The sequence below is a fragment of the Miscanthus floridulus genome, chromosome 11 (genome assembly GCF_019320115.1).
Source record: "Miscanthus floridulus cultivar M001 chromosome 11, ASM1932011v1, whole genome shotgun sequence".
Classification (NCBI taxonomy): domain Eukaryota; kingdom Viridiplantae; phylum Streptophyta; class Magnoliopsida; order Poales; family Poaceae; genus Miscanthus; species Miscanthus floridulus.
The window spans coordinates 52,545,857-52,607,595 of NC_089590.1; the positions used below are offsets into that span (position 1 = coordinate 52,545,857).

The window sequence follows — 61,739 nt, forward strand, 5'->3', positions numbered from 1 at the left end:
CCGCCAGATAGGGAGATTGAGTTTGGAATTGAGTTAGTCCCCAGAACAGCTCCGATTTCAAGGAGACCATATCGGATGCCTCCAGATGAGTTAGCTGAGCTGAAGAAGCAATTAGAAGATTTATCAAAAAAGGGGTTTATTCGGCCAAGCAAGTCTGAATGGGGATGTCCCGCTTTGTTTGTGAAGAAAAAGAAAGAGGGCACGTTGAGAATATGCGTAGATTATAGGCCACTCAATGCTGTGACCGTCAAGAATAAATATCCCTTGCCACACATTGATGTTCTGTTTGACCAGTTATCCAAGGCCAAGGTATTCTCAAAAATAGATTTGAGATCCAGTTATCATCAGATTAAGATTAGGCCACAGGATATACCGAAAACTGCATTTTCCACCAGATATGGGTTGTATGAGTATCTTGTCATGTCTTTTGGCTTGACGAATGCTCCCGCATACTTTATGTTCTTGATGAATATAGTTTTCATGCCAGAATTGGATAAGTTTGTGGTAGTATTCATCGATGACATTCTGGTGTACTCCGAGAACGAAAAAGATCATGAAGAGCATCTGAGAACTGTCTTGACCAGACTTAGAGATCATCAATTGTATGCTAAGTTTAGCAAATGCGAATTCTGGTTGAAGGAAGTTCCTTTCCTTGGTCACATTTTGTCAGAGAATGGAGTTTCAGTCGATCCAAGTAAGGTGCAAGAAGTTATGAATTGGAAAGCACCGACCACAGTTCCTGAGGTTAGAAGTTTCTTAGGACTAGCAGGTTATTACCATCGCTTTATACCAGATTTCTCGAAGATCGCCAAACCAATGACAAGCCTCCTTCAGAAGGATCATAAATTTGTGTGGACAGAAGAGTGTGAAGCAGCTTTCCACACTTTGCGGAAACTGTTGACCACTACTCCGGTTCTAGCACAACCAGATATCGAGAAACCATTTGATGTGTTTTGCGACGCATCAAAAACTGGATTGGGTTGTGTTCTTATGCAAGAAAGAAGAGTCATAGCTTATGCATCACGTCAATTGAGAAAGCACGAGGTCAACTATCCAACACATGATCTTGAACTTGCTGCAGTTGTGCACGCCCTAAAAATTTGGAGACATTATCTACTTGGTAATGTGTGCAATATTTTCACGGATCACAAGAGTCTTAAGTATATCTTTCCCAACCAGAGCTAAACATGAGACAACGTAGATGGTTGGAATTGATCAAGGATTACAACTTGAATGTGCAATATCATCCTGGTAAAGCCAATGTAGTGGCAGATGCTTTGAGCAGAAAGTCACATTACTTGAATGTGCAGCCATTACTTGAAGATGGATTCAATCTAATGCATCCTGCTGTGTTACATAGTATTCAGATTAGTTGCTCGTTGGAGAGTAAGATAATAGAAGGCCAGAAAACTGACAAGGGGATATTCCACATTAAAGAGAAAATAAAAGAAAAGCCGTCTCAACACTTTAAAGTGGATGAACAGGGCGTGTTGTGGTTTGACAACCGTCTTGTGGTTCCCAAGGATCGAGAGCTTAGGAATAAACTCATGGATGAAGCTCACCTTTCTAAGCTATCTATCCATCCCGGAAGTAGTAAGATGTATCAAGAACTAAGATCTCGTTATTGGTGGACCAAAATGAAGAAAGAAATTACAGCATATGTCGTCAGATGTGACATATGTTGTCGAGTGAAAGCCATTCACATGAAACCTGCCGGTATGTTGCAACCCTTATCAGTCCCTAGTTGGAAGTGGGACGACATCAGCATGGATTTTATCACGGGTTTGCCCACTACTCAAAAAGGACATGATTCGATATGGGTAATTGTGGATCGTCTTACCAAGACCGCTCATTTCTTGCCGGTCAAAACAGATTATCGACCACCTCAATATGCCGAGAAGTATATCGCAGAAATTGTGAGGTTGCATGGTATACCAATGACCATAGTATCTGATAGAGGCTCACAGTTCACGGCTCATTTTTGGGAACATTTACACAAAGGCTTAGGAACTAGTTTGATTCGCAGTACCGCTTATCATCCTCAGACAGATGGTCAGACTGAACGAGTAAATGCTGTTTTGGAGGATATGTTGAGAGCCTGTGTATTGTCTTCTAAGGGATCATGGGAGTCATGGTTACCGTTAGCTGAGTTTTCTTATAATAATAGCTATCAAGAAAGCATCAAGATGGCCCCATTCGAAGCTTTATATGGCAGAAAATGTAGAACACCATTGAATTGGATCAAGCCTGGTGATAGAAGGTATTATGGCATTGACTTTGTAGAAGAAGCCGAGAAGAAAGTTCATATTATTCAGCAGAATATGAAAGCTGCCCAATCACGTCAGAAAAGCTATGCAGACAAAAGAAGGAGACCCCTTGTGTTTGAAGTTGGTGACTATGTTTATCTGAAAGTCACGCCAATGAAGAAGAAAAGGTTTGGAATTCGAAGAAAGCTTGCCGCGAGATTCGTAGGACCATACAAGATCTTGGAATGAAGAGGTCCGGTAGCCTACAAGTTAGAGTTACCTGAGACAATGAGTACCGTTTTCCCAGTTTTCCATGTATCACATCTCAAGAAATGCTTGCGTGTTCCGGAGGAAAGAATAGAACCTCGAGGTATTCAACTCAAATCAGATTTGGTGTATCACGAGCAACCAGTCCGAGTGTTAGACACTAAGGAACGTGCTACTCGGAATAGTGTGGTGAAAACATACAAGATACAGTGGGATCATCATGATGGGGGAGATGCAACTTGGGAAACAGGAGAGTATCTACAAAAAGCTTATGAAGATTTTTATAACAAATGGTTCGTAACCCAAATCTCGGGACGAGATTTTTATAAGGGGGGAGGGCTGTAACACCCCTGGTGTTAGTCTTGCATAATTGCACTTGCATTTCAGGAACATGGGCATCATTCATCCATTCATGAGCTTATAACACACGAAACATGTAATCGAAACATTGCAACATACTCTATATTTCATGAAGTGTTGTTTTAGGAAATGAATAGTGTGCAACACCCAAGTGCAACATGTGCAACTCATTGTAGTGGAACCTAGATAGTTAGAACTATGCAACAAGATCATGAAACATGTGAAACATGGCCTTGAAACAAATATAACATTTGTATTGTTTTTCATCGTTTTAGTGCATTCTGTGCTTGATTCTTGCGTGACCAATGTGTGGTATGGCTAAATATATTTTTAAACACCTTAGCTATGCTTAGAAAGTCATTAGGAACAATGTTCATGTTGACCATTTTGACTAATTAAGTTTTCAAATAGTGGTTGACTTGTTTTGACTCCTGGACTCTTTAGTTTGACTGTTTAAAAAGTATAACTTAGAGTCTATGCATGTCTGAGCAACCTAAAACAAAGTTGTAGCAAACTTTATAAGGAACAAACTTTGTTTAGAAACCAAGTTATGAAAATGTGCACAACATGATCAAAAAGGGCCCACAAGCCAGAATTTGGGTTGGGTTCAACACTTAGAAATTTTCTAAGTACAAAACTCCATTTTTCAGTTTCATGAACACGACTTTGGCATGAATTTACTCTCTGTCCTTTGCGAATTAGCTTAAGATTTCTATAGAACAATTGTAGCCCTAACATAGCTTTGCAACTTTCATGTATACGATTTGCACTGATTCACCACGATTTGGGAGATCTAGCGCTATCAAGTAACGCTGTCAGTCAACTCGTTGTTTCAACTGATTGCTGAAATTTTGAACTCGGCACAGTGCCGACCGGTGACAGCTCCTGTCCGCCGTGTGGCTGCCACGCGCCATGGCCGGCCTGACGCCGTTGCTCGCTGGCGAACGCTTGAAGGCCGCGCCCGCCTGCCAACGCACTCGCACTCGCCCTCTATTTCTTTCTCTCGCGCGCGCTGGAGCCACCGAGAAAAGCCACCGCCGTGACATTGCTCCGCCGAGCCCAGGAACCCTCGCCATTGCCTCGCTTCTCACTCCGGCTAGCCCGCGACTCCATCATCATCATCTGGAGCTCGTCCATCTCGCCACTGAGCAGGAGAGTCAAGGTAGGCGCTACTTTTCTTCTTCCCCGCAGCGGAGCACCATTTCCGCCGGCGTCGGAGTTGTGCTCGCCGTGGACAACCACCACCGGAGCCCTCTCCCTCCTTCCTCTCCCTTCCCTCGGTTTCCCTGAGTAACCTTGATGCTCACGCCAAGCTCTGATCGGACCGCCATGGCCGGAGTTGGCCGGCGCACCTCGCGCAGCGCCGCCGTGATCGCCATTGTCGCCGGCGACCTCCTCCGCTGTAGCTAGGGGGTCCATTTTCTACTTCCATCGGTGCGGGACAACCTGCTGTGCACGCTGGTGCCACCCCCTTCGCCGGACTCCTCGCCGTCGTCGAGCGGTGGCCGGTCAACCGACCTCCCCTGTCTCCGGTCGGCTGACCAGTGGGGCCGGTTGACCCGCTGGGACCCGCTTGTCTGTCTCCCAGTAGCAGTCTTGGGTGCAGATCTGGGTGCGCATAGCAGTTTAGGATCCAACTGATTTTTGTTTTTTAAAAAAAAGATTTTTTTCAGATTTTTGTTAAAGACTTTGGAAAATGTTTGAGTACTCAAATTTGCTCCAAATTTGTTGAAACAAATTTTGCTAGGTTCCTTATCACCAGATTTACTTGGGAAAATTATTGCATGTCATTTTTGGGATATTTTTCTGTAGAACTTTATTTAATCATGAATATTGCTGATAACTTGAAAAATATGTAGAAAAATCTATAGGCTTCAGAACAATATGATTCCAAGTTTGTTAATCTTCTTGTGTCATGTACTTCTTAGGAAAAATATGTTTCATACATGTGCTGTGGGAAAATTTAGAGGTGTAGTTCAAGTCCCTTTTATTGCTGAATTCTGTTATTTTTGTTAGAGAGCAAACTTTGTATAAAACATGCATGTGATAATTTTTGTACAGTCATTATATGCTATTAAGAACCTAGGAAAAAGACTAATTCTGTTGTTTGACACTTTTCATAGTACAAAGTAATTTCATGCTCATTTTTATGCTATAGCTTGTCATTTTTGTGTAGGATAGTTTACTTATCCAAATGCCATGAAATTTTTATGGTAGTCTATTTAGGGTAGTAGTATGCTACTGTAATTTTCTTAGATTTTTAGGAACATCAGAAATATATGTTGCTATTCAAACCTATTATTAATTAGAGTTGAAGCAAGTGTTGCTTTAAGTGTGATTAGGAAATTAGTAAAGCTTTGGTGTATCTTTGAAGCATTTCATAAGGTATGTTAACTTAACATATTAGTAGTAGAAGAGAATGCAGTAGATGACATGTGCTTGTAGTATAGTTCTTGGATGATGTTGACTACCTTGCATTTCAACATATCCATTACATTCATCTCCTTCGATGCACCGTTTGCATAATCACTTACGCGCATTGCATCATACAGGATCGCAAACCAAGAACCCAGTCATCATACCCGAGGAGCCCGAGGAGCAGCTCGAGGTGCAGCAGCAGGAAGTGCCAGAAGTCGACGAGGAGGACGTTGAGGAACTTCCGGAGTGCCCCGATCACCGTCCGAGCTCCTTCGAGAGAGGCAAGCCCCGGAGCATTTTCTCCCGATTTGCAATTATTTAATTAAATACTTTACTTTAAATTGATGCATTACGTTCAGGAGTTGTTTGCAACCGTTGCTGCATTATACCTTGCTTACCTTTGTTATACTATATCCTTGTTACCCTGGTATCCGCAGTCGAGTCAATGCTTAGCTGGCTTAGACCGGTAGAAGTCAGGTGATTTCCTGTCACCTGCGAGCTATAGGTGGTTACCTGGATCTGCTTGGATGACTATGAAGTCATGGTATAACTAAGTGTTAAATGAAGTTGAGACCGGACAGAGACTTGCAGAGTTTTGGACTGTAGTGTTTCCGTCTGTGTCGATTAAGGACCGACCGTTGTTGGGCCTCGAGTCATGTTGAACGCATGCCTTACATTTAGCTGGCCGGATAAAGTACCTTCCGACCGCGAAGCTGGGAGATTTTTCGGGCCGAGTAGATTGCCCGCAACGCACTGTACCGGAGCAGGTGTGGTAGGACACGGGGGCGGGATGATAAGACCAAAGTGCAGTCGGTCGGCCCCCGGGTACATGTGGTTCCTGGCAAACTCGAGATTCCTGGAAAGTTGACTCGGTGATCAATATCTCACTTTAGCGGGTGAGTGAGGTTTGTGTAAGGAATAAATCACCAGCTGGTTAGGAATCGATTCGAATCGCCATCGCTCCTGGATAGTGAGCACTTGACTTGAGTTACTTCATCGTAGTAAATGTTATGGAACACTTGGACAGTTATAGTGAATATGACAGTATGGAAGTTGCTTAATGATCATTGGTTATCATTATCTGCTTAATCACATGTTTACTCTAGTATAGGTGCAAATCTAGTTGACAGGTTAATAATAATTAACTTGGCAATAATGCTTTTAGAAAGGTTCTTGAAATGCTAAAAATGCTTCTTTCTGCAAATGAGTCAGCTACCCTACTATAAAGCCCTTCATAATCCTTGGTGTCAATTATTTTCGGTTATGTCGGGTAAGTCTGGCTGAGTACCTTCTCGTACTCAGGGTTTTATTCCCACTTGTTGCAGATGGGCAGATGTATTATGGCTACTGTATCAACTGCCTTTATCCTGCGATGGGTGATGCTTAGGACCATGGGCATGGTCATTCCTTACGTCTCATCTAATGCTTTTGTTGGAGATGATCATCCGCTGGCACTGTATTTAAACTCCGCGTGAGTGTGTGTGTGGTTCGAACAAATGACTTCCGCTACTTTTATTCAAACTGGTTTGTAATAACTATGTTTAAACTCTGATGTATCTGAGACCGTGAACTTTTATGTAATATGTGACGGTGACCGCTAAACTTACTACGATCATGGCTGGGACACGAGTTGGTTTGAAATCCTTCATGATTTCACGGACTATCGGGTTATACGAGCTTAAGTTGGATAAATCGTCTGCTCTAGTGGATGATTTTCTTACTTAATTTCGTATAATTGGTCGGTTCTATCACAGACCGTATTGTCCGCACCACAAACACCGTACGATCGGTTCCCCTACTTCCTCGCGTCTCCCATGGACGCGTGTGCTCAAGGGCTCCAAAGGACACTGGCACCACCCCCTCTCACATCCGAATTCGTGGGAATGGCGAGCTATGCTCCCACCACTCTCCATGAACTCCTGGATGATGCGGTTGAGAGTGATGGCTCTAGCATCGGTGACATGGTGCCTAGCCACCATCTATCTTGGGAGTGCGCTATGGCGGACGCCTCGAGGCAGCCGTCAGTGGTTGCAGAGTCTATGTAGACTCACACCCCTCTGGACCTACATGCGGGGGCCCTAACACTTGTGTAAGAGCATGCTGAGGAACTACAACGACGATGGCAGAACCAGCCACTGCCTGCGTCGGCTCGCTTGGTGCATCACGTTGCGCCCCATACGCATGACCCAGCGGGTGGCGCCCGAGGTCACGCCCGCCAGGTCCAACACGACATCATGAATGAGGGGAACAACCCCCCATAGTTTACTTGGGCTAGCTAGAACATCACCGCTGTGGCAATGCTTCTACGCGGCATTCCCGAGCCCATCGACCCCTAGGAGCGGGCGGTCTACCGAAACCTCCGGGAGCTGGTAGAAGCCGCCGCCATTCAACAGGTGGAAAGCTCTACATCGCAACTCCAACATGCGCCCTCTCTCCCCACTAGGGGTGTGGGGACACACTAGATAGATCGCTCCATCCACTCACCGCTATAGTCGCCAAGCGTGGCTTGGGAGGCAGCGGCTGCGCCGTGGTCTGACCTGGCGCTTGCTTCACACCAACTGTCAGTATGTGAATGGCCCAGTTTGCACCAAGATGCTCATAGCGTCATCAGCAACCGGCATCAGGCTCAGCATGATGATGACAACCACCGATGGCGATGAGGGCAGGCGACATGGGTCCCAGCTGAACCACCGAGGGGAGTGATGAAACATGGCCTAGGCATGGTTGCTAGCTAGACGACCAGAGTCCTAGCCCTGAGGGCCCGAGACCATGGGCCTTTGGCCGTCATGTCCGGAGAGCACCGTTCCCACAGCGTTTTCGACCGCCCACCAACATCGCCAAGTACACCGAGGTGACAAACCCTGGTATTTGGCTCAAAGATTTTTGGCTCGCCTACCGAGCCGGAGGGGTGGATGATGACCTTTTCATCATTCAATATCTCCCCATCAGCATGGGGGAACATATTCAGGCATGGCTTGAATTCCTCCCGCATGACAATATCCGTGACTAGGCGAACCTCAAGAGGGTATTCATTGGAAATTTCCAGAGGATGTATGTCCGCCCTAGTAACTCCTGGGACCTCGAGAGTTGCCAGCAGAAGCCTAGTGAGTCCCTGTGGGATTACATCCATAGGTTCTCCCAATAATGCAACTCTCTCCCTGATGTCGTCGATGTGAACGTCATCATCGCGTTCCTCTCTAGGATGACCTACGAGTCCCTAATCCACAAGCTTGGCTGTCTGAAGCCCCATACCACCGGCGACCTGCTCGACATCGCCACTAACCACGCCTTCGGTGAGGAGGCGATCGGAGCGGTCTTCAATGGAGGCCGAGACAAAGGCAAGGCCAAGCACCTGGACCAAGATGTGGGCCCTTCCACATAGAGGGGCAAGAAGAACAAAAAGGATCGGCGCCGACCGGACAACACCGCGTTGGTCGCCGCAGCTGATCGCATGGGTAAGCAGCCCTAACAGGGCCTGCCTAACCATTTCAACAAGCTCATGGATAGCCCATGCACCAACCACATCTACCCCGTCAAACACCTCTACAAGGACTATGAGTTCCTCAAACATTTCCTCTGATAGGCCGGTGGGCTGAAAGAAGAAGACAGCAAAGAGGCGGTAGCCAAGAAAGGAGGTACGACGGACAAGGATGGAGATGGCTTCCCCAACCCTAAGGAATGCATCATGATCTTCGTCGGATCCAACGCCATCTAGTCTAAATGCCAGCACAAGGTGTGCTATAGGGAGGCATGCGCTGCCGAGACGGCCGTCTCCTCCTTCCTTAGCTAGTCGAAATCTTTGATCACCTTCGATAAGAGGGACCATCCCCCCCATGTCATGAGACCAAGACGCTACTCGCTTATCGTTGACCCCATCATCCGTAAAAAGCGCCTCACTAAGGTGCTGATGGACAGAGGCAGTGGCCTCAACATCCTCTACATCGACACCCTCGACGCCGTGCGCATCCCTGGTTAGAACTCCACCTAGCGGGCTCTCCCTTCCATGGGGTGATCCTAGGAGCATAGGCATACCCACTCAGGCAGATCAACCTACCCATCACATTTGGTAACTGAGCCAACTTCCGCTCAGAGGTCCTCACCTTCAAAGTGGTGGACTTCCCAGGGTCCTACCACACCATCTTGGGGCGGCCATGCTACGCCAAATTCATGGCAATCCCCAACTACACCTACCTCAAGCTGAAGATGCTGGGACCGAATGATGTCATCATCGTGAGCAGCGCCTTCTCACACGCCTTCATGTGTGACCCTGAGCATTTCGAGCTCACCACCGTGGACATCAACTCATCCAAGCTCCCACGGCTTAGGGAGTCATCGACCCTAGCAGTCCCAGACTGCAACAAACCAACCTCCTCGATGGCCTTCCGCCCGCTCGAGGAAACCAAGGCAATGAAAATCGACCCCACCGACCCAACCAAGACGGTGTGGATCGGGACCTAGCTCCTAGCCAAATAGGAATGTGAGCTCGTTGACTTCCTGCATGCCAATCGCAATGTCTTCATATGGAAGCCATCTGACATGCTGGGCATACCATGAGATGTCGCCGAGCACACACTACGCCTCATTCTGGGCTCAAAGCCCGCTAAGCAACGCCTGCACCGCTTCAACGATGAGAGGTGCAGGGCCATAGGCGAAGAGATCACCAAACTCCTAGCAGCTGGATTCATCAGAGAGGTATTCCACTCTGACTAGCTTGACAATCCTATTCTTGTTAAAAAGAAAATTGGGAAATGGAGAATGTGCATTGATTATACTGGCCTCAACAAAGCGTGTCCAAAGGATCACTTCCCTTTACCGCGCATAGACCAGATAGTCGACTCCACCTCAGGTGGCAAGATCCTCTCCTTTTTGGATGCCTAGTCAGGCTATCACCAGATCACGATGAAAGAGTTCGATCAGCTCACAACCTCATTCATCACCTCGTATGGTATGTACTGCTACATAACCATGCCTTTTGGCTTGAAGAACATTGGCGCCACCTACCAAAGGTGCATGCAGCAATGCTTCGCTAACTAAATTGACCCACTCGATTAGCCTGATCAAGCCGAGCGGCCAAAACCAACAATCGCCGTCTATGTTGATGACATAGTGGTCAAAACGGCTCAAGTATGTGACCTGATCGCAAACTTAGCCGCAATGTTCGCGAACCTCCGAAGGTTCAACATCAGATTGAATCCCAAGAAATGTGTTTTTGGGGTTTCAAAGGAGAAGCTGCTAGGATACATTATGTCTGAGCGTGGCATCGAGGCCAACCCCGAAAAGTTCACGGCCATTTCCAACATGGGCCCCATACGCAACATCAAGGGCGTGCAAAGGCTCACCGGTTGTCTGGCCGCTCTGAGCTGGTTCATCTCTCGGCTCGGCAAATGGGGGATACCACTCTATAAGCTCCTCAAAAAGACGGATGCCTTCGTTTGGACTGAGGAAGATCAGTAGGCTCTAGAGAGCCTCAAAGCATCCCTGATGTCGGCCCTAATCCTTGTCGCTCCTGAATGGGGAGAACCCCTCCTCCTCTACATCACGACCAGCAACCATGTGGTAAGCGCCACCCTAGTCATCGAAAGGGAGGAGTTAGGACACCACCTTAAGGTCCAGCGGCCCATATACTGCATCGGAGAGGTACTCACTGACCCTAAGGTCTGGTACCCCTAGGTGTAGAAACTCCTATACGCTATGTTGATGGCGACCCAAAAGCTTCTGCACTACTTCACCGACTACGAAGTTGCGATCGTCACTTCATACTAGCTCGGGGACATCATCCGCAATGCCGTGGGACAGATCTCCAAGTGGGCACTTGAACTCATGGCCATGACATCAGGTATATCCCTCATACCGCCATTAAGTCTCAAGCTCTCATGGATTTCATTGTCGAATGGATAGAGGTCCAGCTACCGACCCTAGACGTCACTCACGAGTACTGGACAATGTACTTCGATGGGTCTATCATGGTGCCTGGCTTAGGGGCTAGAGTGGCTCTGATCTCCCTAGACAGGAGTAGGCTCCGCTACGCCATCCGCCTCCTCTTTTCAGCATCAAACAATGCCATGAAGTACGAGGCCTTAATCAATGGACTCTGCATCGCCATCAAGCTCGGAGCAACGTGACTCTATGTCCATGGCAACTCAGAGTTGGTCGTTGACCAGGTCATGAAGGAGTCCTCCTGCAAAAGCCCCCTCATGGTAGCATACTGCCAAAAGGTGCGCAAGCTCGAGGACAAATTCTAGGGAATCGAGCTGCATCATGTCCCTTGAAAGGACAACGATGCTGTCGATTTCCTCACAATATTGGCCGCGCAGGCGAGATCTGTTTCTGAGCGGGGTCTTCATCGACAATCTCCATGAGCCATCTGCCCGCGTCCTGGAAGGTCTGATCCAGACACACCCCGATGCCAAGCTAGCGTCCAGGGGCTCCGACCCTAACACCAAGCTGACGCTCGGGGGCTCTGACCCTAGTGCTTCTATGATGATGTCACCCACTGATGTCGCCGTATTGGCACTCGATCAAACCGACTGACGAGCGTCGCTACTCGCCTACCTCCTCGAGGAGGTTCTCCCGCCTAAAAGGATTAAAGCCTGATGGATCGCTCGACTCGCTAAGACCTTCATCGCGCTCGGTGACGAACTCTACAAATGGAGTCCATCGGGGGTGTTCATGAAGTGCATCCCCACCAACCAGGGGAAGCAGGTCCTCCTTGAGGTCCATGTCGAGATCTGTGGATATCACGTGGCCCCGAGGTCGTTGGTCAGAAAAGCCTTTCGCCAAGGTTTTTACTGGCCCACCGCACTACGAGATACAGAGGAGGTCGTCCGTAGGTGTGAGGGATGCCAATTCTATGCTCGACAAACTTATTTGCTAGCACAGGAGCTTCAAACCATCCCTATCACCTGGCCATTCATGGTCTAGGGCCTCAACATGGTAGGACCCCTCAAAAAGGGCTCAGGCGGCTTCACTGACCTACTCGTAGAAGTCGACAAGTTCACCAAGCGGATAGAGGCCAAGCCCATCACCAACATCCGCTTGGAAGAGGCGGTCAAATTCTTCCTCGACATTATCTACCAGTTCGGTGTTCCTAACTGCATCATCGCTGACCACGGGACTAACTTCACCGAGAAGAAGTTTCTAGGCTTTAGTGATGGATATGGCATTAGAATTGACTGGGCCTTGGTTGGACACCCATGTACTAATGGTCAGGTCGAGCGTGCCAATGGCATAATCCTCCAAGGACTTAAGACACGCATCTTCAACTGACTCAACAAGTATGTCGAGCAATGGGTTGTAGAGGTCCCAGCAATCCTCTAGAGCCTGAGAATGACCCTGAACCGATCCATAGGGTTCACACCCTTCTTCCTAGCCTATAGAGCTAAAGTAGTGCTGCCCTCCGACCTTGACCACAACGCCCCAAGAGTGAAGGCTTTCGACCGTGACCTAGCCACGGAGGCTCAGCAAGACACAGTCGACCTACTCGAGGAGGCCCACGAGACAACCATCATCCGCTCTGCTTGTTACCAACAAACTCTCCACAGGTACCACGAAAGGAAGATTAGGGGGAGGATTCTCAAAGTCGGTGATCTCGTGCTTCGAAGGACCCAATAAACGATGGAAAAACACAAACTCTCTCCGCCATAGGAAGGACCCTATATGGTAACCAAAGTGATCTGATCAGGCACCTACTGATAGGAGGACGACAATAGCAACGTTCTCATCAACACTTAGAACATTGATCAGCTATGTCGTTTTTTCCCCTAAATTCGGCCTTACCGCTTTTATTGAATACTTACTCCTATAAAGCACCCTAGCCCGAACACTTTCATCCCGGGTCGCTCGGGGACTCCATGAGGGTACAATACTAAATACTACCTCTCTTTTTTACTATCACATGGTAAAAACTTTGTCCCCTATTCCATTCCTTTGATTACCCTACGTGACTTTGTTCTTACTCCCAACTGAACGCACCCCGCCATGACCTACGGTTACGAGCAGTCGAGCCCCGCGGGCCATGCCCAGGTTCTTAAAAGCTGCAGCCCATGGAACGAATGGGTAGGTGCGAAAAAGAAAGTATAAAAATGAAGCTATGCTAGGATAAAAAACAAGGAACGGATAGTGATTCTATCACAAAAATAGAACTGATACATTCATTGATACAAAAACTATTCACATGGGGACTCCTCCGCAAACTTAAACGATTACATTTGCTAACTACTTTTACTCCAAATACTACTATGGCCGCTCGGCGGCATCAGCTGATGCCAAAGGAGAAGCCACGGGCCCTACCCAGTTCCGCTCCCTTGACTTCAGCAAATGTAATGGATACCTCAAGGACCCCTCCCGGTTCCGCTCCCTCGACTTTGGCAAGTGCAACGAGTACCTCAAGGACATCGATCCCATAGATGCTCTACAGAAGATCATGGAGCCCCTGACCTTCTCATGCAGTTGAGGCAGCTCCTAGGCAGGGACGCTGCCCGTCGAGGTATCATGACCGTGGCTAGAAGATATCTTATCAAACTTTATGAACTGGCCAACCTGAGCAACTATAGGCATGAAACCCTCCACCAGCATAATCCTGGGCAACTTCCCCTCTGACAAGGCTTGCTCGGTGAAGATCCATTAGAAAGAGTCCATGCACGGCTCCATCCCAAAAAAGGCCTCGTAGATGAATCCAGCGCGCCACCTCCTTCGATAGAAGCCGCCCCTTCTCAGGCAAAGATGACCAACACCGCCTCGGGCAGCCTCTAGCTCAAAATTGCGCTCTAGATTCACAAAGGGATCTATGAGTTCTCCCCCTCGCTTACCCTCTCTCTCACTTAGTAACCGCCACGGCATACAAACACTCTTGGTGAGAAGGAAGAAGGAGCAGAGGCAATAGTTGGATAATAGGCAAAGGACTGCGATGAGAAACCCTCTCCCTTCCCCTATTTAAGGAGGAAATGCAGCAGCTGAAGAAGGGCAAAGGATCAGGGTGATAAACTCTCTCCCTTCCCCCATTCAATGCGGATGAGAAATGATGGGACGCACCCTGATCGATGGGACGCGCACTGACCGACGGAACAGTGCCCGGTCAGACGAGATGTGGCCTGGGTATGGCCCACCTCTACTGCATGTTGGGCGCAAGAACTAAAGCGCCACCATGCGCAGGCGGCCCTCCACCTTCCCAGGCAGGACTTGGAAAAGCCCAACTATGGGATCTCCACCCAAGAGAGACCATTGGGCTTCCTAAGTCAATCGAACGGCTCAGGAAAACGCCAAGAGACAGGTAAGGAGCAAAGGGACGCCCCATGTGGGCCATGCTGACTCCATCATGAACGACGAGCATGGGTCCTGGTCAAACATTTCTGATTGAAGATCTTCAAACCTTGTCGCTCGAGTCATCAAGGTAACGTTATTGACCCCCGCTCTTTCTTTATAATCATTTATACATTCATACACGCATTCATTCCATACGCCCGCGCCCCCCGAACGATTCTACCCGAATCGCTCAGGGGCTCGAGAACTAAGGCATCACACATGTGGCTAAATGCATCACAACGCTCTGTGTTGTGTCACGAAGCGGCAGTTGTCTCATTCAACATGAGCAACGACCGACCGGGGTACTAAGGCTGGCCCACGAAGGGCTCAAGGCCGCCTCACGTCAAACAGAGCCTGGAGAGAAAAACACAGATAAGCCACGTGCGGCCCTTGCCCAGTCTACCCCAAAACAGATAGGGTCATCTCAACATTCTCGTTCGATCCTAAACCTCTGCCAAACCCACAAAATCTCCATCGAGAGGAGGCCAGCGGGCCACCCGGGTCGGTCTCCGGAATGACCCAGACATCTACAGGGTTGTAGGTAAAGGAGCAGTAGAATGTCACAAGAGGGCTATGTCAACCCTATCACGAACAACAGACCCAGATTCCACTCGGTCATACCCGTTAGCGAGCTCACCGAGCGCATCACTCGAGCCCAAGCGATCAAGGCAATCGACAAAGCTTAGCCCCTCTAGTTGTGAGAAACCAAGGACGGGGTAACACACAAAACACAAAACCGACCCCTACCATGATCAACGGGGCACAAGGGCTCAAGACACCCAAAACTAACTGCCTCGACTGCACGAGCTGCACCGACGCCAGGATTCGTGAGCTCCGTCTTGTCTGATCCCAAAACTAAATGCCTCGACTACGCGGGCTGCACTAACGCTGGGATCCACGAGATCTGTCTCACTTGATCTCTAAAACTAACTGCCTCGGCTGCATAGACTGCACCGATGCCAGGATCCACAAGCTCTGTCTTGCCTAATCCCTAAAACTAACTGCCTTGGCTATGTGGGCTGCACCGACGTCAGGATCCACGAGCTTTGGCTTGCCCGATCCCTAAACTAACTGTCTTGACTAAAATGCACGCACACACGCCCGCTGATAAAAACCCCTAGGCGATCCTGCCCGAATCGCCTGGGGGCTTAGGGCTATACCCGTGGGTGCGCTCGCGCGCTCCCGCTGACGAAACGAAAACTCCCCCCACTGGCAAACACAAAAAAACCTAGACAATTCTGCCCGAATCGCCCGGGGGCTCGGGGCGCTCGCCCGCACCCGCCGCCGAGACAAAAATCCCCCAAACAATTCTACCCGAATCGTCCAGGGGCTCAAGGGCTCCTGTCGAGTTTATAAACCTGGGGTCCCTCATGGACCAGCTTCCCAACAAAGGCTCAGCCCAACAGACAATATTGCAAGCAACGCGCAACTCATGGGCCGACCTAAATACCTAGACGACAGGCCAAAAGGACGATCCAATCTCCGACCGGAAGGCCTGGCCGAGAAGGAACGACATCGCTTCCGACTCCGGCCCACCTCTCTGACCGGAGCGCTCGCTTCGGTCTCCAGCCCGCCTTCGGATGGCCTCTCCGACCGGAAGGCCTGGCCAAAACACCACTTTCGACTCTGACCCGCTTCTCCGACTGAAAATGCATCGAATCTCTGCTTACAGCTCCTCTCCAACTAGCGCTATCAGAGCCGACTGGGACCAACCGACCGAGGACGCCCGCTCGGTAAGGACCAGGAAACAGACAGAAAAAGTAAGGCAACGCACTCAAGTCAACCGCAATACCGAGGACCGTACCCTGTACACCTGCAGCTAAGTACCCTGCGACCTCCCTAACATGACAGAACCCAAGCAGTATTATAGGCGCTGATATTTTTCCCTATAGTGTTGTGGGCGCCATCAACTCCCATACCAGACAAATACGATAAGACTCCCCCACGTGCCTCTGAGGCGTCGACAGTGTTGTGGGCACCGGTATTTACTGTACCAGGCGAATATGGTAAACCCCCTTACATGCCTCTGTGTATCAACAGTGTGACAGGCACCGACATCTGCCATACCTAAAGAAGACGATGCAACCTCCCACGTGTATCTGACATTAAACAGTATTATGGCCGCCTACCATCATCTCGTACGCGTCGGCGTGGGTAGTAAGACTTAGCAGCATACATACTCTCTCCCTCTCACTTGTAAGGCCATCCCCTTTATCTATAAAAGGGGATACGCTCTCTCCCAAAAGACAGTTCATTCAAATCGATCAAGTTCACTAGTACACAACAACAGAACCATCAGGTTCAAACCTCGAGCACACGCTCGAACACACAACACATAGCGGAGCTCCCGTCACTCTCGGCCTCTCTGACCAGAGTCCGATCGGACCTCTTGTACCTCTATCTTTCTCATTCTCGTTTGTAACCCCACTGCAAACTTCGAGCACCTGAGCTCAGGAATAAAGTTACCGACCGACTCAAACTAAACATAGGGCACGTTGCCTAAACCAGTATAAATCCTATATTATTGAGTGCTAGGGCACCTCCGATCATAACATACGGCAAAACTACAAATATTTACATGTTGGTCATTTTCTGTAGCGACAAGGATCTTCTAAAAGATGTGATCAAAGGGATCAAATAATTCTTCTCTTCCACTCATATATATGAAGGTGTAAACGACACAGTTATTGTGCTAATTCCAAAAAAACAAAGATTACAGACCAATATGAGCATGAGACGTGAGTTTAATTCAAAGACAATGAACCAATTAAGACTCTTATCTCTAATTTATTATGTACGGCTATTTTATTATTGTAAAACCGGCTTGAACTCTTGTACTTCCAAGAATAGCGTAACACTTTGGAAGAGATTGCAATGGATGAAAATTTGAAGGAAAAAAATCACTTTTTAATATTGGATATAGATAATGCATAGATGATGTTAACTAGTCTATCATTTAGGGCAGTCCCAATAAAAAAAACTAGTAGTTTCTATAACATATGATACCGCATCAAAAAAAGTACTGCTTTCCAACTCATGGTTTTTATGAGTAATAACTATTTTTTCTTTCTCTCTCCTAACTCTATCTTTTCCTCCAATGGGAGTGCGACACGAGCTCCCTAGAAACTGGTGGTTTCTCCCCAATAGCGATTTCATGGTTTCTTGATGCATTGGGTCAAGAGTAGAAATGGTTTCTTCATGAAGAAACCATTTCTATGATTTTTGCTCTCTTTCTTCATTAATTACGTTGCCATGTCAGCATTTTACCTACGTAGCAAGTCATTTAATAAGGATAGAAACCATCGTTGGGACTGCCCTTAGCGCTAATGTTTTCTTTTACCGCTGCGTTCTTTCTCAGTAGCGTCGTACGAATTTATGCATTCGCCACTCCCAACATCTTGCAATCTGACCTTATCTCGTTCCTGGTCCTTTTTTTTTCGTGGCTTCAATTTGGATTTCTCCGTTCCAAACAGAAACAGCCAATTCCAATTTCCAAACAGGCACCCTCGTGTCTAGTCGAATCGTGATTAGCAAAACCGCCCGTTTGGCTGGGGACAGATTACGGGTACCGAACAGCCGGGTTCCACCACCAACCCAACCGCGGGGGAAAGGGGGAAACCCTAGGGCCCGGAGCAGCGCTTGGGAACCGCGGCACGCGCGGCGTCGACGCCGTTGAGCTCGAGGCGACCGGCGGCTCGCGGCCCCGCCGCTGTGGCTTCTTCTGGTTCCTGCGGGCTCAGCGCGGAGGTAACTACAACTTGCTCCCACCTTTGCCTTGTCCCTGCTCTTGCGGCCCCCGCCGTTTAGGTCGCCTTCCGGTCGGGTTTGAATCCGCTGGGACTACATTCAGGTGGGTTAGTGCGACTCGATCCGGTGAGTCTCCGGATTCGACGCGGTGATGCTGATAAGCGTTTGCTGTCGAGGCGGCCGCTAGCTCTGTGCTCGTTGGTGATGTCGAATCTGTGGTTGCTGGATGTGGTTTTGTTCGCGCGGCATATACAACTTGTTCGATTAGCTTCGTCTCGGGCTTATGAATTGGACGCGTCTGTTCATGTGGATCTCTCTCTGTTGCTGATCAGTAGCAGGTGGAGTAAGATTTGTGCTTGGACGCTTCCAACGCATTGGTTGCCTATGCTGCTCGACTCTATTCGTTCCTGTGATCTGAATTTCTGTCTTACTGAAACTTAATCTTCTTAAGAAAGCAGCAATACTTGCTTATATCTCTCTTTTGGTTGGGGTCTTGAGTGTTTTGGTGAGTATATCAGCTCGTACGCACTCACGAATGAAATGGAAGCGAGTATCAATGTGCTTATGTGTTCATCAATCATCAGAAAGCGAGTATCAATGTGCTTATGTGTTCATCAATCATCAGAACACTAGAATTTTCATCTATTCTATGGTCGATTTGTTGGCAGCATAGTACAGAGCAACTTGCTCAAGCTTCCCTCCTATCAACATACTAGCTAGTCCTTGCAGCCACATGGCTTGTCGTGCTGCTGCCGTAGCTTCCATAAACCCAGCATCGCATGATGGAAGTGCGTCCTTTTAGGTTTAACTTTCCATAGCATCATGCAGGCAATGCTAAATGTATGGTCTATAGAATGTTAGTAGGTTCTGGATGAGACATCAGTTGAAGATAACCTTTTCTTTTGTACATTTTTGTTCACCGTATGTAAATGTATGGCATGGGAAAAGATATGCTAACATCACACTCTGTCATGCACTCATGCTTCCTTCGCTTTTAGCATGAATGAATAGTTATATTTGTATGTTTCTTTCTCTGCTAGAGAATACTGTTAGGTTCTGGTTTATATGTTAGCTGTCTTGGTACCAATAGAACTGACTTATTCCAACAAGAATGCCATGTAACCAGCCATTGACTTGATATAGAAGTGTTACGGTTCAATTGTGCTTGTGTTAGAATTTCAGTACTGAATTGAATGTGGGTCTTTTCTTTGTCTTTAGCATTTTATCCATTTTAGTTTTAGCTCCCTCATGGCCTCGTCAGAGAAATACAATAGATGTTTTCTGACCTATTGCACTTTTCTTTATAGGCCTATTGCAGGGTTAAATGGCAAATAGAGCAAGATGGATGATGAAGTACGAAAAGGGTCTTGTTGATATACTTCATGAGAACAATAATTCACATTATCGTACCCCAAACGGTTGGAGAACAGAGGGGTGGAGGAAAATTGTTAGGGAGTTCACTGTAAGGTACCCTGAAGCAAAGTTTAGTAAATCGCAAATCCAGGAACATGAGACTCAATTGAAGAAAGACTATAAGGTGATAAAATCTGTCCTCCAACGTGATGGTGTCTCATGGGACCAGAGTGCATCCATGGTTAGAACAACAGATGAAATCTGGGATGAGATAATTGAGGTGAGGGCTTAGTTCTTCTACTCTTATCACATATATATGCAACTGAGGTAACTTAAAATTCTTTTAAATTTTGTAGGATATGCCCAAGGCACGGAAGTACCAAAGCAAGAGCTTTCCATTGCTTGACTCACTTGAGCTGTTATTTGATGGTGAACACTTCCATCCACCTCATCGGGCACACATGCATAACCACACTACCTACAGCTGGAAAAGGCTGAGGAGAAGAACTGTGCTATACACTGATACCTTTTGTTTTACTAAAATAAATATGTTACTGTGATAGGTCCTATTCCTGAAGGGGGACAGAAATCGCCTTCCAGCATACCTCAGAATGTTGGTGGAAATGTTGACGATGGAGGCAACAATATCAGCACAGTCCCAGGCTTGTCTGAAAGACCTAGTGGTAACACTAGCGTTAATGAGGCATGGAATAATATCAGCCTACTTCAGCAAACAGCATTAGGACCCCAAGGTATAGACGATCTCGACATGCTGCAAAATCGTGATGAAGAGGTGCTGGAACGACTACAGCATGGTGCGGACCCAAGGCCACAAAGAGCAGATGAACAGGCACAGTCAAGTTCTTGTGTAGAACTGCAGAGAGACAGGCGCAAGAAGCGGAAGGTCCCAGACATCCAGCAGATCATGGAGACCTATTTGAATTTCAGAATGAAGCAAGCTCGCGTCAAAGAACAAAGAGCAAAGGATGCTGATCAGTTCACGATTTCAAGCTGTATCAAGGCTCTGCACACCATGGCCGATGTGTCAGACGAGGTCAAGGTATTAGCCTCTGATGTTTTCAAGGATGCTGAGAACAGGGAGATCTTTCTCTCCTATGAACCCAGGCTGCGCACCTTGTGGCTCAAGAGGGAAGTTGGCAAGCTACTCTCCTGATAGTGGTCTTAGGTTGGTCCGTTGGTGTCGAGAAGTGGCAGCGCTTGCTTGTTCTTGTTTGTTGTGTCAGTCAGAATTCGATTCTGAAGGGAGCCATTGAAGGCATAGGCTTCATTAACAAACTCTATTAGTAACTTTTACTTGTGCCATGTGCAGTACGTCACTATGCTTCCTGAGATGTAGTCATTCAAGACCAATGATGTGCTTGCGCCGTGTAGTGCTTCCAAAACTTTGCATCTGTGCCAATACACTGTTGAAAAATGCGACAGAGTGCTTGTTTCTTGACAGCAGAGATTTGGGATTGCTCTCCCATTTTACTCGAGAAAAGAACCAAGGAATTATGTCCCAGAACGATAACTGAGCGTCACTAGGAGTAGGAGAGGTAAAACCACCATGATACCTGCCAGATAACAATGCAGATTAATGGACTGCAAACCATTCGCCCAAGATTTGCATTTTGAAGCTCATATGAATGAGAACAAGATTGCAAGAACAGGCGGGCGATGGCAATAATATTTTTCCCCACATGCTCTTTAGGCCCCCTTTAGGTCCTGTTTGTATGTAAAATATTTTTATAGTATTGAAGAAATGCTACGATTTTACAAAGCACTTTGGTTTTCAAATGCTACAGGGTGTTTTAGATATAACAAATCTTGTTAGTCTCTAAACCCATAGTTTTGTCAAAACTAGTCTTTTAAAAGTTGTAAAAACTCCACCCGTGACCTTTTTTTAAAAAAAAAAAAAATCATAGCTTTGTATCTCTTTGGCTTATAAAACCATAGTTCTGTGATACCACAATCTGTAGAGCCACTCACTACAATATCTTTCTCAAGCACAAAGATGATTAGCCAATTTAATCGGATCTGCTGAGACGAGAGCCATTCCATCATTCTAACAAATTGCTGCAAGGTCTGTCCGATCTACCTTGAGAAACGCAGGTGCCCACTCAGTTCATACCCGCATCAAGGAAAACACACCTGATAAAAATGGTTCAAGATTTGCAATGAATGAAAGAACCAATAGGTTACTCTCTCCATCCCAAATTATAAGTAATTCCAACTTTTTTGAAGAATCGAAGTATCTCAAGTTTGACCAAAATTACATCAAATAGTGTCGGAATGACTTATAATTTGGGACGAAGGAAGTACTTCACTGTTGGCAGCAACCAGGATTCCAGGACAAGCAGACACAAACATTCACAAACGAGACACAGCCCAGGGTGATGATACTTGAAAGAAACAGAGCCAACACATGTGTTCATAAAATTTTTAAGACACTTTTCACTCAATACAAACATAGTTAAGGCTAAATTTAAGTCTTATATAATATCTTCAAGATAAAACACTTTTCACTCAGTACAAAAACCATAGCTAGGGCTAAATTGAAGGCTTCTATGTCATTCACTAAACTAGAATCTCTTCTCCAGCTAAATCAAATGGCCATGACAGCACCAAGCAAAGCTTTGAACTTTGAAGTTTTGTACCTCAAATCATGTGAGTCCACCAAACAAATTCTAGGTCTGCCAAATAAGTCAACAATTCAACATACAGGGACACTAGGTTTGATAGACACTGAATACAAAATAAATTGAAAAGCACAATTAGAAATTTATAATGCATATATGTAGCTGAACATGAATTATGGTGTCCAGACACAAAATCTCCATGCACACAAGGGCAAGCTAAAAAGAGTCAGACCAGGGGGGGACGTCCACCTGATTTTGCCCTTAAGTTTGTGCCAGCCTTCGAACCTGGACTGGTATGACAGGGGTTTCTCAATACCCAGACTTCAACATATACCCGGACTTCAACAGACTTCAACAGTCTAACCAGTGTAACTCGGGAGAAGTTGGCAATGGCAACACCATGCCAAGCTCACATGTAGAAAGCTTGAACTGACAGTGTAATATGAGGTTAACAGGTAACAAGTTCCTTTGATTGCCCTTCAGTCAGAAATAATCACTTTGTTGTTGTTGTCCTCAGTCAGCAATTTTAAGATTTGGTTGCATATTACTTTTTATAAGTTCAAATATTTTGAAATGATGCACACAGATTTGTTCTGAAATTTAGTTTAGAAGAAGTATAAAAAAAAGGGCGTACCCAGTGCAGAGAGCTCCCGCTCCGTGCGGGGTCTGGGGAAGGGTGTTAGTGGCAAGCCTTACCCTCGCCTGTGCAATGCGAGGAGACCGCGACTCGAACCCGGGACCTTCCGGTCACAGGCGGTAAGACTCTACCGCTTGCACCAGGCCCGCCCTTCTTTAGAAGTATACTGTTGCTATATTCAACATATTAATGCAACAGGAAGTACTAGTCAAAGCTGAATTCTGGAGACCATGTTGATACCCAAAGTCACTAGTCAAATGGATAAGACATAAGGTTCATGGTTAGATACATGGATATACACAAAATACACAATGAACTAGAAGATCAGGCTAAGGAAGAAAAGACATAATATAATACCAACTTACAATATGATTCCATCCCTTCTTGCCTTTAGCAGAATAATAAGAACACGAAGACTGGTAAGTAGCAGTGAAATGTCAACTAAGATCAGCTCCATTTTAATGCTATGTGCAAAAGATCAGGCCCATAGTAAAAGTAGAGAAGCCCAACAAACAAACAATGCACAGTACTAGAACGTACACTCAGCAGATCAAATCAAGTACAACCAACAGATAAAGAGCATAGATAATAAATCCAAAACAAAGAATGAGATTGCAAATACCTAAATTTAATGTCTACCATTAAATAAACAACAGTTACCGCTCAAGTGCTCATATACTTATAGATATAAGGACATAACAGTCACCTTATATGGCATATATTATCTCACAAACTGTAAGCAACAAACAGTCCTCTCCAGCAACATATGCATCACATGCAACGGGAACAGTCTAAAAAAGCTGAGTTTCTGGACAAGTCTATATGGATTCAGCACCTATTCCAATATTCACATTTCTTTATATCAAAAGCAGACGATACGCAAAAAACGAGCATATCTGACAGTAACATGCAATGGGTAGAGCTACAACATAGAACTAGTATAACCCTGGCAGTCTAGTAACTTGGACCCATGCTACAAGAACGGGATAGCTGCTTTTCCATCTCTCGTCGAGTCCCAACTGCTGCTTTTGCGCCACCTCCACCGCCTTCTGCTGCAGAAACTGTGTTGTATTGCTTCCTGCAACCTGGGCAGCGCCCATCTTCCAACTTGATCCTGTTGTGGCAGAAGAGGCACATGTGAAACCCACAAGGGCAGGGGCAGAAGCTCGAATCCGTCGGGTCAAGATCATCGCAGCAAATGGGGCATGACAGCGGCAATGAAAGAATTCCCTGCTGTACAGCACTCATTCCCATCTCCGGCCAGCGGTTACCAATGCTTGCTGGGAAGCTGGCCTGCTTGGATATGCTGGGTAAGCTCTGTGGTCGAAATATGTCATCTGGTGCCCAAGCCCTTGTCTTGCTTCGAATCGGTTCTGGTCTCGCTGCATGGGCAGGTGCTGCAGTGGTCAGAGCTGGTGGGGGTGTCGGCGTGGGACCTGAACTCTGGTTACAAGAACTGTCATCGACATAAAGCGCATCAGCAGCCATTTCCCAATCATCGAAGACCTCACTCTCATCCTCAGGGCCGCCTGAATCCTCCTCAGCATCACTCACACTCCTTGAGCTGGACCATACACTGCTTCCACTGCTGAGGCTGCGGCCACCACCATTGCCAGAGAACCCCTTCCTCTGAGGGCAGTCACCACCTTGGGACTTGTCTGAGCCTGGGGAGTCAAGGCCACTGCCGTCTACCTCAAGGCCAGCAGCACCAGCCTCCTCCCTGTCGTCCGGATCACTACCCCTTGATCTGGAATCAACCCGGCGACGAGGAAGTGGAGGGTGCGGGGAAGCAAGGATGGGTGAGCCAGCATTTGAACCTGCTCCTGTTGGCGAAGTTGCAACCATGGCATCATTGCCTGGACCAATCCAAAACGAAAGAATATATCAGATTTTAAACGAATCCACAACAAAAACACAAACATAACTTTACAGCTAAATCACCCCAATCAACAAAAAGATATATATCATTCAGAAGCAGCACCTGAAAAACAAAAAAAATCCAGAACGATGTCTCAGAGAAGATCATAACGTACTTCTCACAGAACAGATCATAACTTGTATATAAAACCTTGATCCGACACATGGAGAGATCAACGACGCATGGAGAGATCAACTCCCGCATACACACCACTGCCACTGACGAATCCCCAATACAAAGACCGAAATCCCCAAAATCACAAACACATATTGATACAACGCACAGACCAGGCATGAGATCAGACCTTGCCCCTTGGACAGAAACTGCCCGCGGCGCGTCTCGCGCTTGCTCTGCTTCAGCTTCGCCGCCGAGCGGTTCCCCTGCAAGGCGCACCCCGGAGAAAAAAACACAGAACTCAGATCAGATCAGCAAGCGGCGGAATCAAATCAAATCCAAACCAACCGGGAACCCCTCGCCCCGAATCGAACCAGAGAGATCATCCCGACCCCAACCCCAAAGGCCAACAACCCCTCTTACCCTCTTCTTCTTGGCGTCGCGCGTGGCGGCCGCCGATGCGGGCGATGCGGCGTCGCTGTTCCCCATCACGCCTTTGTGGTGAGTGGCGGCGGCGGAGTGCTGCGCGGCTGCCGGCCGGGACGGGCTCGTCGACGCGCGTGCGCTAGAGGGGAGCGAGGGGACGGGGGAGCAGGAGGAGCGAGAAAACCCTAAAAAGCGATGCGGCGAGCGGCGAAAGGGAGGCGGAACGATGGGTGGATAGATAACACGCACACGAGGGCGGGGCGGAGTTAATGGAGAGAGAGGACGAAAGGGAGACGAAATCTGTTGGGCCTTTTCGTTTGGCGTCCATTGCAGTTTTATTGATCCACAGCGGCGCCAGGCAAATGACGGGATTACCCTCCGCTAAGGGTTCCAACAAAAACCCTCAAATTTTGTCTCCCTATATTCCTTCAAATTCTCCCTATATTCCTTCAAATTCAAATGAGAGTCCTTGACCATATGTCATCCTCTGTTTCTCGGCGCACTCTAACCAATCTTCTAAATTTTACCTACTTTACACTTTGTTGCCACGAGCTCTGTTCATTGTTCCTATTTGTCAGCTTTATAAAAAAGAGAGAAAGGAGTAGAGGGAAGGATGAGGAGCTCCTACATCTAAGGTTCATAAGAGAGAAATGAGAGTCCCTCATCCATCAGAGCTTGAATAGTGACTTGATTGGAGAGATTTTTCATGTGTTTGAGTTCAAAAAAATAGGACAAAGGCTCAAGTAGGAGCTTAGTTGGAGTTGCTTTGAGGCCTTATTCGTTTCATCCCTAAAACCAGAGAATTGGTTTGGGTTAGAGGGGATTGGAAACGATTTTGACGAGTAGGGGATTTAACCTCTCAACCCCCTGTCTTGAGAGAAAACGAACAAAGGGACGGTGGCGTCGGATCGAGTCCATCAAATCTATGAGTGTTGAGTTTCAAAAAAATTCTATAAGTGATGCTGCATTTTTTTAATCTTTACTGGCAGATGTACACGCGCGTTGCAATGGAATCTAATACTATAAAAGTTAGACTCTGTATCATCCCTAGACGTGAGTTTTCAGCGTAGTTCATGAGTTCTGGTCACGTACGAGATACAAAGGGCGTGACCCAATAATATTGGAAATGGATCTTATATCTATCATCGCTAGTCGCAAGTTATTCTAACTCATATGAGTATGGGTCATAAGTTCAGATCAAATAAAAAGACGGGACGAAAGAAAATCTCCACTTAGGTAGAGGTGGATGAAAAAATGGAATGAAATATTGGCTAAGATAGAAAAAACTCTCTATTATTAAGATAACTAGGGGAAGGTGGATGAAAAAAGATAAAATTTTAGGTCTTAAATATTATAGTTATATCTATCTATCTATCTATATCTCTTATAATCCTAAATCCCACTAACAATCTATCTTCACATGCAAGCTATCCACTTCAGCAGTCCACTAACATATATAATATAACTCACTAACACATATATTTATGATATCCATGTCATCGAGACAAATCATCCTTGTGACTTACGTTTAGCATATATAATACAACTCACTAACACATATATTCAGCATGCCACGTCATTCCTTTATATAAGTAGCTGTATATAGTCTAATTTTATTATAAGTCATCTAAACTTCTCGTACCAACACACGGCATATGCTTCAAGATTACTCTTTTGTGTTGGCTCGTGGTGAACCCTGTTTTTCTCGTTGTTTTTATGAGAAAAAAGGCGTGGTAACGTGCGCCGCGATTGCGACGTCGCGGGCCGTTGCGACCATCCGTTGGTAGATGGCTAGCGCCGAGGATTTTGAGAAGAGTATCGATTCCGAAGGGGACGTGAGTCGGAGAAGGTGCTAGAAGGTTCAGGTCCTGCTCCACACGTGATTAAGCGACGTCAGAGCTTATATCTGATATTTTTTTTAAACGTAAAGAGCTTATATCTGAATATAGGAGGAGGAAAGGACTAAAGGAGTAGCAGATATTTTTGTTCTGTTGATGAAGGGTTATCTTTTCCTATGGTCAAGAAAGATGGAGATGCAGGCTTCTCGAGCAAGGTTTGTGAAGATACACTGTGCCTGTCATGATGAACATGAATATGAATATCTTTTTTTTTTTGAACACATGAATATGAATATCTGAAAGTACAAGATGCCATTTGTAATCTATAAGGCTTCGATGAACAGTGCGAGTGTCAGTGAGAAGGGAGGGAGGAGAGAGAAAACCGGCTTCGTGCTACAGTATTGCTACAGTATAGTTATCAGATAAGCCGTGCCAAACGGGCCTGCCGACGTTTGCTCCCGCTGGTGCTCTACCTCTGCATCAACGTGGCATCAAAGGCACGTGAAAATGGGTTCCATTATCGGACCCTACAACCTCATAATTCTGGAAGGCAGCATGCCCTTCCCTGCAGGAAATTTCTGTGCTCCTACATCAGGACAGCCAGACAGGAGAAAGTGGCGAGTATCACCCATTAAGATTTTCCTTTCGATGATCGCCCATTAAATTGATGCAACAGAATCAAGTGGCCAAGAACCAAACCAGCAGCTACAGAAGATCAATCATGAATGATGCTAGTTGATCGTCAGGAATGCAGGAACGCGTGGACGAATGCTTAAGAAATCAGAGATGATTGTGATACTGTCTTGGGTTCTGACATCCTTTATGTCCCCTACCATTTACATGCGCTCCTTCGTGTTTTGTCATGACTCACAAGGACTCTGCAAAATGCATTTCCCTGATTATCCGAAGGCAATATTTAAATTAGCAGTTAAAAGAAATAGCAGCCATGCCAAACAATGTATCACGAGGAGAAAAGTATAGGGTAAACTGGATGCGGCCATAACAAACAATGCATCACACGAGAAAAGTAACAGGGTGAATTGGATTTGCAACTGAACCTGGAGAAGTGTTCGCTCCACCACAGCACCATGTCTAATCTGCTCATAAATAGTGTACCCAGTGCAGAGAGCTCCCGCTTTGTGCGGGGTCTGGAGAAGGGTGTCAGTGGCAAACCTTACCCTCGCCTGTGTAATGCGAGGAGACCGCGACTCGAACCCGAGACCTTCCGGTCACAGGCGGTAAGACTCTACCGCTTGCACCAGGCCCGCCCTTCTGCCCATAAATAGTGTAAATAGTAAAAAAAAACTTGAACTTATTCAACGCTACTTTTCAGCCATGGAACAGTGTTTTCCTCTCACAACATTTCAGCATAAGCATCAGCATAAGCTAAATTTCAGCATAAGCGAACAGGATGAATGAAACAGATAAGGAAGCTATGAGGGTTACAGATAGAATATTAAAAAAATTAGACCCACGGGCAGAACGAAGTTACCTTATCATAAGCAATCGTGTACACAATTTCAGATATGTGTCATTCTTTTGCAACTGACAACTGTAGCAACATAATACTAGCTCAGTACTTCTTGCAGAAAACTGCAATAGTGACACTGGCACCATAATCATGACAAAAATGTAGCAATCAGTACTTCTTACAGCAAACTGCAATAGTGACACTGACACTATGATCATGGCCAAATAATATCGACCAGTGTGCTTCTTCAGCCTGCATCATAGCGAAATCTACTACCTTGCATCTACTATGCCACAGCCAGCCTGGCACACAGGTCTATTATGTGCACAATCACAACTTTAACCGAGCAATTTCCACTTCTATTTAAATTAGCAGTTTGTGCATTCTCCAAAATGCAGAACGGTCACCTGTTTTATGGCCTTATAATGTAAGCTATCACATATATTGCTTCCGAGACAGTTAGCCATTTGGCCTCAAATCCCGACAATCTTACTTATGCCATTCAAATCATCCATATGCCCAGATCTTCCAAGCATTTACCTAAGATTAGTGCTAACAAACAAATAGTTTCATCCATCAGCAAATTTGTACTTCTGTCTATGAGACCACTATCTGTTTTGCAAAAGAATGTAATTATGAGTACAGAAAGAGCATAACTGAAATTGAAGTCACCCACAATAATCAACTGCACTCCAACCTACACCTTTTTGAACTCCATGATTCTTCATCGTTTCTCTTAGTTTCTCTATCTCATCCCATTTTTTAGCACTGCCATAAGAATTAGATATTAAAATGTAATATCCCTCATTTTCTGGGTCAGAAGCAAATGCCTTTTTTGCAATCCTTAAACCCATCTCAAAGTTGTCATGCAATTTGCAGGCACTAAGCAAAGTTCCCCATATCCCGCCATCAGGTTCTACTGGCATGGCTAAAACCATATCTTCTGCTTCTTGGAGATGCCCAGATTTCCCAAGGAGATCCACCATGCAGGCGTAATGCTTCAGGTTAGGCTCAAGTGAGTATTTTCCCATTCTTGTGAACAGCTTCCTGCCCTCCTCAAGAAGCCCTGAATGGCAGCAAGCAGATAGAATAGCAAGAAAGGTGACACCATTAGGCTTAATACTTCCTCCTTCCATCTTACCAAATAATTCTAATGCTTGTTTTGCTTCCCCATGCATCCCGTACCCTGATATCATAACATTCCATGCAACAACATCATGTTGAAGCATAGAATCAAAAATCCTTCTTGCAATTCCAAGCTGCCCACATTTAGCATACATGTCCATAAGTGCTGTGTTGATTGATACATCGTAGTCCCGCCCCATTTCTTTAACGTAAGAATGTATCTTCTCTCCACGTTCCAATGCAACCAAGTTTGCACAAGCTGAAATGACAGTGATCAAGGTTGTTGAGTTGGGTGTCAAGCCTTCAGTGAGCATTTGATCATACAGTGACACCGCAGCATTTGAATGTCCCAGATGAGCATAGCAAGATATCAGTGTATTCCATGTGACAACATCCCCCTTCAGTTTGGCCAGGCCAAATATTTTGCATGCATGATCAAACTTTCCGCACCTCCCATACATGCCAATTAAAACATTTGCAACTGATGAATCCTCATCAAGCAAGTGCTTGATTGAATAACAGTGTGCTGATCGACCTAGTCTTAGTTCCACTAGCCGTGAGCAAGAAGAGATTGCAGAAACCAAGCTGTTGATACCACACAGGAATTCATACTTATCTCTGAACTGCATCTCACGATACAGCTCCAAGCATTTGACATCACATCCAGCTTTGCAATATGCTACAATCATCAAGTTCCATGAGTCCGCATCTTGTTGACGCAACAATCTAAAAACTCTGCCTGCATTGTCCACCAATTCAAATTTTCCATACATTGATATCAAAGCATTTCCAACCAAAACACTATCTCCAAAGTTTCTCTTGGTTATAACCGCATGGAATGCCTTCCCTCCGTGTACATTGCCACTGTTACCCAACCCAGAGAGCAGACAACTAACGAGAACCTCATCTGGCTGCAATCCTGACTCCCTCATCTCCTGGAACAACTCCATAGCCTCCCTAATAAGCCCTCTCCCGCAGTATATTCCAATCAAACTTGTCCAGGAAACCACGTCTTTCTCTGGCAATAAAGTGCATGCACCCTCAGTGCTTTGACACTTCGAGTACATAGAGAAGAGGGCAGAAATTACCAAGGGGTAATCGCCAACCCCGACCTTCACTACATACCCGTGCAAGCATCCACCAGAGTTCAGCTCATCTAGCACCCCGCACGCCACCAAGCCACTCTCCATCGTCCGTGAGTTTGGCCTCGCCTCGCCATCACCTGCAAGCCTGACCATCTCTACCAGGTAGCGCAACCCATCCCCACTCTCCCCGTTCCGCAGACACCCTGATACCACCGCGGTCCACGCGACCACATCCCTCTCGGCCATTTCCTTGAACACCTTCACGGCGTCTCCGACGACGCCGCACCTAGCGTACATGTACACCAGAGAAGATGCGACGGCGAAGGGAACCGCCATCGCCTACGAGGAGGCCGTACCTGACGCAGTACGCGTGCACGGAGGCGCCGACGCCGAGCGCGCCGAGCTCGGAGGCGGCGGAGGCGGCGAGCGGCGCGGTGAAGGGGGAAGGACGCGCGCCAGAGGCGAGCATGCGGCGGTGGGCGGCGAGCGCGGCCACGAAGTCGGAGGCGCAGTGGTGGGTGCGGATGAGGGAGTTCCAGAGGAATGCGTCGGGACGAGGAGAAGCCGAGAAGGCGAGCGCCGCGAGCCCGGGGCGCCCCGCGGAGGAGTAGGCGGAGACGAGCTTTGCGGCGAGGTCGGGGCGTTGGTAGAGGCCCGAGGTGACGGCGAGCGCGTGGACGCGAAGTAGCTCGGGCACCGGCGAGGGAGACGGCGACGAGAGGAAGCGGTAGAGGATGGCAAGAGGGGTCGCGGCTTGGGGCGGCGGCATTTGATCGCGCGTTCGAATACTTCAGCCGCCGTGCACACTGCACTTTAGCCAGAATTCAGAAACTGGTGCTCAGCCTCAGATAAGAAAAAGAATTCGGAAACGAGTCACGTACTCACAATGACATAGTCTACTCATACGTGGACTTCGATTCAAAGTAATGTATTTTGATAATTTGATAGCGTCCGGACGTCTGGAGAGAAGCGCCCGTGCGGACACACGCACCTCCTCTGTCACGTGCCTGACCCCATCCCCGGCCCTGGCTCGCCACGCCTCATCCCTGTGCCGCATGACTCTCTATCTCAGAGATATGAAATAGGTGGATGTAACGTACGGCTCACTTGAAATATGTGTGTGAAACATATGTAAAATTTAGATAAAACACTTACGGCTTGCAAACATGAAAACATTTATTGCAACGTACCTTAGTTGTTTACCCTGTTATCATGTTTAGTTCTGTGTCGTTGTGTAAGCATGTTAGGCCAGTTCATCTGGTTAGGTTTGTGAGTCCTCTGCTTCCTCTGTTCCCCTTGTACCTCTAGTTCGGTTTGTAATTCTTGTTTTAGAATGAATCACAATCAAATGCGCTTCGCTTACTCCATGCTCTCCTGGAACGTTCGTGGCCTCGGCCAATCTGAAAAATGTGATGCTGTCCGTGATGTAATCTCAATCTCGCACCCTCACATTGTGTCTTCAGGAAACGAAGCTTGACACCCTGACCCCCGTCAAGAGCAGATTTTCCCTTCCTCCCCCTCTTACCGATTTCCTCACTGTCCCAGCAACAGGATCCCATGGCGGCTTGATCTCCGCAGGGACACCTCTGCTGGGCACCTACACCCTCACCATCCCCTTCTCTTCTACCACCACTAACTACACCTTCCGTCTGACCAATGTCTATGCCCCCTCTAACCACAGCGAAACTGGCGCCTTCCTATCTGAACTCAGACACATCCATCCTCCCCAGGAATACGCCTGGGTGACCATTGGAGACTACAACCTGACCCGCTCCCCCGCTGATAAGAACACACGGGTTTCAATTGGTCGTTGGCCAACAGGTTCAATGGTCTCATCGTCTCTATGAGGACTATATTCTCCAGCTCCTCCCAAAGTTTGATGTACTCCGCGATAAGTTGCTGGCTCAAATTGTGGTCAATGTCAACCGTCCTATTTTTCCTCCTGCTATGCTTGTGCAGCGCCGGAAAGCGCACAGCCAGTGTCTCGCCATTCAGCCAGCGCGAGTTCCACGAGGATGCCGTTTTGCCATTTCCCAGCTCACAGTGGCTGCACTGAACATTGCTGGGTCTTCATCAGAAACCGGCACCTACAAGCCCTCCCGTGGCCTTTGCCGGTTGTCCCATGCGAACCACAGCCATATCTTAGTCTTAGCCTCTTATGGATCGACTAAAGCACTCCAGGAAGTTAATAATGAATCCTCGTGAAACATATTTAAAGTGTAAAATAATACGTATTAGCAGTCTCAAGATTATCCAATTATCATTATTATTATTGCAATCTTCCAGGTGCAACTACACACCACTGCGAAACTTCGAATGATAAGAGTGCAGACTAACAACCCATGCTAATAGTACTCTTCAGTCCTGAATTCTATAGTAGTGCAAGCAGCAAGCATTTTGCCATCAAAGAGCTTTTATTGACGAGCACTGTACTGTACATAAGCTTCTGTCCATGAACAGGACTGATGCTGTCTTCAGTTAATGATGCGCTCCATTCTCCTGGAATGGATGCCCCTTCACAGCTTAGATGGAGGCTGGTACCATCCCCACGGTTCATCCGAGCAATACTTGGTGACTTGCTTCACGGTCATATAGTTATCAAGGCCCCTGAAAGTAGTGGAGGCAATTCAGATGATGCAACTTACAAAACCTTTGCTTAGGGAGTATAATAGCTACAATTTGTGCAATCTTTTGACATTGCAGCCAAGACTCACCATTCTCCGAGCTCCCGACCAAAACCGCTCCGCTTGTTCCCTCCCCAAGGAGCTTGGACGAAGCATGGCTGCGAGCAATTTATCCAAATAATACCAGAGTGAAGAGCCTGCAGACGACAAATTTTACATGTGTTATGGTATCAAATACTTCCATCAAATTATAACTTTAACATCCTTGCAAGTAATCAGGAGGTGAAATCAATGTCCAGGTCATACTTCCACTTTCTGTTACCTTTGAAATGCGCTCGCACCTCTCTTCATCATTGGAGATCACCGCACCAGCTAAACCATAGCTGAAAAGAGTTTGTGAAGAAGGTGAATGAACAATATAAGCATCAAAGGCTCTTTTTTATTTTCTAGTCTTGAAAAATCAAGCAAAAATGACTCACTGAGTATCATTTGCAAGTTCCACAGCTTCACTCTCTGTCCTGAACTCTTTAACGCAGATGACTGGTCCAAAGACTTCCTCTCGCCAAATTTGCATTGACGTACTAATATCTGTTATAATTGTAGGTTCGAGAAAGAACCCTCTTCTGAGATGCTGCCAATTCATCAATGTAGCTTGGATCAATGGCTGAGAAACCAAAATCAGGCAATGAAATTAAGGATGCTTACCTGTGGTCGGGCACCTCCATACAGAATTGTGGCACCTTCACTTCTTGCAGTTGAGATGAACTTCTTTATCTTTTCATACTGAATTAAACAAGAGGATTTAAGATGTTCAGAGTTGGGGATGACACATGCAATTGGGTTATGTTCATAATGTTCTATGTTGATTTCAAAAATATAAATGAATAAAATCACTTTTTTTTGAAAGAGTGGTGTGCAAAGAATCATTTGCTAACAGTTTCTTGCTTTGGATATCATCGCTATTGGCCTGATTCCTGATTACTTATTTAATTTGGACATAATATCCTCATTGAAGTATTACATATATTAAAAAAAGGTAAGTACATGTCTGCAACAAAACTTCAACAAGTTTGATACGCTTCGTTTTACATCACCTGTCCTTCACTGACAACTGAACCCAGTCTGCAGCCTTCCTCCAGTGGATCTGAGACTTTTATATTCTTTGCCCATGCAACCAATCTATCCAAGAATTTCTTTGCAATTTTCTCCTGTATTAGAAATAACTTGGTGTGATGTCATGTATCAGAAGATGACTTGATCTGTCCAAAACAGCTAGAAGAAATACATACATGCAGCAGTAGACGAGAAGTAGCACTGCAGACTTCACCAGCATTTACGAAGATCCCAAACATGGCCCATTCAACAGCTGTTTTCAATCCAGTTATACCTTAGTACAGCTAACAAAACTTGCAATAAAATATGTAAAATTGACTTTTGTACTTCCATAATGTTATAAACCTTATGAATTGAGCTGAAAATAGATTGATTGTTGAAACATTAGATAAAATAAAATTAGGGGCATAGTGCAACATGAGGAAGAGACCTTTGTCAATGTCACCAATGTCATCAAAGACAATAAGAGGACTTTTGCCACCAAGCTCTAATGAAACAGGCTGTTGAAGATTACAATAAACAATGGAATAAGAATTCTGTGATACAGGTACATAATTTGAAGATTTCTTGCATCAACAGATCCACAATGATCATGTTGATGGAAAGTTCATTTAGGATGTGGAAATTTGCTGAGAACGGATGGCAGCTAAATATAGAGAAAAGAGAACAAACCTTAACCATTTGGGCAGCTGAAGTCATTATCCTCTTACCAGTTTCTGTACTTCCAGTAAAAGCAATCTACAACATGGACGCATAATTGTGATAAGTTTATGATCTGACAGTAATTATTTCAAATCAAGTGATGCTAAACAGCATATGTACTCATTGAGAAAGAGGTCTGATTGTCTTGACCTTATCCACATGGGGATGTGAGGATAATGGAGCACCAGCTTCAGGGCCCAGACCAGTAATTACGTTCAAGACACCTGGTGGTAGGCCTATTTCCATACATATTGCACCAAGCTCTAAGCAACTCCTGAATTTATAAAAGATTTTATTCCCAGCTCCCAGGATAAAACAACTGCTCAAGTAATAACTTAAAAAGCATCAAAGCCTTACACAGAAGCCAACTCTGAAGGCTTTAATACAGCTGTACACCCAGCAGCCAAGGCAGGTGCGACCTTCCAAGTTGCCATCAACAGAGGATAGTTCCTTCATTTACACAAGGAGAAAGATAAGGGGTTAGAATGATCATCGGATAAACTCATTGTTCATGTGCAAAGCACAAACATAAACGATAGTAGTTCTCCAAGCCTTTTAGGATGCATGTGAAGGTGCATGTGTGAGTGATGGTGTTAACATGTCCTTAACTTGTAGAGGGCTCAACAATTGAGAAATGAGCATAATAATGACTTAAAGGCTGGTATATGGCCCAAGGGGCTTGGAGAAGAAAAGGCACATTTCTAGCTGATCATGTTGTGCTTTTCTTGGATATAAGAGAGGTCGAAAGAACCAATTTCAGTTATCATGGAAGCAGCTACTAGCTTCAAATATGTTAAACTATGAAATACAAAAGAGAACAAATTTAAAATGCACTCGCATACAGATTAACAGTATTTGCTCTGATAGGAATCAGAATGTTCTCTTGTTTGACATGGATAAATGAAAGCATGTGGTAAAGATAGAAAATAAATAATCACTCTGGTCTAACCACATAACAACTGACCTTAAGAAGAAAATGAGACATGGAATGTAGAAACATTTTGTTACACTATAGAATCAGCATATGCTCATGAACTGAAAATCTAGAAGCATACAATGAAATGTTGGAAAACTTGTTGAATTAAGGTGCTTGAATGAAAGCAGATGTCATACCAAGGAGTGATCAGTCCAACAACCCCAATGGGTTCTTTAAGTACATATGACTTGAAGTTTTCCATAGGCAGAGAGATTGGTGAACGTTGCTTCCCATCTAAAGCTTCTGCCAGATCAGCATAGTACTCAAAGCATGCAGCGACATCATCCTAATATGAAATGTTAAAACATTGATTAAAACATATTGCATCTTCTTTCTCCAGACACAACGAACATCATAGTGCAAAATGCAAACTGAAGCTACCATGTCTGCACTTGCTTCATCCAGAGGCTTCCCAGAATCAAGTGTCTCCAGCAAAGCCAACTCAGATTTTCTATCTTTAATCTGCACCCAGAAACAAACATTTCAAGAAAATTACTGCCAGAAGAAACAACCGTGCCAATTAAGAAGAAAACAATGAGACGATTTCCTCATAATAACAGATGTCCATTTGGCCAACTTCTCCTATTGAGTTACACTGGTTAGACCTTTGAAGTCTGGGAATCAAATGGACAATGAAACCCCTGTCACTGGTCCAGGTTCAAAGGCTGGCACAAACTTCTTAAGAACAAAATCAGGGGGCGTCCCTCCCCCTGGTCGAGTCTTTTAACAGATGTCCATTCAAAATGCAGTAAACAGCATTAACTAGTAAGCCTTCCACATGCGCGCAGGAAGTAATCTTAAATGATGACAGTAAGATCCAATGCCCGATTGCTGATAGCTGAAATATAATCCATATTTTCCACTACTGAAAGACAATCTACAGACAATTTCAGTGTCATAGCATGGCACATAGCAGGAAAAATAGTCTATGATTGGAGCCTGCATTGTCACTATCCTGCTAGGCTGTTACTACCTCAAGAATTTAAGGCTTCTACTCTACAGTATGAGATTAGTAGACCAAGATTAAGGCTACTCTGCAGTATGAGATTAGTAGACCAAGATTAAGGTATCGGATATATAAAACTACAGCCATAGATGTTCATACGCAACAAACAATCAACCTAACCAAGAGGTGTAAAATGAAATCAGATACTGGCCAAATAAAAGAGGAGACATTCGACAATCAATCGCTCAACAGTCATCCATCTCGATCACGTTTTTGTTTTTCCCAGAAGCGATCTATGGACTCCAAAAAACACTAGGCAAGAGCAACCTTCCTAGTCGCCCCCAAAACTAACTCTGTTCACACACCAGCTAGATGTTCACGACTCTAACAGACTCGGGATATGGTTGTGAGTTGTGAAAGGACAAGGTTGGCACCTTGGCGGCGATCGCCCTGAGGAAGTTGGCGCGCACGGCCCCAGGGGCGCCCGACCAGTGCCTCCCGCCGTCGCGGGAGAACGCGTCCCGCGCCGCCGCGACCGCGATCTCCACGTCCTCCGCCGTGCCCGCCGGGATGTCGCCTTCGCCGATACCGATCAGTGGTCACCACCACCACAACAAAAAAGGTCGAGTTCAGTACGGTGCTAGGTAGGGTGCTGCAGGTACGCTGTCAAAGCGATCGGAGAGAAGGGGGAGCGCGGGCACGAACCGATGGTGGCCTCGGTGGCCGGGTTGACGACGGGGAGGCGGCGCCCGAGGCACGGCTCCCTCCAGGCCCCGCCAATGAAGAGGCCGCGCCGGGGGACCGTCTGCGGCGGCGCCATGGCGATGCGGTGGACTGGGGACGAGAGGACAGAGGAGTGACCTGCTGCCGCTGCCGCCGCCGCCTTTCAGGTTGGCCTGCGCCTGCCCTGCGGTGACTGTTTAGTGGCCGACCGGCAGCAGCTGCGCCGTGCTACTTTTTGATCTGGACTCCGCTCGCCGTGCTTTCTTTGCAATCGATCGATTATAAATTTATATATATATAATATCTTGGCGAAGAGGTGACCCGCCTGCCATGTGATGAAGGATATCTTGGCGCACGCGCACGTCGTCGCGTACGGGCACGGATGCCCCGCACCTCCGCCAGTCCACCACCCGTGCACGGTGGCACGGTGCACGGCTTCGATGGCCTTGTGAGTGGTGCGGAGCCCACCATGCACCAGCGTCGCCATCCCTCCGCGACCTTTGTGATTTGTCTACAGCTCAGCGTCTCCGCTGACAGTAAGCAGCATAGTGGGCGAAAAGGATAGGGCTGTTTGATGTTGCCAGTCTTTAGAAACAATTGTGTTGTAGTAGATCGCTTATTCGCTTCTGCTTGGCCTGCTACTGCTTAGCTGCAATGTGAATGCACTTGTGCACACAACTCTTTGTTGCGTGATTGAATCTCCATCTTCTATGTGGAAAGCGGATATTGTGAATCCATGGTCAGTGCTGATCATCTTTTTTTTTTAATTTATTAATTGTTTCATTCATGGTTCTCTAGGCTTGTTAACCACTAAGCGAGGCAGATGTATAACGCCTTTACGTTGTTGCATCCTTAATGAGAAGTGTCAACACACTGGTTTACATTCCGTTAAACTTTTTAATGATGATAATGTATTACAACCCCATTCTAAAACAATCCAAACGCAAGCGCTTTCTACATCCAAGACTCCAAGTGCGAGTGTTCTGGATGCTTCGTGTAGTTGTTAACTCTTGAGTATTTTTTTTCTGTAATCATAGTTTACCACGTTCGCGCGAGTCATATGCTCCAACAACCTTGAGTCAGCATTGACTTGTCTTCGTTAGGGTAGAGCATTTTTTTTTTTGACAAGTACTCAAATATATTAGCATTAAAACCAAAGTACAAACTTTGGGGAATTCCTGTCCCAAGGACAAACTTGTAGCTCCAGAGCTACGACAAGAGAAGTAACACAGGGACTCGTGGAAATGATCTCACTTACAGCAGCAAACATTGGTCCTCCTAGGAGAAACTGTACTTCTGTTGATACAGAAACAGGTGATGTTCCCACCGGCACTACCAGATTCGACTTCTTTGCCGAGTGCCTGATGCACTCCGCAAAGGCCGATATACACTCGGCAAAGCCTTTGCCGAGTGTTACGCTTGGTAAATGGCGCTCGGTAAACAGTTTATCGGCAAAGACCTCTTTGCCGAGTGCACTTTATCGGGCACTCGGCAAAGGCTTCGCCGAGTGCCAATCCGACACTCGGCAAAGAAAAGTAGCCATGACGGCGAGTGCCACCGTGACGGCAGCTTTGCCGAGTGTCAAGGTCAAGCACTCGGCAAAGGTACCCGATTTGCCGAGCACCGTTGACTTAGACACTCGGCAAAGGTGGCCACTTTGCCGAGTGTCACCAACAAGACACTCGGTGTCGGGTTCATAAACCCGGGGTCCCTCGGGAACCGGCTTCCATGCCAAGGCTCAGCCCAGAAGGACGGCATTTTCCTCTTCTGGACCAGCCCAAGAGTCTGAACTCAACAGACCAAAGCACTCCGGCCCTGGCTGCCTTCGGCCTATCTTTCCGACCGGAGCACCTCAGGCTCATGCCAACTCCGAATGGCCTCTCCGATCGGAGCGCTGGCTTCAGGCCCCGGTCGCCTTCACACGGCCTCCGCTCGGAAAGCCTGACCCGAGGACCACCTCTGACCTCGACCCCGTGTCTCCGACCGGGGTTCATAAAAAAAACCCTGCTCATCGCTATTCTCCGACTGGCGCGCCAGAACCGACTGGGGACCATCCAATCGGGGACGCCCGCTCGGAAAGAACCAGAAGGCGTGCGGAGAAAGGCAAGGCGTGGCTCACAAGTCAAAACCACTGTACCAGGGGCCATACCCTGCACGAAACAGTGCTCTACAGCCACCCTGACATAAAATATTGTAGGGTCCGCTAGAACCTCCCATATGGTAAGCCCTCCACGTGTCTCTGGACATCGATCATGGTATGGGCTCCAGAATTTGCCATACCGGGTGAACATAGCGCGGCTCCTCACATGCCACAAAGGCATCCAGAAGTATTTGCAGGTACCGGCATCCATCCTTTCTGAAGAAGATAGCTCAACCCCCCGTGCACTTCTGACATCCTACAGCGACGTCGACAGTATTGGGGGGCTTCAACCGTTATCCAGTTTTCATCACCATAGGCAGCAAGGCTTAGAAATATCTATACTCTCTCCATCTCACCTGTAAAAGCCATCCCCTTCATCTATAAAAGGGGATGCACTCCCTCCAACCAAAGGAGGATCGACTTCTTTAAGCTCAGACTCACTAGATCGACATCAACACTCCCAACCGTAGGACCACCCAGTTCCGACCGCGACCCTTCCGGTCGGAGCCAGCCAAACCTCTTGTATCCCCCCTTCTTCCTCCTCGTTTGTACCCCCACTACAGACTTCGAGCGTCTGGGCTCAGGAATAAAGTCACCGACCGACCCCAACTGGACGTAGGGCACGTTGCCCGAACCAGTATAAATCCTGTGTTATTGAGCGCTAGGCCACCTCCGATCACAACGTATAGCAAAACTATAAATATTTACTAGTTGGTCACTTTCTGCACCAACAGTTGGCGCCGTCCATGGGAAAGACGCTGTACGTTCAACACTCATTTGGTCATCGGATGGCCCATTTCTCCGCCACCTCTGCCGTGGCGGGCTCGAGCGATACGATTCGTTTTGGCTCACTGGAGTTCCCCGCACCCTCGCCCGCCGGGAGCAGGTTCCACACGTCTTCGAGCCACTCCAGGCCTTCCGCTTCGGGAGCCTAGACTTCGTCGCTGACCGGCTCGGCGTACTCCACCTGTGCGAGGAGGTTCGTGACCCGACACTCATCGAAGGGACGTCCTCCATCAACTCCGGGACGCACGACTTCAACGGCGCGGCATCTGCGCTTCATTCCGAGCAAACTCTCTGCTCAAACCCCGCTGTAAGTAATATGCGTACAACTCACTCCTTATTTACTATCTCTCACCAGTCACCCGGAGGAAATGTACCGCCTACGCCACAAGCGCCATACGATCGGTTCCCCTACGGCCTTACGTCCTCCACGGACGCCTACGCTCGGGGGCTCCGAAGGATACTGGCACCATCCCCCCTCATGTCCGAGTTCGTGGGAATGGCGGGCTTTGTTCCTGCCATTTCCCACAAACTCCCGGATGGTGATGGCGAGAGCGACGGTTCAAGCATCGGTGATGTGGCACTCCACAACTGTCCGTTCTGGGAGTGCGCTATGGCGGACGCTCCATGACAACCGCCGGTGGTTGCGGAGTCTGTGCAAACTCACACCCCTCTGGACCTACATGCGGGAGCCCTCGCGTCTACGCAAGCACACGCTGAGGAATTACGACAACGACGATAAAGTCAGTCGCCACCTGCACCGGTGTCATCGTTACAGCACGTTGCCCCCCACGCGCCTGGCCTGGCGGGTGGCGCCTAGGGTCACGCTCGTCAGGTTCAGCACGACATCATGAGCGAGGGGAATGATGTCCCACAATTCGCCCGGGCTGACCAAAATATTGCTGCTGCAGCAATGCTTCTCCGCGGTGTTCCCAAGCCCATCGACCCTCAGGAGCGGACAGTCTACCGGAACCTCCGGGTTCTAGTAGAGGCTGCCTCCATCCAAGAGGTGGAAAGCTCCACACCACGACTCCGACCCACGCCCTCTCTCCCCACCAACAGGCTTGGCTCAAGGAGCGGTAGCCGCGCCACGGTCCAACCAGGCACCTGCTCCACACCAACTGCACCAGGACGCTCATAGCGTTGCTAGCAACCATCGTCGGGCCTGACACGACAACGACGTCTGCCCTACGGCAGCAGGCGACACGGACCCTGGCCGAACCATCGAGGGAAGCGGTGAAATGCGCCCCAGGCGCGATCACCGGCCGGATAACCGAAGCCCCAGCCCTGAGGGCCCGGGGCCACAGGCCTTCAGCCGACGCATCCGGAGGGCACCGTTCCCACAGCGTTTCTGGTCTCTCACCAACATCACCAAATACACCGAGGAGACGAACCCAGGCATCTAGCTCGAAGACTTCTGGCTCGCCTGTCGAGCCGGAGGGGTGGATGATGACTTTTTCATCATCCAATATCCTCCCATTTGCATGGGGGAACATGTTCGGGCATGGCTCGAATTTCTTCCACATGACAGCATCCACGACAGGGCAAACCTCAAGAGGGTCTTCGTCGGGAATTTCTAGGGGACATACATCCACCCAAGAAACTCCTGGGACCTCAAGAGCTACTAGCAGGAGCCCAGCGAATCCCTGCGAGATTACATCCGTAGGTTTTCCCAACATTGTAACTCCCTCCCTGATGTCATCGACGTAGATGTCATCAGTGCTTTCCTCTCTTGGACAAACTGCAAGTCCCTGATCCACAAACTTGGCTGCCTAAAGCCCCGCACCACCCACGATCTGCTCGACGTCACCACCAACCATGCCTCTAGCGAGGAGGCGGTTAGAGCAGTCTTCAGCGGAGGCCAGGACAAAGGCAAACCCAAGCGCATGGATCCAGACGAAGGCCCCTCCACTCAGAGGGGCAAGAAGAATAGGAAGGATCAGCGCCGGTCGGACGACACCGCGCTGATCGCCGTAGCTGAATGCGCGCCTAGGCAGCCCCAACAGGGACTGCCTGACCACTTTAGCAAACTCATGGATGGTCCATGCCCCAATCATGCCTATCCCGTCAAACACCTCTACAAGGAGTGCGAGCTCCTCAAACGTTTCCTCCGATAGGCTGGCGCGCCAAAGGAGGGGGATGGCAAGGAGCCAGTAGTCAGGAGGGGTGGCGCGGCAAGCAAGGACGAAGACGGCTTCCCTAAACCCGAGGAGTGTATCATGATCTTCGGCGGGTTCGACGCCATCTGGTCCAAACGTTAGCATAAGGTATGCTACAGGGAGGCATGTGCCGCAGAAACGGCCGTCCCCTCCTTCCTCAGCTGATCGAAGTCTCCAATCACCTACGATCAGAGGGACCATCCCTCCCATGTCGCAAGACCAGGATGCTACCCGCTTGTTGTCGACCCCATTATCCGCAAGAAGCGGCTTACGAGGGTGCTGATGGACGACGGTAGCGGCCTCAACATCCTGTACATCGACACCCTCGATGCCATGCGCATCCCCTGATCGGAACTCCGCCTGGTGGGCTCCCCCTTCCACAGGGTAATCCTGGGAGCGCAGGCATACCCGCTCGGGTAGATCGATCTGCCCATTATGTTTAGCAGCCGAACCAACTTCCGCTCGGAGGTTCTCACCTTTGAGGTGGTGGACTTTCTGGGGTCCTACCACACCATCTTAGGGCGGCCATGCTACGCAAGATTCATGGCAATCCCCAACTACACCAACCTCAAGCTGAAGATGCCAGGACCAAACGACGTCATCACTGTGAGCAGCGCGTTCTTGCATGCCCTCACGTGCGACCATGAACACTACGAGCTCACCACTACGATCATCAACTCATCCGAACTCCCATGGCTCGGGGAGTCATCGGTCCCGATAGCCCCAGACTGTAACCAACCAACTTCCTCATTGGCCTTCCGCCCGCTCAAAGAAACCAAGGTGGTGGAGATCGATCCCACCAACCCAACCAAGACAGTGCGGGTCGGGACCCAGCTTCCGACCAAATAGGAAAGCGAGCTCGTCGACTTCCTGTGCGACAACCGCGATGTCTTCGCATGGCAGCCGTCTGACATGCCGGGATACCCTGGGAGGTCGCTGAGCATGCACTACATCTTGCCCCGGGCTCTAAACCTACCAAACAACACCTACGTCGCTTTGACGACGAAAGGTGTAGGGCCATAGGCGAGGAAATCATCAAACTCCTAGCAGCCGGTTTCATCAGGGAGGTCTTCCATTTCGACGGGCTTGCCAATCCCGTCCTGGTCAGAAAAGAGATCGAGAAGTGGAGAATGTGCATCGATTATACTGGACTTAACAAAGCGTGCCTGAAAGATCATTTCCCATTACCACGCATAGACCAGATAATTGACTCCACCTCGGGTTGCAAAATTCTCTCCTTTCTGGATGCCTACTCAGGCTATCTCCAGATCACGATGAAAGGGTCTGATTAGCTCGCAACCTCGTTCATCACCCTGTATGGTTCGCACTGCTACATAACCATGCCTTTCGGCCTAAAGAACGCTGGCGCCACCTACCAAAGGTGCATGCAGCAATGCTTCACCGACCAAATCGCCCCGCTCGACCAGCTCGATCAGGCCGAGCGGCCAAAATCAACAATCGCCGTCTATGTTGATGACATAGTGGTCAAAACGGCTCAAGCTTGCGACCTGATCGCAAACTTGGCCGTGATGTTCGCAAACCTCCGAAGGTTCAACATCAAGCTAAATCCCAAAAAGTGTGTTTTTGGGGTTCTAAAGGGGAAACTGCTTGGATACATCGTATCCGAGCGCGACATCAAAGCCAACCCCGAAAAGATCACGGCCATCTCCAACATGGGCCCCATACGCAACGTCAAGGGCATGCAGAGACTCACTGGTTGTCTGGCTGCCTTAACCCGCTTCATCTCTCGGCTCGGCGAATGGGGGATGCCACTCTACAAACTCCTCAAAAGGACGGACGCCTTCATCTGGACTGAGGAAGCCCAGCAGGCTCTCGAAAGCCTCAAAACGTCCCTAACATCGACCACAATCCTCATCGCTCCTAGGTGGGGAGAACCCCTCCTCCTCCACGTCGCGGCAAGTAACCATGTGGTGAGCGCTGCCCTAGTCATAGAGAGGGAGGAACCGGGACATCAGCTCAAAGTGCAGTGACCCGTATACTTCATCGGAGAAGTGCTTACCGACCCCAAGGTCTGGTACCCCTAGGTGCAGAAACTCCTATATGCCGTACTAATGGCAACTAGGAAGCTCCTACACTACTTCACCAACCACGAAGTCACAAACGTCACTTCATACCCGCTCGGAGACATCATCCAAAACCATGACGCCACGGGACGAATCTCTAAGTGGGCCCTTGAACTCATGGGCCATGACATCAGGTATACCCCCTGCACCACAATAAAGTCTTAGGCTCTCATGGATTTTGTCGCCGAATGGACAGAGGTCCAGCTACCGGCCCAGGACGTCTCCCATGAGTACTGGACAATGTACTTTGATGGATCCGTAATGGCACCCGGCTCGGGGGCTGGAGTGGTTCTGATTTCCCCAGACGGGAGTAGGCTCTGCTACACCATCTGCCTCTACTTTTTGGCTTCAAACAACACTGTGGAATACGAGGCCCTTATCAATGGACTACGCATCGCCATCGAGCTCGGTGCTACGCGACTCTACGTCCGCGGTGACTCGGAACTAGTCGTTGATCAAGTCATGAAGGAGTCCTCCTGCAAAAGTCCCCTCATGACAGCATACTGCCAAGAGGTACGCAACCTCAAGGACAAATTCTAGGGAATCGAACTGCATCACGTCTCTCAAAGGGACAACGACGCCACCGATTTTCTCACAAAACTGATCGCTAGGCGAGATCCGTCCCCATGCGGAGTCTTCGTCAACGACGTCCACGAGCCGTTCGCCCGCATCCTGGAAGGTCCAACCCAGACACATCCCAATGGCCAGCCAGCGCTCAGGGGATCTGATCCTAGTACCTCTATAACGGCGTCACCCGCGAACATCGCCGTATTGGTACTTGATCAAACCGATTAGCGAGTACCACTACTCGCCTACCTCCTCGGGGAGGTTCTCCCACCTAAAAGGACTGAAGCTCGATGAATCGCTCGACATGCCAAGACCTACATCGTGCTCCATAATGAACTCTATAAATGAAGTCCGTCAGGAGTACTCATGAAGTGCATTCCCGCCAGCCGAGGAAAATAGATCCTCCTTGAGGTCCATTCCAGGATCTACGGGCATCATGTGGCCCCAAGGTCCCTAGTCGGAAAAACCTTTTGCCAAGGTTTTTACTGGCCCACCGCGCTACGAGATGCAGAGGAGGTCATCCGCAGGTGTGAAGGATGCCAGTTCTACGCTCGACAAACCCATTTACCAGCGCAAGAGCTCCAAACCATCCCAATCACCTGGCCATTCGCGGTCTGGGGCCTCGACATGGTAGGACCTCTCAAGAAATGTCTAGGCAGCTTTACCCACCTACTCATAGCAGTTGATAAGTTTACCAAATGGATAGAGGCTAAGCCCATCACCAATCTCTGCTCAGAAGAGGTGATCAAATTCTTCCTCGACATCATGTATCGATTCAGCGTTCCTAACTATATTATCATTGACCATGGGACTAACTTCACTGGGAAGAAGTTCTAAGACTTCAGCAGTGGATACGACATCAGAATCAATTAGGCTTCGGTCGGTCATCCATGAACTAATGGATAGGTCAAACACGCCAACGGCATGGTCCTCCAAGGAGTCAAGACGTGCATCTTCGACCGACTCAACAAACACATCGGGCGGTGGGTTGCAGAGGTCCCAGCAATCCTCTGGAGCCTAAGAATGACCCCAAACCGATCCATGGGATTCACACCTTTCTTCTTGGCCTACGGAGCGGAAGCTGTGTTGCCCTCCGACCTCGACCACGACACACCGAGAGTAAAAGCTTTCGATTGCGACCAAGCCACGGTGGCTCAACAAGACACAGTCGATCTGCTCGAAGAGTCCTATGAGACAACCATCATCCGCTCTGCCCGCTATCAACAAACCATCCACAGGTACCACGAAAGGAAGATCAGAGGAAGGATTCTCGAAGTCAGTGATCTCATGCTACGAAGGACCCAATCGACGAAGGAAAAACACAAGCTCTCTCCACCCTAGGAAGGACCCTATACGGTAACCGAGGTAATCCGACCGGGCACCTACTGACTGGAGGACAACAACGGCAATATTCTCAACAACACTTGGAACATTGAATAGCTGCATCATTTTTTCCCTTAGAATCGGTCTAAACACCTTCAGTTAAAGCACATGCTCCTATAAGAGCGCCCCCGCCCAAACACTTTCAACCCGGGTCGCTCGGGGGCTCCATAAATATACAAATATTGAGTACTACCTCTCTATTTTGTTTACTATTGTATGGAGAAATTCCTTCCTACCCTAACGAAGGGGTAGTTCATTCCTTTAAATTTACCTTACGTAACTTTGCTTTAGAACATTCCGACTGATCGCACCCCACCTTTTCCTATGGTTACGACCGGCCGAGCCTCGCAGGGCCACGTCCCGGGCTCGCAAAGTTGTGACCTACGGAGCAAACGGGCAGGTATGAGAAATAAAAAAATTTAAAATAAAATTATGCAAAGGAGAAACTAAGGAACGGAAGGGAACAAGCTTCCCCGAACAGAATAACTCCATCACAGAAAACAAAATACCATTATAGCTATTAAGCACACGAACATTTTATACGGGGGCTTCCCCCACAAATTTAAAACTGCTACGGCTACTCAAAAACTTCACTTGAACGCCAGAAGAGACAACCAGACCTCCCTGAGTCGATCGAGTCACCTAGGATAGATCAACCGGCCTCATGAGTCGATCGATTCACTTAGGATAAGCACCTGAGATACAGGTAGGAAGCGAAGGGGCGCCCTATGCGAGCCATGCTGACTCCGTCTCAAATAATGAGCACGGGTCCCGGTCGGACATTTCCGACTAAAGCTCTCCAAACCCCGTCTCTCAGGTCATCAAGGTAAGCATATGTTCATTAATACAAACAATTCACACGAGGGCTAACCTACGATTGACAAGCGCAGGTCTCGGACAGACATTTTCGGCTAGAGCCCGACGAACCCTGTCTCTCCAGTCTTCAAGGTAAAACGCTATCAAAGCCCCTCTATTTCAATTTAAAACATTCATACATCCATACGCGCATTTCATAAAACATTCATACATCCATACGCGCATTTCATAAAACATTCATACATCCATACGCGCATTTCATAAAACATTCATACATCCATACGCACGTTTCATAAAACATTCATACATCCATACGCACATTTCATTCCATACGCCTAAAACCCTCGGACGGTTAGGGCATGAACCGCCCAGGGGCTTAGGAACTAAGCATCGCACGTGCAGCGAAATGCACCAGAATGCTTCGTGTTGCGCCATGAAGTGGCGGCTTGCCTCATTCGATATGAGCAACCGAACAGAGCCAGGGGAGAAAACCATAGATGAGCACCATGCAGCCTTTGCCCGGTCTGGCAAACCGGGTCATCTCAACCTTCTCGTTTGATCCTAAACCTCTCGCCAAGCCCATAGAATCTCCATCGAGGGGAGGCCATTAGGCCACCCGGGTCGCTCTGTGGAACGACCTAGGCATCTATCGAGCTATTGGTAAAGGAGTAGTGGAATGCCACAAGAGGGCTATGCCGACCCCGTCGCGAACGATGGACCCGGATTCCACTCGATCACACCCGCTAGCGAGCTCACCGAGCTAGTCTTTGAGCCCGAGCGATCGGGATAGGCAACAAAACTCAGCCCCCTGGTTGTTAGGAACCGGATGGGGTAGCGCAAAACAACTCACAGCCCCCACGAAGGCTCGATAGGGCTCAGGGGCTTAAATGCCATGGGACCATGACTCTGAACTTGCGTCGATGGGATAGGCGACATCCGGCTACGGCTCTTGGGACCGCGACTCCTGAACTCACATCGACGGGATAGGCAACATCTGGCTACGGCTCTTGGGACCGCGACTCCTGAACTCACGTCAATAGGATCAGTGACATCTAGCTACGGCTCTTGGGACCACGACTCCTAAACTCGCGTAACGGCTTCAGACGACTTCACTAACTAAAACTAACTCTCTCGATCCACGGTGAGCACCGACGCCTAGGTCTACTTGTGACTTCACCTTACCCGATCCCATGGCACGCACCAACGCCAAAGATCGAACTCTGTTGCATCCAAAACTAAGTTCCTTCCGTTCACGGTGTGCACCGACGCCAGGGCTTATTTCAAAACTAAAACCTTCCTCATCCGAACCTCGGCGCGCACTGATGTTGGGATCATTAAGTTCTGTCTCAATCCAATCTCCATGCTTAAAAACACCTCGGCTGCACAATGACACCATGGTTAAACAAAATTCCATCTCAAACTAAAAACACACATACACGCCTGCTGAGACAACACCCCCAGCCGATTCAACCTGAACCGTCTGGGGCTCGGGGGCTATACCCATGGGTCCGCTCACGCGCACCCACCGACAAGACAAAAATCCCCCAAACGATTATGTCTGAATCGCCCGGGGGCTCGGGGACTCCTGTCGGGTTCATAAACCTGGGGTCCCTCGGGGACCGGCTTACACGTCAAGGCTCAGCCTAGAAGGATGGCCTTTTCCTCTTCTGGACCAGCCCAAGAGTCTAAACTCAACAGACCAAAGCACTCTGGCCCTGGCCACCTTCAGCCCATCTTTCTGACCAAAGCACCTCAGGCTCATGCCAACTCCAAATGGCCTCTCCAATCGGAGCGCTGGCTTCAGGCCCCGGTCGCCTTCACACAGCCTCTGCTCAGAAAGCCTGACCCGAGGACCACCTCCGACCTCGACCCCGTGTCTCCGATCGGGGTTCATAAAAAAACCCTGCTCATCGCTATTCTTCGACTGGCGTGCCAGAACTGACTGGGGACCATCCGACCAAGGACGCTCACTCAGAAAGAACTAGAAGGCGTACGGAGAAAGGCAAGGCGTGGCTCACAAGTCAAAACCACTATACCAGGGACCATACTCTGTATGAAACAGTGCTCTACAGCCACCCTGACACAAAATATTGTAGGGGCCGCTAGAACCTCCCATATGGTAAGCCCTCCACGTGTCTCTAGACATCGATCGTGGTATGGGCTCCAGGATTTGCCATACCGGGTGAACATAGCGTGGCTCCTCACATGCCACAAAGGCATCCAGAAGTATTTGCAGGTACCGACATCCATCCTTCCTAAAGAAGATTGCTCAACCCCCCGTGCACTTCTGACATCCTACAGCGACATCGACAGTATTGGGGGGCTTCAACCGTTATCCAGTTTTCATCACCGTAGGCAGCAAGGCTTAGAAATATCTGTACTCTCTCCCTCTCACCTGTAAAAGCCATCCCCTTCATCTATAAAAGGGGATGCGCTCCCTCCAACCAAAGGAGGATCGACTTCTTCAAGCTCAAACTCACTAGATCAACATCAACACTCCCAACCGCAGGACCACCCAGTTCCGACCGTGACCCTTCCGGTCGGAGCCAGCCAAACCTCTTGTATCCCCCCTTCTTCCTCCTCGTTTGTACCCCCACTACAGACTTCGAGCGTCTGGGCTCAGGAATAAAGTCACCAACCGACCCCAACTGGACGTAGGGCATGTTGCCCAAACCAGTATAAATCCTGTGTCATTGAGCGCTAGGCCACCTTCGATGACAACATACAACAAAACTACAAATATTACTAGTTGGTCACTTTCTGCACCGACACTCGGCAAAGGTGGTCACTTTATCGAGTGTTGCTGACAAGACACTCGGCAAAGTGGCGACCTTTGCCGAGTGCCTGGCTAGTGGCACTCGGCAAACCTATGATGTTTGCCGAGTGCAATGGCCATTGCACTCGGTAAAGCATGTTTCTAGGTAGTTCCCAGATGGTCACTTTGCCGAGTGTCATGATCGTTGCACTCGGCAAAGTGACTGAAAACAACCTTTTTATTTGTTTTTTACATCCCATCTAAACAAACAGAAGATATATATAACAAACATCACCAACATCACATATATATCATCAACATCACATATATATCACCAACGCCACATATATATCACAAACGTCACATGTCTCACAATATATCACAAATAAGTTCATAAGCAATCCAAGTGCTCCATCATCGTCAACCACAATTGCAAATAGAAGTATCATTAACAACCACAAGTATCATCATTGATTTGGTGAAGGATTCGCTGAAGCATGAGGATCGTTCGATGCTGCCGATTGATTCTACACATAGGAGAAGAGATTGCATGTGTGAAACAAGATAAATATATATACCATACATGAATAAAACGTTCATACTCCACTAGGTTTGATCGTAAGCATGAACATACAAACTAAAACATTTATACTCACAGGAGTAGAATAGTGAGGAGGTGGAGATGGAGGTGGAGCGAATAGCGAAGGTGGCGGAGCTACACCCATAGCGGAGCCAAGACTTTGCATGTACTAAAGAATCTCCACAATCCTCCGCTGCTCAGCCTCCCGCTCAGCCTCCACCCTCTCCATCTTCACCTGCATCTGCTCCCGTATCCTCCTCTCTTGTTCTAGCTGGGCCTACAATATATTCACCCTAATGTTACAATAATGCAAAGGAAAGGTATGAAAAAAATCAATGAACGATGAATAAACCAGGAATAACCTTGAGTGCCTTCACCCGGTGGTGTGAAGTGTCCTACCGAGGTCGTATGGCCGGGCTCCTGCTCATGTTGCTTGCTTGAATCTGGGAGAGACTAGGAGTAGCGGCCGAGTCAATTGCGCCGTCGCTACGCCCACCCTCATGATGACTTCTCCATCAAGGTCCTTAGTGCTCGGATCGTACTCTGACCCATGGACCTCCTTTGCCATCGATGTGTACTCACTGAGGTGGTTGTGGATGGTCGCATTGTTGTACGCCTCGGGCCCGTCCTCTGGGTTGTAGTTGACGTCGGACGTTGCCTTGCCCTTGTGGGCCATAGCAAATGCCTTGAAGATGGAGCAAGGCCGGCCACCATGTGACGCCGACTGTGAGAAAAAATGCAAGATGATTAGAAATCATGCAGAATTGAGCGTTAGAATAAATAAATGAATTCGCATACCCATGTTTCTGCGTATCCGCTAAGGCTACGACTGCCTTGATGGTGTGCTACACCTGGCATCATCAAACGCTGCTCCCGACATAAGTTGTGCGTCTCCTCCCACTCACGTGAGCACCACCTGTCCACCATCTGTTCCCAGCACTAGGGATGCATGGCGCACCAATAAGGAATCATCTACAGGCCATCAAGTACATGACATATCAAAAGATGAAATTAAGCCTACTTAATCTCAAAAGGAATCAGTGTTAATGTTATGTATTTACCTGCAGGTACTAGTCCCGGGTCAGTGTCATGGATCTTGCGTCCCTTTTAGTGACCTTCGTTCCAAGGATGGTCCCATGGTAAGTTACGATGGCCTATATACGTGCCTCGTAATGCATGTCCATGACAAGATTTTGTAGCATTTGGTAGCCACCGCATCCGCCCTGGCCTCATGTCCGTCCTGGCATCTAAAGAAATCCTGCATACAAACACGATGTATCCATTCGTTATTTCAAGAATGTATTGAGCAATGTAGTGCAAGGAAGACTTACCGACAACTCTTGCTTCACCTGCTCTACCTTGTTGTTGAATACCCTACAGGCCCGATCTACAGCATCGGGGGCAGCGGCGTAGTGGTCAAACGAGTAGGTCGGCCCCGTCACTTCAGCGTACTCAACCAGGCCAGGAAAGTGCTCCTTACACAGAAGACCGAGGATGCCATTAACTTAGCGTGTGTGACCACCTCCACTCGCCACAATCGTCCAGTTCCTACCCAAGTGATTAAGAAAAATTATTAATTTCTATTTTTATTTTCAACATATCATATAAAGTAGTGATAACATCTAAAGTTACTTATTTTTCCCCCTCGGGTCGAATCAGCGGGCGTCTCTCACAAGGTATCGGTCGTTGAGGGAGGTTCGCGGGACCTCGCAAGTAGACGCTCGATGAACTAGAGGAAGCGGAACCTCCCGCTGTCACCTCATCCTCGTCGTCCTCCTACGCATCCTCTAGTGCCTCCTCGTCGTCCTCCTATGCGTCCTCCTATGCCTCCTCAGCGTCCTCTTGCACCTCCTCGGCGTCCTCCTAGGGCACCTGCTCCTCCTCCTCACGCGACGGGGTGGCAGGCGACGACTCCCTCCTATGGCTCCTCCTCCTACTGTCCCTCGATGCAGCGGTCCTTGTCCTTTGGTACAAGGACATTAGCTTCCTCATCCCACCGCCCACCATCTTTGTTCAATCACCTACAATTAAAAAGAGTAAACCAATAAGCACAGATAAACAAGAAGTACTTAGAAATAGATGCAAAATAAACAAAACGTAATTACAAAATAACATAATATTACATGTATTAGAAATAATCTTTATGATCTGGATTAGCTGGATCATAAGTCTCATCATCACTATCAATCATGTCGAAATAATCTACACTATCCGAATGAGCAATGTTGTCATTGCCATTGTCTAAATGTAATCGCTCAAGCATTTGTAAGTCCTTCACGTTTTGCACCTCATCTCCAGTGTCCTCTTCAATAACCGTTTCATTGTCTACTTCCATTCCGATCATTTCGGTTAAGTCTATCTCAAACCTCCCTTCTAGTCCCTCTTCTTGAAAGAACTCTCTGTCATATGTGTTTGGGTCTAAGTTGTAATCTTCATCATTTGGGACAAGCACTTTACCGTGTGGCGATACCCTGTGCACAATATCCCAACCCTTAAGATACCTTATGGTTTGACACGCATATGGGAGATAATAAACTTGCGTAGCCTGTTGGGCCACAATATAGACATCATCTCCTGGTAAGATGGAATCATGTCGAATTTTGACTAGCCCAAGATTAGAATATGTCCATCTCGTTACTTCAAGATCAAACCAATGGCATTTGAATATGACGGGATTAAAAGGTTTGAAACCATGAAACTTGAGTTCATATATTTCTTCAATTCTTCTATAATACTCGACCTCATCAATGCCGGGTGTAAAAACTTTGGAACTTGTGGTTCTTCGATTGGGCCGACTCTACTTGTAGCTTGTTGTGCGAAAGCGATATCCATTCATGTCATAACCAGAAAATGACCTGACCCTATAGGCAAAGCCATCGGCAACCTATCTCAACTCGGCATGCATAAACACATCCCTCTAGCCCTACAAGCTCAAGCAAGATACATCGTTATATTATTCGCACGTACGATTAACTTGGAATGTCAAACTAAGTACAAGCTAAATTGGACGGTACCTTCCGTTTGAACCAAGAAATGAAATCAGGCATTCCATTTCCTGCACCCTGTCTAAGAAGGGTATCTACCTGCTGCGGGGTAGGATCCCTTGATTGACGCTAGAATTCATGAAGAAATTCCCTGTACCAACGAGAAACAAGAGGGTTGGATGCAGAATAGTGACGGCATATTTAACAAGTTCATTGAGAACTTACTGCATGTATGGCACCACTTCATCAAGGTTGGTCAACACGTATAGCATGATATGGCGCCACTCTTCATGATTCAAGGTCTTGGGGGTCGATGCACTTGCGCTTCCAAGTTGCCCTCGAAAAAGGCTGAGGTTCGATTCATTTTTGCCAGTATTGTAATGAGGGGGTGGATTATGCATGCTAGGGAGGTTGTCAGCATAGTATGTTGTTGTGAAGTTCACCACCTCCTCCAGAATGTATGCCTCTGCAATGGAAGCCTCGATTTTGCATTTATTTCTATATTTCTTTCGAAGAACCTTTAGACATCTCTCGATTGGATAGCACCAATGGCCCTACATGGCCCCCCCCATTCGTGCCTCATACGAGAGGTGCAAAATCAAATCCTGCATCAGATTGAAGAAGTCAGGTGGAAAGATCTTCTCCAACTTATAGAGCAACACAGGTGCCATTCTTTCCAAGTCGGCAATCATGGTCCGAGATAACTCCTTGGCACAAAGCTAGTGAAAGAAATAGCTCAACTCTACCAGCACTAGCCAGACATGCTCAGGGACATAGCCTCGAACCATCGTCGGAAGAAGCCGCTCAATCCATATGTGGTAATCATGACTCTTCATCCCTAAGACTCGCATAGTAGATAAGTTCACCCCCTCCTCAGATTAGTTGCATACCCATCAGGGAACATTAACGTCTGCATCCATTCTAGTACTTCCCTCCTTTGGGGCTTGCTCAAGACAAAATTAGCCTTAGGCCTTCTCCATGTCTTGCCACGACTAGGAGGCTTCATATGTTGGTTTGGTCTATCGCATAACGTTGCTAGATCCACTCTAGCCTTAACGTTGTCCTTTGACTTGTTAGGAATGTCCATGATTGTTGCCCAAAGTGCCTCGGCGACATTCTTTTCAATGTGCATTACATCAATGTTGTGTGGAAGGAGAAAGTCATCAAAATAGGGGAGCCGAGTCAAGCCCGACTTATGAGTCCACATATGTTGTTCTCCATATCCCACAAAACCACCTTCTGGATTGACCATGAGACCATCTATCTATTCACAAACTGCGGCACCAGTCATTATCGGTGGTGCAGGGTCTGTCACTACGACACCTTTCATAAAGTTCTTAATGTCTCATCTGAATGCATGGTCAAGAGGGAGGAATTGCCGATGTTTGTCGAACGATGAATACTTACCACCCTTCTGTAACCAAATGAACCTCAGACCTTCCTTGCATACTGGACATGGAAACTTCCCGTGAACACACCAAGCGTAGAATATCCCATACGCCAGGAAGTCATGCAGGGAGTAGTGGTACCAAACATGCATTTTGAAGTTTTTCTTTGTAGCTCGATCGTATGTCCATACCCCTTCCTCCCAAGCATGGACCAATTCATCAATCACAGGCTCCATGAACACACCCATATTATTCCCCAGGTGTCCAGGAATTATCAACGATAAGAATATGTTCTGTCGTTGAAAGCATACGCCGGGGGGGAGATTGAGGGGGATAACGAACACGGGCCAACATATGTATGGGGCAACCATCATTCCATAAGGATTGAACCCATCTATTGCTAGTGCAACACGTACATTACGAGCCTCTTTAGCTTTCTCATGATGAATGCCATCAAAGTGGGTCCATGCTTTACCATCGAATGCATGTACCATCCTGTCAGGATTGTATCGTTTGCCATTTTTGTGCCATGTCATCTGTTTCGCGGATTCCTTGGTCATGTATAGTCGTTGGATCCTTGGTATGAACGGAAGGTGCTGTAGGATTGTCACGGGAATGTCAAGCTGTCTCTTCTGGCCATCACCAGAATCTACCTCTAGGAACCTAGAGGATTTACACTTTGGACAGTACTTTGCTTCCACGTATTCTTTCCTAAATAGGACACACCCCTTCGGGCAAGCATGTATCTGCTCATACGGTATCTTAAGTGCACGAAGGAGTTTCTGTGACTCGTGCATGCTCTTTGGCAGAAGGTGACCCTCTGGAAGCAGGCTGCAAATAACTATCAACATACCATCGAAGGCGTCTCGACTCAGGCTATACTAGGACTTTAACGCCATTATGCGTCCAATGGCATCCAATTGAGAAACCTTTGTCTGGCTGTGAAGGGGTTTCTATGCCGTGGCAAACATGTCATAGAACGCCTTTGCGGTTGCCTCTGGCTCCTCCTCCATACGTCCTTCAGTGAACTGTGCCTCGTGATAGTCATTTAACATGCCTTCTACCCTGGCATCAGCATCATAATCCTTGACGCGTGGTCTCACCACCTCCTCTCTCATACGATCGGCTTCACCATAGTAGACCCACCGGGTATAGTCTGCCGTAAATCCTTTCTTCCAAAGATGTTCCCCCATGACCTTCTTTGTTTGTCTTTTCCTGTTTGCACATTTGCTGCAGGGACAACAAATTTTACTCGCTCCTTTAGCAGCCACGCGAAATGCCCGTTCCAAGAAAGCATCGGTCTTGTCGATCCATTCATTTGTGACCTGACCCTGACTTGCATGGCCCGCGTACATCCACTCATGGTCCTCCATCCTCTAACATATATAGCGATGAGTAATACAAACATCAATTGCATCTACACGATGTTCCTACTATCTAATAGGTGAGGATAGGTCCTAATCCTACGCGAGGATGCGTAGGTGGGGTTAGTTTCCATGCTCTACTCCTATCCGAGATAGAATTTCGACAGCACCTCCCCATTGTTCGCCAAATACGCGTCCTGCCAGGGAGAGTGTGTATCCGGAGAACAACAGGGAGATGATGCCGAAACTCTATCTCGGATCGAAGCAGACCATGGAAACTAACCCCACCTACGCATCCGTGGGCTATCCAAAAATGTGGACAATTCGAAACAGATGTAGTTTTAGATATGGAAATATCTGTATATTTCTAATCGTATCTCTTTCGAACAGGAGACGCCTAACTGGGTTACGTGATCTATGACCATGATATAGAAAGAGGGGTTATACCTAGGGTGGCGGTGGAGTCAGGCTAGCGAGGCCATGGTAGGTCGGTGCAGTGGCGAGGCAACGCGGTGTAGGCAGACCCGCAACGGCAAGGAAGGCGGTCGGGGTCACCGAGGTACTCTGTCTCCGCTCCGATGGGCTCTTCTCTATAAAAAAAAGAAACATAAACCTGTCAATACAAAATTTCGACAGCACCTCCCCTGCACGGTGAGGTTTTCAAAACCTACAAGAAAACTAACGGCATGATGGCCGACATGCACATATATATGAACGGCATGATGGCCGACATGCACAAGATTATATCCAATCACATATATATAACAATGTCACAACCACTCCTACGACTACCACCACTGCTACTCTACCACTACTACTACCGTAACTACTAGTAATACTACGACGACGACGACGGTAGGGCATACCTAGTGGGCGTCGTAGGGCGGCGGTGGTGAAGGGGCCAGGGCGCCGGTGGACAAGGCGACGACTGGGAAAGCGCCGGGGACGGCGTGGGCACGGGCGGCGGCAGGGCTGGCGCCTCCTTCTTCTTCCTCCTTCCTCCTCTCCTCCTCCTCCGGCGGCACGGCGCGGGGAGTGGCGCAGGCGGGGGTGACGGCGGCGGGGCTGGCGCGGGCGGGGGAGGCGGCGGGGCTAGCGCGGGCTGGGGCGGCGGCAGTTTGCAAGCTTCGTACGTGACAACTTGCGCGAAACCTCCTCAATTTTTTATCACAGACTCCGCATATGATATCTTGACACCTTGACAAGTTTCATGATTTTCGGACTTCGTTTGCTTTTTATAGAATTTAAAAATAACTCGACCGCAAGTTCGTGGTCATGTTTCGTGAACAAGATATTCGAAATTGGTGGTCTGTTCCTGGATACGGCCTCACATTATACTAAATAACATGAATATCATTTTTCTATTCATTTTTTCACTATTCGAATGACTAGCAGTTATAATTTGAATTATACAAGAAAATTCAATTAAATGAAATAAATTAAAGAAATATAGAAAAAGTCCAAGAAATATGCCACATTGGAACATGGAGTACCAGGTATTGTTTGAGGACTGTAGAAAAAGTTTGAAGGTCAAAAGTGAAAAAATATGGTTTGCCGAGTGTCAAAAAATGGCACTCGGCAAAGGAGCCTCTTTGCCGAGTGTCAGGACAAGACACTTGGCAAAGGATTAACGGCGGCTACTGGCCGTTAACGGCGGCTGCCCTTTGCCGAGTGTTATTGTTTGACAATCGACAAAACTGGTTTTTGCCGAGTGTTATTCTTTGCCGAGTGTTCGGCACTCGGCAAACCACCTTTTTGCCGAGTGCTTTCTATATGGCACTCAGCAAACAACCTCTTTACCGAGTGCCCGATAGAAAACACTCGGCAAAGTCTGGGACACTCAGCAAAGAAGCCGTCTCCGATAGTGCGGGGGCGCTGGGCCTCAGGAGAGAAGTGGCCACGATAAAGACATCGAGGATCTTCATTCTCGTACTTTGATAGTACAGTCAGCGTTTCCCTCGACTGTCTGATCGCCTGTGTCCTCGAGGATTTGGTTTCATGAGTCATAGATATTGAATGAGCTTCACTAGACTTAGAAAATGGCTCCAGGTTTGCTGACGTTAAATCTGAGGACCAGCAGCAACGGTTGTTGAAGGTCGACCCAAACATCTTGCCACTTCTGTATCTGGTATCGATCAAAAGAACAGAGGCAATATGATTTTGACCAAGGAAATGTTTAAATACAGGGACTAAAGTTTAGGGATATCTCATCGGGTATCACATCAAGATGACATGTTCGGATAGTAATAATAAAATAAATTACAGAAATCCTCAGTACTCCGTGAGACAAATTTATTAAGACTAATTAAGGCCCTGTTTGGTTCTCTAGTCCATGGACTAAAATTTTTAGTCCACTTTAGTCCATGTATTAAAAGTGGACTAAAGTGGTGTTTGGTTCCTTGAACTAAAATAAACTAAAGTGGAGAGAGAGGGCAATAAATGAGAGGCATGGGTGTCCCCAACACCTTTTAGTCCATTTTAGTCTAATTTTGTGGACTAAAGAACTAAAGAATTTTAGTCCACTTTTAGTCCAAGTGTTTGGCTGTTTAGTCCAACTAAAGTGCAGATTTTAGTCCAAAATGCTTTAGTTCATGGGAACCAAACACCCCCTAAGTCGTCATTAGCACATGTTTAACGTAGCTTTATGGTAGCACCACATTGTCAAATCATGAACTAATTAGGTTTAAAAAATTCGTCTCGCAAATTAGTCACAATCTGTATAATTAGTTATTTTTTTAATCTATATTTAATACTCTATACATATGTTAAATATTCGATGAGATAAGACTAAACTTAGGGCAGGAATTAACGAAGGTCCAAGTACATGTGTAACCGAGGGCCTCGCTGCAACACCTGCATGACGGACACGCAAACAGTACCAGGCACCACGAATAAGCTTGTAGAATAAATAAACTACGCGCTTGCTTGTGGTCGAAAAGATCGTGGGCCCTAGCATGCATGTGTACGTGTAGAAGCACCAAAGGCAGAGACGCATGCTCCGCTTGCATGGAGGACACGCATGCATACAGGAACCGCCACCTCTTCTCCGTGAGAGGCCAGAGGGGGCCACTCACAAGCTTCCGCTTGGATGGGCAAAGCAACGCCGGATGAGTACGGCACCGCCCACCGGCGGTAGGGACGAGGACGGCAGCACCGCAGCGGCAATCACGAAGGGCCGCATGATGGCGGCGCTGAGGTTGTGCGGCACCTTCATGCTGATGACTCTGACGCCGAGCGGCTTCACACGCTGCGAGGCTCCAGGAAACGCCGTGACCACCAAGCTGGAGCTCGGCAGGCCTTTGACGGTTGCCGAGAGCAAAGGTACACCAGGCGCCAGCACCGGCAGCATGGACGGCATGGTGGCCATGAAGCTGTGCTGCGACTCTTTCTTGTAGACCTCCAGGTTGCCGCCATGGCGTGCTTGCAGTTGCAGCACGCACCAGAGATAAAGCGTCCGAGACTATGTAAAAACGGCACCATGCCGTCTTTGCATCCACCAAGCACGCAAGGAAGAGAGCAAAGGAGTCAAGGCGACATGCAGCGGACCACTCCTCCTGGGGGCGACGGCATAAGGCACGCGCCAGCTTGAGACGGCAAGGCGGCGGCTAGTGAGGACATCGCTTCTTTAGATGCACATACCGCTCATCCAACCTCTATACAAGGACCGATGAACAGAGCTCGAGCGCGAGAATTATATCTAGAGGTAAGCTCGTTAATCGTTCCTAACTGATTATTTTTATGATTATGAGAATATATGTCTATCTAGTGATGTTACCATTCTTAGAAAAATGTTGGAGATGATCATGATAGTTGGTGAGAGGGATGGAGGCGGACAAGACTAGCAAGACCATCAAGTCAAGAGAGACTAAGAGAGGCTTAGTCAAGTTGATGTCAGGTCCGGTTCAGCCTTCAGGAGTAGCCCATGCTAAAAACGTCACCCATGTCACGTATGAACTCCGTTTCTTATGTTCTGTGTATATACGTAAAACTAACACTACCGGACACGGTTGATTTGCCGAGTGCAAAACGTTTTGCCGAGCGCTTTCTGTCGGGTACTCGGCAAAGGCAATCTTCGCCGAGAGCCGGACCCAGCGGCACTCGGCAAACATAGGCCGTCGGCAAATATGCCTTTGCCGAGAGCGGCCGTCGGCAAAAAAATCTTTGCCAAGTGCCGGGCACTCGGTAAAATTTGGCCGTCGGCAAAGATGGCCGGCGTGACGGCGGCCAGCTGCTGTCAGCCTTTGCCGAGTGCCCCGACGTTAGGCTCTCGGCAAAGGGTTTTTTATTTTTTTTAAAAAAAAAATCTTTGCCGAGTGCCAAGGCTGGCACTCGGCAAATTAATTTTTTTTGTTTTTTTTTCACCCCATTTTTTCTGGGGCCTTGCTACAGTAATTAAAACTCTATTTCAAAATTTGGGACAATTTTGAGTTTTTTTACTATATTTCCTTAATTATTTTTGTTTCGTTGAATTTTTCCGACTATTTCAAATTTGAACTGCATGTACATGAAATAATGGAATTTGGTCATTCAAAAAATGGTATTCATGATGTTTGGCTTATGTTGAGGCCGTATCCAGGAACTCGCATGAAGTTACAAGCATCTTGTTGTCGTAACATGGCGATGTACTTGCGGGAAAAGTGTATTTAAATTATATAAAATCCAAACGAAGTCCGAATCACATGTGGAGATGTCTGGCTTTTAGGCATCC

The 61,739-nt window shown here is 47.7% G+C and overlaps 4 protein-coding genes across 5 annotated transcripts; 1 reads left to right on the plus strand and 3 right to left on the minus strand.

Moving 5' to 3' along the window:
- The first annotated feature begins 18,159 nt into the window (after positions 1-18,159).
- On the plus strand, positions 18,160-21,155 carry LOC136493175 (uncharacterized). 2 transcript variants are annotated; one of them, XM_066489226.1, is made up of 4 exons: positions 18,160-18,338; positions 19,646-19,971; positions 20,048-20,120; positions 20,255-21,155. In XM_066489226.1, exons 2-4 carry the CDS (start codon positions 19,663-19,665, stop codon positions 20,863-20,865), a joined length of 993 nt encoding a protein of 330 aa, XP_066345323.1. In that variant the 5' UTR covers positions 18,160-18,338; positions 19,646-19,662; the 3' UTR covers positions 20,866-21,155. The 2 variants fall into 2 exon arrangements, with proteins under 2 accessions (XP_066345323.1, XP_066345324.1); XM_066489227.1 differs by lacking the exon at positions 18,160-18,338 and adding an exon at positions 18,452-18,676.
- Positions 21,156-23,608: 2,453 nt separating this feature from the next.
- LOC136493100 (uncharacterized) lies at positions 23,609-25,713 on the minus strand. The gene is made up of 3 exons (XM_066489144.1): positions 25,423-25,713; positions 25,190-25,265; positions 23,609-24,823 (listed from the first exon to the last, which is right to left on the minus strand). The coding sequence occupies exons 1-3, from the start codon at positions 25,486-25,488 to the stop codon at positions 23,922-23,924; spliced, it is 1,044 nt and encodes a 347-aa protein (XP_066345241.1). The 5' UTR covers positions 25,489-25,713; the 3' UTR covers positions 23,609-23,921.
- Positions 25,714-27,664: 1,951 nt separating this feature from the next.
- LOC136490736 (pentatricopeptide repeat-containing protein At4g39952, mitochondrial-like) lies at positions 27,665-31,741 on the minus strand. The gene is given in 4 exon segments (XM_066486934.1): positions 27,665-28,141; positions 28,322-28,535; positions 28,756-31,268; positions 31,270-31,741. Coding segments are annotated over 2 exon segments (2,310 nt in total). The 5' UTR covers positions 31,714-31,741; the 3' UTR covers positions 27,665-28,141; positions 28,322-28,535; positions 28,756-29,402.
- A 1,437-nt stretch (positions 31,742-33,178) lies between these two features.
- Positions 33,179-38,305, minus strand: LOC136490737 (aminoaldehyde dehydrogenase 2-like). Its single transcript, XM_066486935.1, has 15 exons — positions 38,011-38,305; positions 37,740-37,882; positions 36,741-36,821; positions 36,497-36,645; positions 35,741-35,833; positions 35,534-35,657; positions 35,354-35,419; positions 35,112-35,181; positions 34,858-34,934; positions 34,663-34,776; positions 34,274-34,351; positions 34,048-34,199; positions 33,891-33,951; positions 33,659-33,765; positions 33,179-33,551 (listed from the first exon to the last, which is right to left on the minus strand). The coding sequence occupies exons 1-15, from the start codon at positions 38,123-38,125 to the stop codon at positions 33,461-33,463; spliced, it is 1,521 nt and encodes a 506-aa protein (XP_066343032.1). The 5' UTR covers positions 38,126-38,305; the 3' UTR covers positions 33,179-33,460.
- Between the last annotated feature and the right edge of the window lie 23,434 nt (positions 38,306-61,739).

What these genes read in the sequence shown, in the direction of transcription:
- LOC136490737 (XM_066486935.1), bottom strand. Translation starts at nt 38,125, where the DNA reads ATGGCGCCGCCGCAGACGGTCCCCCGGCGCGGCCTCTTCATTGGCGGG. An exon ending in GTTGGACTGATCACTCCTTG is followed by an intron (nt 35,834 to 36,496) that starts GTATGACATCTG and finishes GTGTAAATGAAG; the next exon opens with GAACTATCCTCTGTTGATGG. An exon ending in CATTGGTGACATTGACAAAG is followed by an intron (nt 34,935 to 35,111) that starts GTCTCTTCCTCA and finishes GATTGAAAACAG; the next exon opens with CTGTTGAATGGGCCATGTTT.
- LOC136493100 (XM_066489144.1), bottom strand. Translation starts at nt 25,488, where the DNA reads ATGGGGAACAGCGACGCCGCATCGCCCGCATCGGCGGCCGCCACGCGC. An exon ending in GCGACGCCAAGAAGAAGAGG is followed by an intron (nt 25,266 to 25,422) that starts GTAAGAGGGGTT and finishes TGCGCCTTGCAG; the next exon opens with GGGAACCGCTCGGCGGCGAA. An exon ending in GTTTCTGTCCAAGGGGCAAG is followed by an intron (nt 24,824 to 25,189) that starts GTCTGATCTCAT and finishes GGATTGGTCCAG; the next exon opens with GCAATGATGCCATGGTTGCA.
- LOC136493175 (XM_066489226.1), top strand. Translation starts at nt 19,663, where the DNA reads ATGGCAAATAGAGCAAGATGGATGATGAAGTACGAAAAGGGTCTTGTT. An exon ending in TCTGGGATGAGATAATTGAG is followed by an intron (nt 19,972 to 20,047) that starts GTGAGGGCTTAG and finishes TAAATTTTGTAG; the next exon opens with GATATGCCCAAGGCACGGAA. An exon ending in ACTTGAGCTGTTATTTGATG is followed by an intron (nt 20,121 to 20,254) that starts GTGAACACTTCC and finishes TTACTGTGATAG; the next exon opens with GTCCTATTCCTGAAGGGGGA.